The 70,034-nt window shown below is 43.2% G+C and overlaps 4 protein-coding genes across 9 annotated transcripts in view; 1 reads left to right on the top strand and 3 right to left on the bottom strand.

The window, feature by feature from the left end:
* The window catches only part of Spx (spexin hormone), a 5,926-nt gene extending 3,307 nt beyond the window's left edge, over positions 1-2,619 (bottom strand). Inside the window, exons 1-3 of one of the 2 annotated variants that reach the window (XM_015995348.3) lie at positions 2,487-2,619; positions 2,324-2,381; positions 1,546-1,611 (exon numbers count right to left, since the gene is read on the bottom strand). In XM_015995348.3, the coding sequence (XP_015850834.2) occupies positions 1,546-1,611; positions 2,324-2,345 (88 nt within the window). In that variant the 5' untranslated portion in view covers positions 2,346-2,381; positions 2,487-2,619. The remainder of the gene's footprint in view (positions 1-1,545; positions 1,612-2,323; positions 2,382-2,486) is intronic. The other variant, XM_006976547.4, reaches the window with a different exon arrangement.
* Positions 2,620-13,169: 10,550 nt separating this feature from the next.
* Positions 13,170-26,012, bottom strand: Golt1b (golgi transport 1B). 3 transcript variants are annotated; one of them, XM_042274277.2, is made up of 6 exons: positions 25,846-26,005; positions 21,248-21,339; positions 19,879-20,057; positions 15,790-15,871; positions 14,102-14,134; positions 13,170-13,749 (listed from the first exon to the last, which is right to left on the bottom strand). In XM_042274277.2, the coding sequence occupies exons 1-5, from the start codon at positions 25,868-25,870 to the stop codon at positions 14,126-14,128; spliced, it is 387 nt and encodes a 128-aa protein (XP_042130211.1). In that variant the 5' UTR covers positions 25,871-26,005; the 3' UTR covers positions 13,170-13,749; positions 14,102-14,125. The 3 variants fall into 3 exon arrangements, with proteins under 3 accessions (XP_042130211.1, XP_006976537.1, XP_042130209.1); XM_006976475.4 differs by lacking the exon at positions 14,102-14,134 and having other exon boundaries at positions 25,846-26,007; XM_042274275.2 differs by lacking the exon at positions 19,879-20,057 and having other exon boundaries at positions 13,461-13,749; positions 25,846-26,012.
* A 111-nt stretch (positions 26,013-26,123) lies between these two features.
* Recql (RecQ like helicase) lies at positions 26,124-53,901 on the top strand. Of its 2 annotated transcripts, XM_076568225.1 has the most exons (16): positions 26,131-26,209; positions 28,221-28,268; positions 34,359-34,559; positions 35,808-35,987; positions 38,027-38,133; positions 40,378-40,576; positions 44,205-44,371; positions 45,071-45,152; positions 45,991-46,139; positions 46,231-46,348; positions 46,820-46,958; positions 48,051-48,142; positions 49,026-49,245; positions 49,561-49,690; positions 50,384-50,447; positions 53,819-53,901. In XM_076568225.1, the coding sequence occupies exons 2-16, from the start codon at positions 28,253-28,255 to the stop codon at positions 53,884-53,886; spliced, it is 1,932 nt and encodes a 643-aa protein (XP_076424340.1). In that variant the 5' UTR covers positions 26,131-26,209; positions 28,221-28,252; the 3' UTR covers positions 53,887-53,901. The 2 variants fall into 2 exon arrangements, with proteins under 2 accessions (XP_015850836.1, XP_076424340.1); XM_015995350.3 differs by lacking the exon at positions 53,819-53,901 and having other exon boundaries at positions 26,124-26,209; positions 50,384-51,152.
* On the bottom strand, positions 50,573-69,732 carry Pyroxd1 (pyridine nucleotide-disulphide oxidoreductase domain 1). 2 transcript variants are annotated; one of them, XM_006976477.4, is made up of 12 exons: positions 69,575-69,732; positions 67,320-67,400; positions 66,075-66,194; positions 62,599-62,727; positions 60,249-60,322; positions 59,299-59,459; positions 57,881-57,981; positions 56,452-56,584; positions 55,341-55,453; positions 54,697-54,819; positions 52,901-53,038; positions 50,573-51,530 (listed from the first exon to the last, which is right to left on the bottom strand). In XM_006976477.4, exons 1-12 carry the CDS (start codon positions 69,647-69,649, stop codon positions 51,282-51,284), a joined length of 1,497 nt encoding a protein of 498 aa, XP_006976539.1. In that variant the 5' UTR covers positions 69,650-69,732; the 3' UTR covers positions 50,573-51,281. The 2 variants fall into 2 exon arrangements, with proteins under 2 accessions (XP_006976539.1, XP_042130208.1); XM_042274274.2 differs by lacking the exons at positions 62,599-62,727; positions 66,075-66,194; positions 67,320-67,400; positions 69,575-69,732 and having other exon boundaries at positions 59,299-59,481.
* Between the last annotated feature and the right edge of the window lie 302 nt (positions 69,733-70,034).

The raw sequence follows: 70,034 nt of genomic DNA, 5'->3' as shown, positions 1-70,034 counted from the left end.
ATTTTCAAAAATGAATTTAACATTTATATTGCATTTTATTTAGTCCATTCCTCTGTCGTGTGTGTGTGTGTGTGTGTGTGTGTGTGTGTGTGTGTGCATATACCCACACTTGTGTGGAGACAATCCTGGGGAGTCGTCTCTCTCCTTCCATATATAGGTTGGAGGGATTGGATTTAGGCAGAAAGGTTTGGTGGCAATGCCTTTACCTGCTGATCAATCTCATTGGCCTCATGGTGATCTTCATAAATTGAGACATCATATTTCTCTTGGAAATGACTTCCAATTGTTTTTGCTGTGTTTATATTCGGGGATGGAGGAAGAATGCACACCTCATGCTGGGGAGTACACCACAGAAGAAAGACGGAGTAGAACAGCATCTTCAGCTTTCCCTCTTTGGGGCGAGAAGGGGTAAATTTTCCCTCTCATAGCTTAAAAACAGCTGTCGGGGCCAAAGGATTCAGGCAGGAGTCCATTAGAGCCTGACTGTCCTACTTTCCTCCTCCCAAATCAGTTTGAGATAAACATTGAGATAAAAAAATACATTCTTGACCACACATAAGGTCATTAACTGACTGAAGATACATTTGCTAAGTATTTGGAGCTATTTCGAACTCCTTAAGTCACATGTTTATTGCACCACAGGTGTATTCTGCCACACTCTACTTCAAATTTAAGTTGACAGGTGACACAGGCCCAATTCAGTGCAGATGTTGAGTTTAATTGGAAGTAACAGAAAGAGAAGAAGCATATTTTACTCTTACAAAATACGATCAAGCACACTGCAAACTTGAGGAACAGAGTCGAAAACCTGTGAAGCATCTGTTGTATGTTCAGCAGTGTTGAAGATTTCTCATAACAGGCATAACGTTTATTCTTAGCATTTGTAAACAAAGTTTTACTAAAATCAATATCTCTTCTTTTTAAACTGCAGTAACATGAAGTTCATCAAGGAAAAAAAAAAGGTTCCTGACCCTATTTTTCTTTTTCTTTTTGTTTTTTTGAGAATTCCATACATCATGAGTACTACATCATTTCCACTCTCTCTGTCCCCCAACTCTTCCTATTCCCCCTTTCAAATTCATGCCTTTTTCTTTATTATTGTGCGCGCACATGCACATGCACATGCACATGCACGCGCACACCCCCCCACCCCCTGCTGAGTCATCTAGTGTTACTCATGTGTACAATTATTTAGGGCTGACCACTTGGGGTGGCTGGCTTAACCGGAGCTTGTCCCTGGAGAAAACTGACCTTCCCTTTGTCATTCATACCTGGCTCTATTTTTAATGACTTTTACTTGCTGTGTTTGGTTTAATTAGTGTTTAGGAGGAAAAAGAGCGAGGCTCTATCCATAAACACATGGGTGGACTTCTTGAACCAGCACAATCTCCATCTCTCCGCCCTGTCTGCACCTCAGACCCTGCCTGATGGGGGGCCCGGCTCACCAGCTGCCTGCTGGGGGTGGGGGTGGGGGTAGGGGTAGGGGTGTGGGTAGGGAGGTGACAGCGCAGGTGGAGCCCTCCCAAGGGCTCAGCGCTGACCCACCTGGAGGCAGCCGGTCTGCGAGCTCCTTCCTGCGGCTCTGGTCGGAGATGAAGCGGCGGCCCTCTGCTGGGGAGACACGGGCTGAGCTCGGACCGCCAGGCCAAACCCCACTCCCCGAACCCCCCACCTCCCGCCCCAGGCCAGGGGAGACCGCAGGTTGAGGCCTGGGAGGTGACCCTGCTTCAGAGAGCAGCCTCAGCCGGGTTCGAGCATCCCTTTCCCTTCCCTTCCTCCCCTCACAATTCCTAACTTTTTTTTCAAGCTCATTAGTTGCTCCTCCAGCCCCAGACACCCTGTTTGCGCAACGAAACAAAAAACAACAGCCAAACCCAGTTGTTCTCTCATTTAACCAAAGGATGCACGCCCCTTCCTCTTCCTTCCTTGTTTCCCTTTCTCCTTTCCTCCCTTTTGCCTTCCTCCCCCTTTCTTGAACGCTTCTTTTCTCGTTCTTCCCCCCCTCGTCACTCCTTCCAACTTCCCTAACAGGATCTTACACTGACCTGAAACTTACTATGTAGCCCGAGCTAGCCTCCTGCTCGCAGTTCCCCTGCCTCAGCTTCCAGTGCTGGGGTTACAGCTGTGAGCCCCGACACTGGGTTCCTCTCTGGTGGAGGGTTTCTGGCCATCAGGGAACCTTTCCCTGCTCTTGTCTGCGACCCTACTTATTTCCTGGAGCCAACTGCTACACAGACTCCCCAGGCTCCTGCTCTGTGGCTTCCAGGGTTCCCCGGGTGTCTCCCATCACCTCGGTGAAGAGAATGAAGAGTTTGGGACTCACGTGCGCCCTTCAGGTAGAGCATAGCTTGGGGAGTCCAGTTCCTCCTCTCAAAGAGTCTCTGCCGCCCAGAGGGGAGAGAAGAGCAGTTAGCGCACGGCAGAAGGAAGAAAAAGCCTGAGGCCGCACAGTTCCCGCCAGGGCTGGATTCTGTGCATGCGATTACCTGCGGAGCGCCGCTGGAGTTTCCCAGGACCGACAGCGCCAGGAGCAGGGCCAAGGCTGTCACCGCCAGGTTGCTGGGGCCCTACAAGAAACATCAACCAAACAGGTCCATCTGAATTTCGTCGGATTTTCTGCCTTCTACTCAGACAGGACAATAAGCTCTTCACTTCAGTATATGATCCTACCGTCTAGATAATCCACAAAGAGTAATTTTAAAAACTAGAAATACACGATTTTCACAACGTCACCCAAATAAAGAATTGGGGAATAAGTTATTTTACTCAGCAAAGACAAATGATTTCACTATTTAAAGGCATATTCTTCAAATGTCCTGTCATAAAACGCTCGTTAACTATAACCTAGGTAGGAAGATGAACGCTTCGCAGAACAGGTGTCAGCCGCACACAGGTCTGCTGCTTACCTTCATGTTCTGGCCCTTTCCAGTGCCCCACAATCGCTGTCACTCTACCTCGGAGTCTGCTAATCCCGTTGCAACCTGGGGCTTTAAAACTCTTAGCGTGAGTCTGCAAGGGGAGCAGAGACCACGAGGCAGCTTGTCAATCTTCAGAACGGAGCTGGTCTGATGACTCCTCTGGGGAGATCTAGTTGGCCGAAATAGAACAATGATTGATGAGCGGATATCGTTTGTTTAGGTATTGGCCACACCAGCCAGGAGACATTCTGAGTGTACCAGCCTCATCACCTTTGTCTTTCCTGTTAGCCGCCCAATGCAGTCTATCATCATCATTATTAATGAAAACAAACGGAAAATGCACGGAGCTGTGGCTGAAGATGAATCACCCTGGTGAGCATGAAAAGGTTAGGGGACCTCAGAGGAACTTGACATCACTCAAGATCTGTCTAGTCAATGTTTTAATAAATATGTGATGGACGTTCACCTCCTACCACAAACCCTCCTTTAACTAAAGCATCCCCCTTGGTCTTCTAGTTAGAGGGGACTACCTCTAAGCTATTGGCACAACGCTGCTGCTGAGGTTAGTAAGTAAAGGCAGCCAGGATGACATTACAGGGGGAGTACTGGGCTACTTTAGAGAGAGTGAAAGTCAAAGGGGATCAGCAAGATGAGATCCCAGGGGATGTGGAAATGATATTCCAGTTACTCACTGCACACAAATGAAAAGGAAAACAGAGAGACAGCAAATAGTTTGGTTTATTCGAGGCAGAAAAGGCAGTAACGCTGTGGGGGTGCAGGGACAGGTGCCTGGCACTGGCTAAGACATATTTTCATTGTGGTCACAATCAAAAGGCTGTGATGGCAGGCTAGAGTGGCAAAGGATCGAAAGCTAGAAATGATTTTGGAGGTGGAAAACACAGGATTTGTGGGTAAACCAGACATGAGCTTATGAGAAAATAAGTCGGTCAAGAATGCTGCTTAGATTTTTGGCTCAAGCATGGATAAATGAAAGTTTACAGGAGCAACAGAGACTTCCTAAGGAAACAAATTATGAGCACACAGAAACAAAAATGCGTATTTGACATGCAAGTAGGAATGCAAAATAGGTGACAGGAAATGCCAGATTTGGGAGCCCAGCGAAGAGGCCATGAACTTAGCTTTTTCCTTTCTAAACAAAGGAGTGATCCACCATAGGAACTGTAAGAATTCTAAGAATTTAAAAGTGGAGGGAAGACTGGGCATGAATGAAGCTACCAACAAGAAGAAATGACAGAGCCATGGAAACAAGTGTACAGAAATTGAACAGGTAAAAAGATGCAGAAAAAGAGATGGAGGAGAGCAATCAGGAAAAAAGAAAGAAGGAAAAGAGTCCTTTCAGGGGGCCTTAGGTCAAACAGGTCAGAGAGTGTACAGTGATAGTGAGTGGCTGATGATGTGGTTCAGCAGGTAAAGGTGCTTACTGCCAAGTCAAGTTAATAACTTCAGTTTTATCCTGGGGACTTGCATGGTGGAAGAGGAGAAACGACGCCTGCAAAATTTCCTCTGACTGCATACATGGTGTTGTGCACACACACACACACACACACACACACACACACACACACAGAGAGAGAGAGAGAGAGAGAGCGAGAGCTTAAGCAAGATGAGGCACTAGCCAATGGATTTGGATGTATGATGCTGTCCAAGGGTAAAGGCAAAGTTGGAGTAGGTTAAATAGCAAATAAAATACAAGGAAATCAAAACAAGTGTTGACAACTTGCCAAAAAGTCACATTTTGGAGAGGAGAAATGATGACTCAGAGTATTCTAAGCTGTGGGTTGTGGGATTATGATGTTACTGGGTGGTGGAGTTTTTCTTCTTCTGTGTAGATAGCAAATGCCTCTCTACCTTTGTAGATTCTGCACCCCCAGGCTTCTCTAGCATGCATGCATATTTGATGGAGCCTCCAGCTGGGGCAGAAGGAGCTGCTGGTACAATGTTGTGTCAGTGTCAGCAGTGGATTCTAGAACTTAGTGGGTGTGATGTGATGGCCTTTCCTTTGTGTCTTTTTGTTTAGATCCGTTAGATTTGTCATTGTCTGTTGATAATAATCATTTGTAAGACTTAATCCTTCAAAGATAATCGGAGCAATTGATAACAGAGAGTAAAGATAAAGAAAAAAAAACTAAATGAATGTGTTGCAGAGTATTTGTTTACACTATCTGAAGATGTGTCACTGTGACTGGTTTAATAGAAAGCTGAACGGCCAATAGTTAGGCAGGAGAGATAGGCAGGATTTCTAGGAAGAGAGAGGAAGAGGAGGAGGAATCTAGGCGAGGATTACATCAGAAAGATTCTGGATATACAGCACAGAGCAGAGGTAATCAAGCCACGTGGCAGAATGGAGATGAATAGAAACAGGTTAATTTGATTATAAGAGTTAGTTGGGGGCCGGGCGGTGGTGGCGCACACCTTTAATCCCAGCACTTGGGAGGCAGAGCCAGGTGGATCTCTGTGAGTTCAAGGCCAGCTTGGGCTACCAAGTGAGTTCCAGGAAAGGCACAAAGCTACACAGAGAAACCCTGTCTCGAAAAAAAAAAAAAGAAAAAAAAAAAAAGTTAGTTGGGGACAAGCCTAAGCTAAAGGCCAAACTATCATAATTAATGAGTCTCCATGTCATTATTTCGGGGCTGGTGACCCAAAGATAGTCTGACAAGACAGCTTGCTACAAATGGCTGGGGAGATGGCTCAGGGGTTAAGAGCACATAGTACTCTTGCAGAGGACCTAGATTTGGTTCCCAGCATACACATTGGGCAGTGTACAACATACTGTAACTCCAGTTCCAGGGGATCCAATACCTCTTTTGGCCTCCATGGGCACCTGCACAGATGTGTTGCATACACAGACATGCAGGCTCCTGTATACACATAAATAATAATAATAATAAATCTTTAAGAATGTTGTAAAGAAAGGAGAGTACGGCAAGAGGGACAGGGGGTCAACTATGCTAGAATTCAACCCAACCAGCTCTGCACACAGAAAGATACTGGATGAAGACCTGAGCTCCACCCTACACACTCTACCAGCATGAAAGAAGAGTGTGAGAGATGGCTACTGTCAGTCCATGTAGCCTGCATGACACTACAGTGAAGTGATGTCCTGGTTTGGATCTCTAATGTTCCCCAAAGACCCCTGAGTTGAAAGTTTATTTCACAGAGTGGGAATTAAAGATGGCAGAGCCTTTCAGAGGGCCCAGTGGGGAGCCTCCGGTCTTTCTAGTGCACTCCTGACATGGAGAGTCAGAAGCCCAGTCTTCCTCTTCTTTTCCTTCCCTGCCATGTGAACAATCCTGCTCTGCTATAACGGGCTGACAGAAGCCTGAGGCTGTGTGTCTGTCTTAGTTAGGGTTTCTATTGCTATGAAGAGACACCATGACCACAGCAAATCTTATAAAGGAGAGCAGTTAATTGAGGTGGTAGTTTACAGTTTCAGAGGTTTAGTCCATTATCATGGTGACTGGGAGTATGGCAGTGTGCAGGCAGACATGTTGCTGGAGAAGGAGCTGAGGATTCTATATCTTGATCTAAAGGCAACAGGAAGTGAACTGAGATACTGGGCATAGCTTGAGCACATATGAGACCTCAAAGCCGGCCTTCACAGTGATCCACTTCTTCCAATGAGGTCACATCTCCTAATAATGCCAATCTCTTTCATGGCCATTTTTTTTTTTTTTTTCAAACCACCACATTCTACTCCCTGGTCCTCAAAGGCTTGTAGCCATAGCCATATCATAATGCAATAATGCATTTAGTACAATTTCAAAAGTCCCCATAGTCTACAACTGTCTCAAACTTATTTAAACATCAGCAGGATATATATGTGCATACACATACATATGCATATAACAAATATAATCAAAGAAAAAGAGGCTATCAACTTCAGAGTTAGGAACATGGAAGGAGTTTGAGGGAGGGCAGCTTAGAAGGGCTGGAGGGGAGGAAAGGGAAGGGAAGTGATATAATTCTATTTCAATTAAACACACTTATAGGAACAACAACAAAAAGGTAACCTCTCACTGGCATGCCAAAGCTTTGGACCTCATCAAATTGACAGTTGATCATCCATCAGAGCTAGCAAATGAGAATGGAAAACAGAGAGGAGTTCGTATTTAGGGATTTGTAGATCGTTCTTCCCATCAGAGCAGCCAGAGCTGCTGAAGTGGTGGCTTGTACCCACTGTCTTAGGAGACAGATTCAACCAGTGCTAGGGGCCAGGGAGCTGGCACAGGGGGTACAGCAATGCTTGGCAAACCTGAGGGCCCAAGGTTAATCTCCAGATTCCATAAGGTGAAAAGTTGTCTTCTGATCTCGACATGTATGCTGTGGCCCATGCGCTCTCCCCTCTTTCCCCTCCCTGACACAGGTAAGAAATGTAACAAAACATCTTTTAAAAAAACCACATGGAAGTTTTAGGAAGAGGAACAGGAAAATGAATCACCAAAAGAAACTCCCAGTCTAAGGAAGAATACATACACTCTTAGTTTATCTGGTGAATCCCTAAGTAGGTGTTTTACGTCAAAGCTGCCATTTTCCATTCTGTTGAAGAAATGGAAGAAATCGCTCTGACATATTATCAATATCATGGTCTCATCATAGCATGCCAGATGCTGCTCTGCAAAGCCGGACAGAGGGCACTGCCTCCAGGAACATACTGCTGCTACATCACAGGCTTTAAAGACAGATGGGGCCCCATTGTTTGGGTCAAAATACTGAACTTTCTTCTGCTGACAGTATGCACAAGCAGGTTGTCAATCAAATAGGCTCTGATGTCTTCCTTAAAGGTATATCCATTAGAGATCATTTTTCCTTTGTCACTAAGATAACTTGGATTTTGAAACCTGGCTCTGGGATTTCCAGGTTCCATTTGAACAACAATCACTTGTAACTGAGTGGCACCTGTCACTTGAGTGACATCCCTTCAAATTACATATATTTGAATTGATTGGATGCTCAGCCCAAGGTAGTCAGTACCTGTGCTTTCACATTGCTGAATTCAGAGATGCCTCACTGGTTCAAGGGCACAAGAAGAGGCGCTTAGATGTTCATTTTTTCCAGGAAGAAGACTCCTCACTCAGGCCTAGCCGCAACAGAAGCCTGATCTTTTGACCTTTGCCTAAATTTCCGGATTTACAGTTGTGTGCCAGCATGCCCAGCTAATGACTTCTTTAGACCCTGTAGAATCAGAGCTAAGACAAAGCATTACTGGGCCACACTATAGTCAGGACTGCATAGCTATCCTGCCCCAAATTTACCTGTTGAAACCCACATCAGCCTACCCAAGATTAACTGGGGATCCCTGGGCCCCTTTAGTCCCCTTCCCAATGCACATGGAGAGACATCTTCTGTCGCTGCTTTTCATAATTATCTTTTCAGTTGAGTATTGACACCAGCTGCCAGCCCAGTGTGTTGGCGCTGCCACAGCTGGGCTTTTGCATTACAACTCCAATCATAGCACCTCACCAGAAGGCTCAAGGCCCAAGGATTTGATTGCCTATCATAAACAGTTTTACATGCCAGAGATTGAAGCATACTGATATTTTCAGACACATTCACTTAGGGAGCAAGTTTACATCATTACTGAGGAGAATTCTTTATAGTATAATTACAAAGTCCTCCTCCGTCCCTTTATTTCACAATGGAAAGAGGGTGACCTGAGAACCAATGATTCACGCCCCCTTGGAGATGTCAAGAGGGACTTCCTGGCATCTCGCTTTCTTAGGGAAGAAAGGCTGCCCTTGGTGACCCATCCTCTCCAGTAACAAGTCATTTTGTGTGAAGGTCAGGATATTAAGCGGAGACTTCTACAGGGTTCACCTCATTCACTGTGGCTGACAGAGACATCTGCTTTCCAAAAACCTGACTTCAACGCATTAGGAGTTGGAGGGGACAGCAGCAACCTGATAATCACACTTTCATTCAACATTTACTGGCACCTGTGAAATGCCAGGGATGGATATACATAAGGGACTGGAGCCTTAAGAATCATTTACTACCAAATCAGTGTAAAAGTAGGAAGTGGAAAGGACCCAGAAGATCCAGCTGTCTTAGCCCAGCAGACATGAAGAGTTATGCTAGTGGCATTTAGTGAGGTCCTCACAACTGAGTAATATCACAGGAATGTACTGCAGCCAGTCAGTAACTTTCACACATCTGATGTCAGTAAACAATAGGACTGAAGTTGAAACTTTTGGGTCCTGGACAAGGTTTGAGAGATGTGCTAGATCATCATCTGTCCATCCATAATCATTTATTTATCTATAAATCATCTATCACCAATTACTGTGGAATAATCCTGTACACTGTGAAGATGTGTTGCTCTCATTGTTAATAAAGAGCTGATTCACTGATAAACAGGGTTTTCAGGGCAGAGTGGAGTCAGAGGAGTTGCCAGCAGATGAAGAGGGAGCGGGAGATGCTGGAGGACAGGTAAAGCCACGAGCCATGTGGCAACACATATATTGAAAGATATGGGTTAATTTAACTTATAAGAGCTAGTTAGGAACAAGCCTAAGCTATTGTCTGAGCTTGCATAATCAATGTCTCCTTGTCATGATTTGGGAGCTGGCTGGTGGGACAAGAAAAATCCACCTACAACCAATCCATCATTTATCAGTCAAGATAATGAATCATTATTTAGTCCAGGCTGACCATTAAGTCCTGGCAATCCTCCTATTTCAGCCTCTCAAGTGGTGAGATACTTAACAGACTGAAGACGTCCAGTTCCCAGTTACAACTGACTGCAATCAAGTTTTAATGCAGGACTCAGTAAATACTTACCAGGCTAGAGGTGCACTTTTTTTTTTTTTTTTTTTTTTTTTTTTTTGCTTATAATAGAATTTATGATGAAAACACTATGGATGAAGACTCACAAATATTCAAATGTAATAAATTCCTTTTCCAGAAAAAAATATCATAAGCACTTTGAACTTAGAAATTAATCTCTACTCATGCTAGAATTTTTTAAATTCTGTAATTAATGGCAGCAACTGTAACAGGTTTCCCTCAAAAGCCTGGCTAAATGGAGTGACAGAAAAATCCAGAGCCAGCTTTTACATTGAGTAGCAGTGACAGTTCTGAATCTTGAGGTTTACAACAAAAACAAACAAAAGGATCGTCTGTCTCCTAACACCCATCCCTTCACCCTACAATAAATACATTTCTAGAATAGAAAAAAAACAAAAACAAACAAACAAACCTCCAATTAATGCCATAGCATTTTTTGTCCTCTAAAGATATTGTGATAATGTCACTGGGATCAACTAGGAGACACCTGTAGGCAAGCTTCTGAGACCATCTCCTGGAGGTTTGACTGAAGCAGGGACACCCTCAGGACTGACAGCTCCTTCCAGCAGCGGGCCAGGTCTGAGGGAAAGCAGCCGCTTTGCTGGCCCTCCTCTGCTGCTTCAGTCCTCCGCTGCTATGAGAACTGTTTTCTTGGCCTTCCAACATGGACTCAAGTATTGCAGCTCTCCAGGAATCCCCCAAGCCTTCAGCACCAGACTGGGTATCAGGCTGGATCCAGCCTCATGGACTGAGACAGGGATGGTTAGACTGAATCTTACAGCCAACTAAACATCACTGCAACATATGCTCATTTTATGGGTCCCGTTTCTCTAGAGAATGCCAATACACAGCACACACCTTAAAAAAACAAGTCTGTTACACAGGTGGAGGCTGAAAGTAGAAGAAACCACAAGGCTTAGATGTCTGGACATTATTTTACCATCTGTTTCAGTGTAACTCAGTATATTTAGAGATGTTAAAATGAGTTAAAAAGTCCTGTGGACAGGGCTTATTCTTCTAATTGCTGGCATTTGGTCATGGGCTTTAAGTTCCCAGGAGACACTCAGAAAATGTCTGTTGAATAACTAAATGCTTAGCAGATCTTTGAGTCCAATGTTTTTTTTTTTTGTTTTGTTTTGTTTCTTGAGAACGCACCAACACAGGCCTGGCTGCTTGGATCTCACACGGATCTGCCTGCACTGCCTCCTGAATGCTAGGAGCTCAACATTAAAAAAAAAAAAAAATACAGTATATGACCCAAGGCAATGAATATTCATTGTCATTTATGTGTATGAGCATTTTGCCATTGCATGTATGCTGGGTGCCTGAGGCTCAAAGAGGGTACCAGATTTTCTGGACCTGTAGTTATTAAAGGTTGTGATGCCACATGGCTGCCAGGAACCAAATCTGGATCCTCTGCAAGAGCTCCAAACCACTGGGCCACCTCTCTATCCACTCAATATTCTTTTATACATGTTAATAGTTTTCAAATGTTTTGCTAATTTAGTCATATGACTGTACTTAAGCAATTTAGAAATTAAAATGTCAAGGCCATTTGACAGACAAAATTGCACCGGGGCCCAATTTTTTTTTAAAGGAGGTAGATTATTTATAGGGCTATTTAAGTTTTAAAACTTCAAAGATAAACTTGACCACCAATGAATAGAAAAGTACCCTTTTATTGAGGTAAGACAAGTGTTATTTACAATATGCCATTGTTTAGAGTATATAATTTGACCATGAGACTTCTAAAGCAGTTGAATTCCAGAGAACTGTAAGGGAAAACATTGCAGGCATGTTTCTGTTACAGAAGATACATTTGAACATGACAGAAACACTTAAGGCTGAGTACTGGAACTTTTCCTCCATCTGGGGTAATAATCAAAAAAAAATTTTTTTTTGTCACAAAGACAGAAGGCTGATTTTAGAAGGGTGTGGGGTTAGGGAACCCTCAAGAATAGGGCTTCCAGAAGTCAAAAGGCTGGTTTAAAAACAGAGCCTCTTCAAGGTTCTGACTAAGGAGTGCAGTGTTGACAAGCTGTCCCAGGTCCACTGCAGACTCACCTGAAACTGAAAACCATCCCTGCCACCCAGCTCTCCGCCTTACTAAGGATTATGAACTTTTCACATCTTCTCAGGTCCAGTGTTTTCTGAAATCAGACTGCTGAAAGGGGCTGTTTGCTTAGTGCAAAAAACACTTTGACAGGGTCACGTCTATGAAAGATTTAAATGGCAGACTCCTGATCTAACAGAGTGACACCTAGCCACTGTCAAATCACATGGGCCAAAGCCTATTAGAAGTCTACCGGGCGCCTCACACCAGTCAGTTCTCAAAGCACAGCACTGACTCTCCAGGGAAGGTGTGACTTTTTGAGGAACATCAGACACAACGCCAGGTCTTTTATTATCCCATGAGCTATTGAGGTAGGATTCTCCATTTATCGAGTTTTCACAGGTTACACCATGAAGTCAGATCCAAGTACCAAACACGACAGTAATCCACAAGAATGAAGCATCCCACTACAAACCAGTGCTTCCTTCTGCAGACCAGCAAGGCTGGGGATTCTCCTGGCACCAAGAAATTGAACTAAAAACAACAAACATTGTAATGTCTTGTAGAAATGGTTTGTAAATAAATAGAACTTCAATTATGATTTTCTGCATGAAAAAGCTTTGCTACTGTTAAGAATAAATAGTGTAATCATTAGTGGTAAGAGAAATAGTACTACGTCTGTGAAGTGCTCCCACCTCCAACAAGAAAACTAACGCCCGGGGAAGGAAGGAAACTACTGCTGTTCCTGTTGGCAGACTAGCAACAGAAGGGAATGACAAGCTTTCCCCAGCACCACGCTTCCGAGGAACCACGGCAAGTTTAGTTATAGTGTAATAGCTTTTGCATGGCAACGGGGCATCTCCTTTCCTAACTCAAGATGGAGAACAGTGGAGGAAGCAGATGTGATGCACGCTGATTTTTGGATGTTATAATAAAGCTGAAAAGAGGAAAATCAAGATGAAATTAACAGTTCATCTTACAATCACAGAATCAAGCCTTTACCATATTAACATATTACACACCTTCAGTGTTACCGCAAGTTATGAAATGAAGGTGGGAAACTGCAGCCAAATTTCTTAAGAACACAACAAGAAGAAAAACTACATCATGACATGGGAGAAACCATCTGGTATGCATCATTTAGGATCTCAAAACTTGATTCCAACCCCCTTTGTACAGACTACTCCATGGTCAGAATGCTCTCTGGTTGGTGTTTGCGTGCAGCAAATTGTACAAACACACCCAGGCCACACTCAAGACATCTGTGCATCCAGAGTGTTGTAGAGTCAAGAAAGCACTTGGTCAGCTATGATTGAGGAAGTAACAGCTCAGAATGACCTCTGTGTATTCCGAAGAAGAATATCTAGTTCAGATTTTTATCTGGCTCCAAAATATTAAGATTCAAAAGGACCACAAAAGTTTTATTTTCATGTTTACAAAAAAAGTGATTCACACATGAAACTGGGCTTTCCTTGGGCTGATACACGGACGACATAATCCAATCCAATTCAGGCATCATTATCAGAGACCCAGCACACCTAGAAATATCTGGGTCATCAAAATGGACATTTTATATATATGTATATAAATGCCTATCGGTGTTCCTGAATCTTCTAAAAAGAAAAAAAAGTAACAGACACCATGGTTCTCTATGAATGGCTGTTTCACACGTTGCAGCAAGACTAAGAAACAGCCTTCTCAAGTCACTGAGCACTGTAACAAGGCTTCATCCTCTCGAGCCGCTGATCGCTCAGATCACCTGATCACAAGCTTGCTGTCATTGCTTCTTTGATAACTGTTGGTACTTTGGAGGGTATATGATTAAAACTTCTGGAAGGATTTTACAAGCTAGTTTGTGAAACTTAACTTTGTGCTGAATATTCTTCAAAGGTTTTATAAATAATATAATATTTAAAGTCTTCAGTTGCCTTGCTGTTATACCATATTGTTGCTTTCTCCAACTTTGTCTACAAACTGTAAGGAGAAAAAACACATAATTAAAAGGAGCTCAGGCACTGTATAGCACTGAATCACACTTTAAATGCTGTTTTTTTACAAGTTTTGCGAGAGTTCAAGGCATGACTGATAGTGGTTAACTGGATGGTGTCCGCCACCATCTTCTCAGGTGTGTATATAATTTACTTTTCTAAAAGTTGCTTTTGCATGACATGTCATATACATGAATTTAAGGGTGAAACATGAAAAATGCAACACAATGAATAAAATAATGTATAAAATGACACCGACACTGCTAGCTCCACAAAAGAAAAGACTGAAATGCCAGCCACTCATGCATTAATGAACCCAACAAGGTATTTCCACTGACCATTCCTGTGGATCTCTTCTGGGCCTATGTGGTCTTTGGACAAACAGATTTAACTCAATTAAGTTCAGCAATAAACAACAACTATCAACTAAAAATATGTTAAATGAGCATTCTGGACATCATACTGAAGGGGGCAAAGACACTGAAACATTCAGTGTTGCCAACATAAATTTATAATTGTCAAATATGAACTTCAACAAACACTCATGAAAATGGTTATTGACTTTGGTTACTCTATCCCAAATCAGAAACTTGGTCTTTGGCATCCCAGATGGTGATGTACAGCTTGCACCGGAGTGTATATAAACACAGCAATGCTGCAAGGCAGACAACTGCCGGGTTCTAGCCAGGAGTGCTTTTGCACGCGTTTCAGATCACTTAGGCAGTGACTAGAGACCCTACTGTACTGGCTGCCCATTTACACAATCATTACAGAATTCCTAACTGAGAACACAATATGCTATCACAACTATAGGTCTTAGTAAATTCAAACATCATTCTATATATAAACAATATCTAAGTTGAGTCTGGTAATAAGAATAAATAGGGCCAGGGTCCACCCCACCCCAAACTGAGGTACCAACTTTAGAAATGATCATAAACGGGTGATTGATAATACTTGTGAATTCACTAGAACCTTAAAATAAATTCCATTGGTAAAAGAAACAACATATTCATACTCCACAGATAAATAAATGCAAATGCCCAGGCTGAGTCAGGGTGCTCTGCCTCTAAGACTGACCTGGCTCACATTGGTGCTCTTTTTTCTGGAAGTCCTCATTAGCTGAGAACTCAGCTAACACTGTGGCTCTCCCTGCAATCTCCGGACAGACTGATGGGCCTCATTATCTTTTGTACTTTAACCTAGTTGTTCAGAAAGAGCACGGAACCTCACCAGGTGACTTCTGACATGGGTTAGCTCTAGAGTCCCCAAAATTGTCTCCTTCTCAGAAGGACTCCATCTCCAGCATTCTTTCCATATTTCAGCATCTCACTTAGTTTTCAGACTAAGGAAGATGACTAAAAAGAAGTCACCTACAGTTGCCATGAGATTGACTGGGTCTCTGAGGTCAGTGAAATGTCACCCTTCATTCATGGACTTGGGAAAAATGTTTGGCATTTCTATTGTGAGTGGAAGGTGTTATAATGGGCCCTGGGGAAGAATGGCTAATAGCCATCTGTCTACCTCTGCCCCGAAGAACTATGATCACAGCTCTGTAGCTCTCTTCTTGATAATTAAAACAGGCACATGTTATGACAGAGGAAGGCAGGCAAAGCCATTCTGAGTCTGCCACAAAGTTGGGAAGGCAAATAAATCCTGAGGCTTTGGGGACCCCACAATAGATGGAGCCTCCATGGCAGGTTAGTATCATGCACCCACAGAACGCACCCTGAATGCAGGAAGAGTTTCACTTATCAATTCACAAAAGTAGCTTAGCATTATCAATTGAAGTAACATCAAAAATAGAAAACAATACTGAAAATGGCATGTTCAAACGAACATCAGGTTTCACAGATCTATGAACGATTAATTTCTAATTTTCATGGTAACTAGGATACATGTGACACAATCATTTTTATCACAATGACTCAATCACATCAAAGATTCAAGCTCCCAGTAAAAAGGCATCACAATCTATTCATTTGGGTAGTTTTAAAAATGTATTGCTAAATACATGACTACTTACTGATCTGATTCCAGGTAGATTTAGGAGGGATCCAAGGACAGGTACTCTTCTGATAAAGCCAACAACCACAGGAAAGAAGCCCCTGGAGGCAGAAGACAGGTTAGTAGGTAGACTTCAATGCTTTCTGCCCAGAGGAGCCACTAGCCAAGTGAAGCGCAGACCCCAGATTCAGCAGTTATAATAAACGCAGTTAACAATGGGATGACTGATAAAATGGTGTCCGGAGTCTAACAGGACCTAGTTGTGCTGTGATTACACCATGGGCTTTCTGTTCCGCTGCTGAGGACAGGGGAGCTGGGGGAGGGGGAACCAGAAAAAATGAGCTGCTGAACCTGTATGCATGGAACCATGAGAACACCACACCACCAACAGAACAGCTCCCAGATGGTAAGCCTCACATCTTGCCAGTTTTTGGTGTTGGATACATGCCCACAGAAGCGACACAGCCTCTAATTAGCTTATGTGTGGGTCAGTGAGGCCACCCCTCTCTAAGATGAAAAGGAGTTTAAGAACACATAAGAAATAAGATGTATCTGGTTCTTAAAATGCAGTTCCCAGGGATGAAAGTACCATGAGAGAGGTCAGGAGCTGCCAGCTTCAACTCTGAACCCACAGGAAGTGAATTGATCCACCCCAGAGGAACAGCTCTTCCAGTCCAACTAGGCACATGCTTCAGAGACATACAGGTTGCTTTCCTAGCAGTACTGAGTTCAAATGAATTTTTTTAAAAGTATCTTTTAAAAAAAAACACACAATTGTGACTTCATACACTGCTAATGGGGGTTGTATGGATTTGGAGAAAGAACAATAAAGCCTCTTAGCTCTAGATCTTAAGCCAAGCCTCCCTCAGAATAAACAAAACTCAGCAGAAGCATGAGGACTTTTCCAGAAGCTTCTTTAAATCATGAAGCTGATGTATTAATGCAGTTTACCAATAAAACACTGGTATCTTGTTCTGTACTGGCCTCAGGGGCCAAGTCTGGCCTTTTAACCTTCACTGCTGGAGACTGTACAGTTGCCAACATTCACTCTCAGTCTCTCACATGCTCAACTTGCCTTAAGAGCCGCCCTTCCTTCCTTAGCCCAGTGATTCTTACTCCTAACTCCGCTCAGCTTTCTTTTTCCACTCCAATGGCAAACAGCTAATGTTCAATCTCCTAACTTTATACCGGGCACCAAGTCTAAGCCTTTTAACTATTTTCCTTGCCTCCAATTGTTCTTTCTAAAATGCACCCTGAAATTTTTCTTATTAATGTGTGTGTGGGCACGTAGCACACACCATGCTAGGTGTGGAGGTCAGAGGACAACATACAGGAGTCAGTTCACTAAGCCCATCATGTAGGTCCTGGGGATCCAACTCAAGTCTGTCCTCAGGCTTAGTGAGGCAAACACCTTTACACCTTTAGTCACTGGGCAATCTCCCTGAACCTTGATGTGCATTTCATTTTGATACTAGAGCAGTCTCTCTAAGATGCCTACCTGGTTCAACTGTTTCTGGCTTAAAAATCTTTGTGTCCCTGCTGTCTGTGCTGCAGACACAGCTCCTTAGCCTAAATCTGGTAAGACAATAAGCAACTCATTCAGAAAAGTTTGCAGCCTGGCTGGCTTACACATTCTTTTTGGCCTCACTGCAGCCTCTTCCTGCGTATGGCCTACACTCTCACTGGGAAACTGCTCCCCCTTTTCAGAACAAACAGCTTTCACAAGCCTGCCAGTCTCTCCCTGTCAGTCAACTAGTCAACTTCTTGCTGACCTACAGGATGTGGTCTGATCCATTCTTTTAAGTCTCAGCTTATCTGAACATTCCTGGCCTCTCCCTGGATAAGCTCCCCGATTACTAAGATCTTAGAATAGTCTGTGTTTTTCTTTGGTGACATAACATTATCACTGTATGTTTTTGAGACTTTATAGTCTGTTTTCCATATTAGACATGGTAGCTTTTCTAAGACAGATTTGGCACTTAACTCATTTTCATGGTTTAGGTGACATGGTGCCTAGCATTTTAAAAAATAAATACAAGCAGTGTTACTCAACACATCTTCTCACCATGTACCCTCTGCTTATTGCCTAATTTGTTCCCACAAGATAGCAACTGATCAACATTTCCAGTGTGTTCAGTACTGGATTTCTTACCAGCACATGCACTAAGGATGTTGCTGTCAAGAAGCAGCCACTATAAAGCAACATATTTACGTAAGAAAACAACATGTCTCTCCACCTGTCTATCCCACTAAAGAAACTTCAAACCCTGTTGTACTGGCTGGTTTTGTGTGTCAACTTGACACAAGCTAGAGTCATCAGAGGAAGGAGCCTCAGTTGAGGAAATGTCACCGTGAGATCCAGCTGTAAAGGCATCTTCTCATTTAGTGACCAATGGAGAAGGGCCCAGCCCATGGTGGGTGGTGCCATCCCTGGGCTGCTGGTCCTGGCTTCTATAAGGTGGGTTGAGCAAGCCAGGGGAAACAAGCCAGTAAGCAGCTCTCTTCCATGGCCTCTGCATCAGCTCCTGCCTCCAAGATCCTGCCTTGTTTGAGTTCTTGTCCTGACTTCCTTCAGGTGATAGGCAGCAATGTGGAAGTGTAAGCCAAATAAACCCTTTCCTCCCCAACTTGCTCTTTGGTCATGACCCTAAGACAAATTGCTATCAAGAGTGGGGTACTGCTGTGACAGACCTGACTATGTTTTGGGGAGGATTGTGGAAGGACTTTGGAACTTTGGGCTAGAAGAACCATTGAGTGTTAAGAGCTCAGTAAGGGGGTGTTCTTTAGGAACTTGGAAGAATGTTGAAAGAAAGTGCAGAGGATAGAGGCCTGGCTTGCAAAGTTTCAGAGGGAAGTTTAAAGACTCTATCAGGGCCATGTGCTATTTTGAATTAAGAGCCCGTGGTTCTGGTTAACTGGGGCTTAAGAAAAAGCTGTGATTAATAAGATACCAGAACTACTAAGGCAAAAATTTTGCTTTGCTGGGATACCTGATGCTGGTTGGCTGGACTAAGAAATTAGCAGTGATTAAGAAAAGACCAGCATCACTGAAGTGAAATCTTCTGGGATGTGTTTCCTGAGAGCACAAAGAAGCTGTGTTCTAGAGGCAGCCAAGGTTGTACCTTGTGCTGGCAGCTGGACTTGGTAATGTGTAAGCATCACTAAGGTGGCACTGGTTTTGAAGGCATGAAGGGGTCATGAAGAGCAGCTGAGGCTTGGTATTCTGAGAGGCCAGGAAATGCCAATGGTGAAGGTACAGCCTCAGTGGCAGCTAAAGGCCCAGGACTAGTCATGTAAAGAAGTTGAGGCTTGGCACCATGAGGAGAGCCTATGAGAGGCTACTGGTAAAGTGCAGGCCAGTTGCAGCAAGTGACCCCAGCGTACTGGAGATGCCAGTATCTTGGGATGACCATAAGAACAGTAGCAGGAGTGGAGTGGAGCCAGCCAGAGCCTAGAAGGCAAGATGTGTGTGCTGCAGAGGGCAGAGCCAGAGAAGTGACCCACGCCCTTTGGAACAATCCAGAAGATCATGAATGGATCCTAGATATTGAACAGTTAGAATTTTGTTGTGCTTTGATTTGATTGCGACTGTGCCCTGATTTTTTTCCCTCTTGAAGTAAGAATGTATTTTACTAGAGCCCACAATTGAGACTTCATTTTAAAAGACTTTGTATTTTAAAAAGATTGACTACTTTAAAGGAAGTGAAATTTTAAATGTGTTTGAGTTTGTAAAGACTGTGGGACTTTTAAAGTTATTTAAGATCTTGGGGATGAATAAGAAAGGAAGGGTTGTGGCTTAATAGTGATGTGTTCATGTGTCAAGTTGAAAAGGGGTCAGTTGTTCTGGCTGGTTTTGTGTGTCAAGTTAACACAAGCTAGAGTCATCAGAGGAAGGAACATTGAAAATACTCAACAAATACTTTGTTACCTTATTCAGGCAGTCATTTACATTTAGGCAACATTTTTATAGTTGACTGACCTGAAATGAAAAGTCTCGTCTAAGCAGCAGTCATTCAGGAAGTGATCCTCTTACACTAACCAAACTACCCAGGATTCTGTAATAGTTATGTGACACTGGCACAGTAAAGGGAAGAAAATAATGGCCTACCTGAACAAGAGAAAGAATCCATAAATTTCGAAGATCATGCCTATCAAAGGCCAACCAATAAGGACCACGAACACACCACCCAGGAAAAATCCGGTGGCTTTCACTTTGTGTTTCTGGAAGAAGAATCTGAATGTTCTTTCTAAACCAATTACAAAAGCCAAGCCAGCCACAAACAAAACCTAGGAGAGAAAGACAACAACACAACATAGAAAGGGTTAAATACCTCATCAAGTGAAGAGCAAGGAGTTAAGTCAGCAGTGAAGCAGTTTGCTTGGCATCTGCTGTGTGCAGTGCCAGAGTCCTGCTTGTACGTCTCACAGCAGAGCCAGGGCGTGGGGCCCGCATGCTGGAAGTCCTGGCTGTCAAGTCACTGGCCTCATTCCTTGTCTAACTCCATTCAATGGAGAAAGATGATGAAATGGGACAGAGGGACACACATTTGCAGCAGTTTTCTCAGCTTGGTTGGATGAGAAAGGAAATGGCTTAGTCAACCAGACATCTGGCAAGGCCTAGATGGTCAGCTTGCTTTAATGTGCCACCAAATGTACTCCCTAATTCTGCAACAGTTGTGGTTGGGTGTAGGGGTTTCTATGGGGGGGTAATTTGGGTGGTGGCTATGAGATAGCAGAGGGTCAGTGCAAAGTCAGGGAGAAGAGCCCAGCAGCAGAATAGACACACATGGATAAGAAATGATTCCCCTACACTGTGTGTGAAATTCTTCCCCCAAATTACTCCTTACCAATACACACCTCCTACTACTTAGGGGTAGCACTCATGTAGTCCATTGTAAATCACACCACAAAACACTTAGAGTAGTTGACCAAGTGGGAACCTTAAGTGTAGCTGAAGTTATCTCCAGTCCTGCCTGGGCCTACAGCCCCAAATAAACACACAGATGCTTATATTATTTAAACTGTTTGGCCTAATGGCTCAAACTTCTTGCTATCTAGTTCTTATATCTTAAATTAACCCATTTCTATTAATCTATAAGTTGCTACATGGCTTGTGGCTTACCGGCACTTTACATCTTGCTTCTCATGGTGGGAGCTGGCAGTGTCTCCTGACTCAGCCTTCCTGTTCCCAGAATTCTCCTCTCTTTGTCCCGTCTATACTTCCTGCCCAGCTACTGGCCAATCAGCATTTTATTTATCAATCAATCAGAGCAACACATTCACAGCATACAGATATCCACAGCACATAAGTTTATCTTTTATTCACACAGAGAGCTGATGGGGTTCACTGCTGCTACAAACAGTGAACGTGAGAGTCATTTACCTACGACTGACAGCAAGGAACACTAATAGGTAAAATATGTCACTAATAGGTAAAACTGCGTGATGAATTAAAAATGTACATATTCAAAACTTACATTTCCAATAGCCAGCAGTGCTTTGTCAAAAAAGAGAATCATCCCAAAGAACAGGAAAAACACTCCAAATCCTGTTAGGCCCATGCCGATTTCTGCAACACAAAGCACTTGGTTAAGGTGAGAAGAACCAGGTCCCTGACAATCCTGCAAATCCAGCACAAAATCCTGAAGGTCCCCACCCTGTAGGTCAGCTTCTTAATGGCATCAAGACCTTTAACAACAAGATGCAGCACAACTAGTTATATGGCCAAGTGTAAATCAGGCCAATTCTTAGGCAGGGGACAAGAGAAGACAGGTCTAGCTTCTGAACCTTCAATTATATATATATTTACCTCTGAAAAACCTCTCTGGTCTTAGACAAAAATGCACAGGTTTTAACTATTTGTCTCCTACAAACTTTACACTGCGAATGTAGTCTAAAGTAGACCAGAACCTGAAATTACAACCTAGCACACGTTTTTACTTGTTCACTTAGAAATCAAGATTTGTCAATCAACTACTAGAGACCAAGGGGTGTGGTAGGTATTAAATGCGGGTGGACACAGATAACCAAGGTCTACCCTGCATATGAAATGCCTTATTAACCTTACATTTTCTAGGTCCTATATTTTGGCTGAGGCCAGACACTCTTGTTACTGCCACAAAGCAAAATCTGCCGGTTACTTCTCAGTCATCCCGCTGTAGCTGTTAGAGGCTCACTGGTAATGCCCCTCCCCCAAGAATTGCTGTTTGAATTAGTGATTTGTGACCCATTACCTATTATTTTCCCTTCAGCTCTAGAGAGCTAAAATCCAGGACACACACACACACACACACACACAGAGCACACACTCAACAATATTACGACTGAACTACATCAAGGGTCTGATGAGCCGATACTTTATAAACTTTACCTTATTCTACATCTCCAAGGCCTCAATTTTTTTTATACTTTCATTTTGTTTCTAAAATTATTCTGAAAGAATCAAGTCTGTCTACCACCATTCTAGTTTAAATGTATTTCAGATGCAAATACCAAAATTCCAGATTAATGATTTTCTTGCTCAAATGTTTTAGAGAACTTACTAAAACAACTAAAAGTGAAACTCTATTAAGCAACTAGTTGTTAGGAGCAACTTGTAACAGCCAAGTTATCCAAATGTGACTAACTTCTATATTCACAAATTATCTTAATAATTATATACAATCTAAGATGTTTGTTTTTGAAAAAGGAAATCCAGCTGGTAAAGTACTTGCTGTGCAAGCCTGAGGATCTGAGTTCAGATCCTCAGCACCAATCTACAAAGCCAGACATGCCTGTGATCCCAGGGCTAGGGAAGCAGAGACAGGAGGATTCTGAAACTCATTGGCCAGGCAGGCTAGCCAAATCAATGAGCTCCAGGTTCAGTGAGAGATCCTGTCATTTACTCATTCATTCATTCATTCATTCATTCATTCATTCATATATATCATATATCATTCATATATATATCTCACAGAGAATGAATGAAGACACCCAATGTCAATCTGGACAGAACTGTGCATGCACACACAAAGTAAAAGCATTCCCCAAGCTTAAAAATGGAGGAAATTAAATGGAAATATAGTTATTATGCATTGAGAACTTGCCAGAAGTCAGGCACTGTGAGTTGTTTCCCAGAGCATATGCAATGCAACTTCCCAGTATCACTGGAACGTAGGCAGAATCACTTTATGGTTGGAGGAAAATGATGTGTAGAGAGGGGATTTAAGCTGCCCCAAATCAAACTATGGTCAAGTATTTGAAACAGGTCTATTTTAACCATTATAAATATTTTTACCCACAGTTTAAAAACATATTTATTGAATTCAAGGGTACTGGACTACATACAATGATGTAACTGACTTAAGTTTAACTATTAAGAGGTAGCTGCAGTGGAAAAGGATGCCTCGTGGCTCATCACCGTGCAATGTCCACACACATGCCTGATGATTCCTTTAACAAAGCTCAAGTTTCCCGCAGACATCTGATTACCGACTGCTGTAAGTATTAGTGGGGGTGGCAGCCAAGCCACCAGCAGCAGGTAGACTTCACATCAGTCCTCTCAATCCACAATCTTGCTACAGCCCAGAACCCAGACATTCCCACGGCCTCATCAGGTGCAGCTCAGAAGGGGTCAGCTGCCTGTGGAATCTTGGCCAAGTTCTCACTAGCACAATGCTGCCAGGAATACCCCAATGAAATTGGTCAAAACACCTCACCACACCCTTTCTCATCTCCACATTTTCCTTTGGCCCTGTCCTTATCCATCCGTAAGTTCTCTGAAGTCAAAAGGCCTATATGGCACAACGATCTACCTGCCAGGATCATACTTGGGAAAACTTAATACCCTATCTTCATTTTTTTTTCTGCCCATAAAAAGTAAATTTTGATATATGCAATCTGAGAGGTTAAATTAGATAACATTAAAAAAAAAAAGCCTACTTAGGAAATTTTATTAAAAAAAGACCCATTTAACTTAATGTCCACCCGGCTGACGTTTCCATGACAGTGATGCTTCACAGAGACTGAGAGCACTCTCCTTTGCCATCACAACCTTTAAGAACACAGGCAAGTTCAACCAGGTATCAATCTCAGTAAGTCACTACAGCAGCATTTTACTTAAGATGACAATCCAGATGTAACATGGACGCTGTCCCCATCCAAATCTTGGCATTTCTTTAGGCACTGCTGGAATGGGGAGAGTGCTACTATAGTGTCTTAAGTCAATCATCAACTGTCACCCACCCTTCTCAGAATAAAGCCCTGAATCATGTTGGCATCTCTCTGGGATGATACTGGTCCAATCCTGCAGTAAACACAGACACAGATACAATCTGAATTTAAAAGCTCTGGTCCCTAACCATTGGTTGTAACTCACCATCTCATCTCAGGCACTGGTAAGTGAACATCACAGAATTTCATCCTTTCAAGAAATTTGATAAAAAGAGGTGGAAAAGTGGCTTTTTCCTCAGAGTCCAATTCCTGGAGACTGAAGATCTCTGCCTTGTGCACAAACTTGTACCATCCCCAGATGTGAATATTTACATCAAGTCTCCTTAGGAGCCAGAAGTGCAGTGAAAAGAACAAAGACTTTTGAGCCATCAGTCTTGGGACCATAGCCTTTTCTGTCTTTGTGTGTGGGAGTCCCTGAATGTCTTACATGTTCCAATTTTTATATGGCCTAAGTCTGCCTTCACATGCTCATGCTATCTCAAACTCAAAAAACAAAACAAAACAACAACAACAAAAAATCAAAAACCTGCTCTTCCAGAGGACCTGAGTTTGGTTCCCGATACCCACATTAGGCAGCTAACAACTGTTTGTAACTCAAGCTCTGGCCTCCCTGGCACTCACATGCATATGTCCATACCCACCCCCTGACCCCACATATATAAAAAATTAAGCTCACTTATCTATATATCTACATCTTACATTAAATTGAAAGAAAACACTCATACAAACTGTGAAAAAGGAAAAGGGACACTCTTATTTCTGAGTAGAACCAAATGAATGAAGCTGATGGACCAACAGGCAACACTCCAGGGTTAGTCCAAATCAAAAACCCATGGGTATGATTGGGCTACCAAGGTGTACAGGGAACCATAGAAGATCTGTAACACTCCAGTGTGCCATGACTTGAATTTAAATCTTCAGACTCCATTTGAGAATAATCTCAAGGAAGGCTTTCATTCCAGTTCAATAGAATCTTGAAAATCTAAGGTGACTAGAGTTTGAAAACGCAAAGGTCACTGGTAATGAGGAAGGGTGAGGCAAAAAGATGTCATACTCATAAAAAATAAAGACTTAAAAAAAAGTAAACAGGGTTTGGTGGAAAAATAATTGAGATTGTCAAGAAAGGTAGAAAAACGAAAACGATGGGGCCGAGGACACAGCTCTAGTGAACACTTGTCCAGTATGCTCTCATCTCTGGAACCACAAAAAGAGCAAGACTGCAATGCCGACCGGAATGATGAGATAGGCAGAAACGGATGCTGAAATAAAATCACACCACTAAGTATAGTATACAACAATACTAATAAAGAAATCCTTTACCTGTAGAGACAGGCAGGGTCGCTCATGCTGGTAATCTCAGAGCTTTAGAGGCTGAGGCAGAAGGATTACCAACCAGCCCGTACACAAAGAGCGAAAGGCCGGGTTCATTTACATACACAGTGTGATCCCGACTCCTAACACAGAAAACTAAACCACTACTCCCAACAAAAGTCAATGCTGCATCTGAGCGCAAAGTGACCTTAAGATTGACAAACTCGGCTGAAACTTAAACAGGCAGAAAACTGAAGTCTTTGCAAGGGGATTTTGGGCAAGCGGCGAACAGCGGTGTCTGAAGGCAAATCACTACCGCTCTCTACGCCCCGAGCCACCGCGGTCTCGCAGGAACCCAAGTGCGGGCGGACGGTCCCATTCCCGGCGCCCCGGAAACTTTGTCGAGCCGGGGTAGGCCGACCGTCGGTCGTCCGGTCGCGGCCCCCTCCCTCCCGCAGGCCGCCGCCCCACGCCGCGCTCGCTCCATTCATTGCGGGGCGGAGCAGAGGCTGCGGCGGGAGCAAGGCCAGCGCGGGGCCCCGGCAGCGCTTACTCTGCGTATCCGTGAGGGAGATCATGGCGGCGGCGGCGGCGGCGGCGAGGAGCGCGGAGCCTCGGGGCCCACGCTGCGCAGCCGAGTCCGGAGAAGAGCCACGGGGACGCCGCCCGGGCCCGAGCCGCCACGTCTTCCGGAAACACGCAGCCGCCGCCACCGGGCCGCAAGGCCGCGCGCTATTGGCTGCAGCGGGGCCAATGGCGCGTGCTCTTGTTCGGATGTGCGCCTGGGCGCCGCGCCACGCCGCCAATCAGAGAGGAGCTGGTTTGTGATTGGTGGAGGGGGCCGATCCGGAAGGGTGCGTGCTGCGGGCCGGTGGCGGGAAGGATTTTTTTTTTTCCCACCTCGGAGCGGCTGACAGGTGCGTGGAGGCGCCGCGCCCCGCGCGTGGACCCGCAGGTGTCTGCGGCACGGGTGGGAAGCAGCCCTGGTCTCTGCTGCCGCTTGCAGGAGCCCTGGCCGCCGCAGCATGCGCTTCCACCTCCTCCTGTGGAGGCAGCGGGGTGGAGGGGCGCGCTCTGGGTTAGCTTGCGTTTTCCTCCCGCATTGATGACTGCGGCCCGGGCTCAGCTTTTGACTGACAGGCCTTTGCGTAACTTAATTAGTTCCTGAATATATTTTGTGTGGAGATATCTTTTATTGTGAAGTTACGTAATTTGGAGAAAAGGGACAGGTTTTTGGCAGCAAAGTCCAAAAAAGATTATGTGAAAGAGTGGGAGGAAATGGACTTATATCATATCTCTCCTAAGCGAAGAGAGAGCTCCTGTTTTCGGGTTCTGCAAAAGGCATTTTTTTGCTAGGCTGTTTGATTACAAAAGTGAATAGAGTCAGTCTCTGCTCTGACATTCCGTTACGGTCCATGGACGGAGTATTATCACTCCAGGAAGCGGTGAGGAGATGCTGGTATACATGAGGAAGGAGGAGGCTTGACTTATACTCATCCTTATGCTCGTTAATGATGTGTGGCCATTCCATACCGTTTAGTCAAGACTCAACCTGACTTAACAGCCTGGGACAGGAAGGGTGTGGTTTGATAAAGCAAACAGTCCAAGTGAGAATAGAGGGGCTCAGAATCTGTCTTTGGTGTACACTCTTGCTTGAATTTAGCAAAATCCAAGATTAAGCAAAATATAACATGCTTTCTTTTTTCTTTCTTTCTCTTTTTGCATGTAATGGTGACAGATTGTCATTGACTGTGCAAAAAAGTTCACAACAGTTCGGAGAAGTCATTCAGGTTTAAGTTTTAGCCATTAAAATTTAATATAAATCACGTGTTCTCCCAATTTAAACCGTTTCAGATTCTTGTAAGCTAATAGAATACTAGCTGCTCCCCCACCCTCTCTCTCTGCAAATGAGCAAAATTTAGAGAAGTTGGAGTAAGCTCCCTGTAGCAGAGAGGAGGTCCTGAAAATGACCTGCTTAGAATACTAGTTTCACTTAAGGGTGAGTTTAACAGTAACTCGCTAAAGCAAGTGCTCAGTAAAATGCTTAAGTGGTTCATCTATTTATGTTTTTACCTAACCTTCGGTGGTATTTGAATATATCTGACTTATTATTTGTAAGATAAATCCTGCCAGACATGGCTGTGCACGCCTTTAGTCCGAGCACCTGGGAAGCAGGATAACCCAGGACTCATGGCCTCTGTGAGTTGAGGCCATGAGTTCTTCCATCCCAGCTTTTAAGGCTTAGAGGGCCAGTGTGTCATGCTGCTAAGGTCCACATGGACCTGGTTTAAAGATTTATTTAATATTTGGTTTTTTTGGCCATATCACTTTGCAACGGTAGGATGTTTGGTGAGTGTTGTTGATCTTCTATTCGGCACCAGCATCTGTAGGATTTTAAAAACGGTTTGCTTTCTAGTTCTTTTTTCATGCAGTAGGGGCAGATTGTCATCGACTGAGCATTGTTGATTGTATTGGTTTGGTTTGCATTTCGTTATGTGGTGCTGGAGATTAAACTGTAGCTAAAAACCATGAGTTCACATCTTGGTGAACCCAAAGCCAGAGCAAGTAAGACCTGAAAGAGTGGAGATTTATTGCCATCAGGAGGCAGGGAGAACAGGGGAATTGTTTTGAAAATGCTGCTCTTCAGGAACAAAGGAAGGGTTAGGAATTGGTTAGGGAGGCCTGTTCATTATTCATAGGGGGGCAGGAGAATTGGGAGGGATACATTCCTGCACATACCCAGTTTGCAGCATAACAGTTTTAGCTGATAGTAAAGATGATTTTGGAAGTGTGTTATACAGGAATCTGCTCCTGGAAAATGCCTGCCTTGCCTGATCACTAATGCCCGTGCATGCTGAACAGGACCTGTGCCAACCCCAACAGTATTGCTGTTAGAAAATGTTGCCATATTTGTTCTTTCAATTTTAGAAGGACACTCGGATCTTCAGCTCAGCTTTAGAATGGCTTCTGTCTCAGGTTAGTGGTTGCGATTATTCTCCATATGTTACTGTCTTCTTTGACTCACTCTTTGACTGAAAAAAAGTTTGAAAAATTCTCATTCAAGAAATGATTTTTTAAAGCTGTCTTATTTATGTGCACAACAGAATTTACCATTTCAGTATTAGTAAACAAATGGGTCACGATGGTCAGAGCATTCACACTGTGTGACTGTCACTGCTGTCTATCTCCAGAACCTTCTGACCACCCCAGACTGATTGCTGGTCCACAAAGTTCCTCACACTTCCATTCCTCCAACCCTGGAGAGTTACTGTTCTCCTTTCTCTCTCTGAACTTGACCTTTTAGGGACTCCTACACAGGAGGTCTGTCAAACCTCATATGGCATTATGCCTTCAAGGTAATGTGTGTCAAAATACTTTTCCTTTTTAAGGCCCACAATGTCCTTTTGTATGTATATCCTGTGTTTTGTTTGCTCATTCATCTGTTAATGAATAGTTAATTTTTTTTTTATTTTTTGCTCAATTTGAAAACTATGAATAATTCTAATACAGTCTTCGGTATAGAAATGTCTTAAGATTCTTCTTACAATGGATTTTTAATTATGTGTGTGTGTTTGTGGTATAAATATGGGTGTATGTGTGCCACAGCATTGTTGGAGAGGTCAGAGGGCAATATTCTTGAATCAGTTCTCTTTCCACTGTGGATTCAAGGGATAGAACTCAGGCCGTCAGGCAAGCACAGCAGGCGTTACCCATTGAGCCGTCTCACCGGCCGTCTGTCCAGTTGTTCACTGGCTGGATCAAATGGTAATTTCATGTTTAGTGTTTTGAGGAGCTGGTGCTGTTTTGCACAGTGGCTGCATCGTTTATGTTCCCATCAGCAGTGCCTAAGTGCTCTGAGAATGTTTTTGACTGAAGTTAGGAGACTGAGAACAGATAAAGAAGAAAATATAAATCACTCATAACCCCAGTGCCCCAGTTAATATGAATGCTAATTGACGTCAGTTTTATTAGTTTTCAACCAAGTTTTTAATAATTTGTACAGTTTTGGACCGTGTTTTGAAAAAATATAAATAAATTCTGTAGTTTAATTATTCTATTTTTAATGCCTGAAATGTGTGACTTTTTAAAAACTGACCTTACTTACTTGAACTTTTGCTCTGTCCATTTTGACAATATGAACTGTGCAACATTGAACACACTGGAATCTAAAGCTTTGTGTGCTCTCGGGGTAGTTCCTTAAGTTCCCAGAAGCAATCTCTCCATTATCGACCTTCCTCAGATCAGCTGTTTCCCTTTATTGCAGGTTTCAGGTGATCAGACTGTGCTGTGATAGTACCATCTTGCTCTTGGTTTGATTGATGGGTGACCCACTGGCAGGGGCAGGGAACGTTTGTTAACTAGGATGGTTTTCCAGTCTTTTCTGTGGTGTAATGGTTATGGCCTTTGCTGCATGCTACCCTACCAGCTGGGAAACAAGACCGAGTTCTCTTTAGAAAATACTCGGAAGGGTTTTTCTTCTGTATAGAACACAGCCACCACACAAACTGGCATAAAACATTACAGTTTGCCTAAGTGTAAGTGTGGATATATAACCACCCAAGTTTTTTGCTTTGTCTCAGGACTCGTTCTCACAGCCTGCAAGTTAATGATCAGTGGTAATAATTTGTTGAGGTCCTTACCCAAATAGGCTTTACTTCATGGTAAAGATGAGACTAACAGGTGCTGTTGAACAGAGTAAGTTTAGTGTGGTCATGGTTGGATTCCTTGTCTTACTTTACTTTCCCAGATTTCAGCTCTTCCAGTGTGATTTAAAACTAACCAAATAATGGAGCCGATCTATTTTAAGAAGTTAGTCTGCTTCCTCTGCTGTTCTACCCGTCTGTTGATCTGTATTTGAGACACCCTTTGAAATTGCCTTTGGTTTGTTGTTTTGTATTTGATGGGAGGGAGGTACTTGGTTAGTTTCAGCTTGGGACATTGCTAGAACATCCACACATGAACCACAAGCTTAGGAAGTCTGGTGTGTGACCCACTCACGTCAACGTGCTCTTGAGATGTGGTAGCAGCAGTGTACTATCCTCTTGCCTTGTTCTCCCTTGTGGCTTGCTGAAGTCGTTCACCGAGTATTTACTCTCCCCTCCTGTAACCTGTATTGTATAGACTAGCTTTAGAAACAGTATCATTTTGAGTAGGTCTCAACACCCAGATTGTCTTACACTTTTAGTCCATCAGGACTTTGTGTGAGGGTCACCAGTGCTGACTTTGTTTCGGGGTTGACACTGGATGAGGCAGTATTTGGTTTGAGAAGCAGAAGTGCCATGTCTGTGGAAAGAGATTCATTGTAGTGATTAAAGATTAACTCTTGCGTGACTGTGGGAAGTAGTTAAGCCCTCTCTGTGTTACTGTGTGTCTGATACTAGGCCTGAGGTGGGGAAAGCAAAGGCAAACTACTGTCTGTGAAGATGGACTGCTAGTTCTTACCATGTGACTTGTTCTATGGTTCTCCCGCAGTTTGGGGGGGGGGGGGGGGCGACGACGACAACACTGTCCTAGAGCTGCTGTACTTCTGCGCACAGCCTGGCTGAAGGTTTGGAGAACTGAAGGAGGATGGGTTCTGGAGGCCCTGCGGGCCCTGCTGCTTTCCTGAGGTCATCCCGCAGCAGTTCCATGTCAGGAAGGTGACCTGATCTGACACTCATCCAGATACGGAGATGTGGGAAAGAGGGTTCTCTAGAACTGCCCAGGGAAGGGGATGCTGGGCAGTGTAGTTCCACCCTGGCTGAGGCAGCACAGCACAGATTCCCCCACTTGGCCTCTGTCTTACCGAACTGACAGATGCAGGCAGTGATGCAATCGTGCTTCTGCCATGGCGAAACTCTCCCCTGTACAGCCTCCCAGAGCACTGATTTGTCTTTATTCATCTCAGTCCCACCCTCTTGGTTAACGTGAGACTCACAGCCTAACGTAGGAGTTAACTACTATTAACCGTTTTATGTTATGTGTTTGAGAAATAGGAGAGGAACCAGGAAATCAAAAACAGAAAGCCACAAGTGCGGCCCAAAGGCAAGTCACAAGATGAAGGAGAAAGATGGGGTATGCATGTCTTGTTCTTGGTGTTCAGTGTCAGAGTTGGTGTTTCAGTTTTGCCTTCTCCAGCTTCCTACTTGAGCTGTTTAAGGTTTGTTTCTAGGCAAAGACTTCTCTTATTGGTGTGCTTATTACAAAAATTATTAAACATTGTCACTTTGTAATAGCTTTATCACAGGAATATATGGGAATGGTGGAGGTGCCCAATGGACCCCTGTTCCCGACACATTCCTTATTTCTGTGGTGTAATAGTGACTCACCTTCCCCTTAGTACTCAGCGCCACTTTCCCAGCCAGCTCAGCCACCCTAGTCTGTTGATTTTCTGGTGTGCAAGTGCAGGCCTTTGGCGTCTGGTTTTTGGAGCACTGCTCTTTTCCTTGGTACCTAGAGCCTCAAGACCAGCAGCACGCAAAGCCTGAGGAACGAGTGGCAGTTTAACTAGTGGCTCATTCGAGGTCACAGTAGGAGGGGCCACTGCCTCCTAAGGCTACAGCAGAGGCATCAGTAGTCACTGATGTGGAGCAGACCATGAGAGCATGTGTGTGTGTTTGTGTGTGTGTATGCGTGTGTGTGTGTGAGAGAGACAGAGACAGAGACAGAGAGACAGAGAAGCAGAAACTACTCTAGCCTTTTAAAGTATTGTTACCAGCTAGCACTACAATTGATTTTCTAAAAATGTCTTTTTGTTATTCTCTCAACCTTGTTTTTCTAAACACTGAGGGATGTGAATTAACCAGTACTTTCCCAAGAACTTTGTGACCTGTGGTTAGAAGTAGTCTGTGCAAATTATGAATATTGCCCCTAAGGCATTTTCTAAATTGAGGTATGGTGGATTTCACAGAAGCATTCCAGGGAAGGCAAGCCCATGTGCAGAGCAAGCGTACATGAGTGAGACACTTCCATCATAGAAGGTTCCAGTGTCTTGACAGTCTGCTGCCAGGCATCTGGTCTTCCTTTTAAGAATGGTGCCACAGAGAGACTCAGTGAGTGTGTGCGGTCTGCAGGCTGGACACTGACCTGTATGTAACCAGATTAGTCTCAGTGAGTGGATGTTGGTGCTGTAACACAGACAGTGTGTTCTTGCTCTTGTACAAGAATAGCCTTGGCTGATGTCCAGGTGGTTTTGTCCATGTGATGAATTAGCGTCTTCTTCGTTATTGTTAATGGGCTTTCCCACAGGACATAAGTGTTTTCACAGTTAATGCCTGTGTGGAGTTCCTATACAGTCCTCCCCAGACGCTGTGCCACTTTCCTAGGATTCTTCTTGCCCAGCCCTAAGCATCTCACCAGTTCATCACACAGAATCCTCTAGGTTAAACCTGTGTTGGTTTTCTTCCTCAGTCTAATAATAGATGTACGGAATCTAGGTGTCAGGAACTCCCTGAGAGGTCATAGGTTCAGGAGGTTGATGAGGGGCAATATAGACTTGTACTCCTTGTTCTTGCCTTCACTTAACACCTGTTTGAGCTCACTTTTTCATATACCACCTCTGTTGTGCTGGTGGTCTGTCTTATGAATCTGTGCTAATGGTAGGAAGCACAGGTCACATGGTAACTTAGTTTCTTGGGGCAGGCCACATTGATTTCTGAGGGAAGGTAATAAACACCCGTAAAAAATGTACTCAGGAGTCTGAGGGGGTTGGATTTTAAGTTCAAGGCCAGCCTGGGTAAGTCAGTGAGACCCTGTCACAGAATACAAAGAGGATTTGGGCTGTAGGTCGGGTAGATGGCTTGTGTGGCACACCTGAGGTCCTAGGTGCAGCACTGCCATGATACAGTGACACCACCAATAACCAGTAAGATACTATGTGTGATTGTGGGAGTTGGCTGGGCAGCGGGTCCTGGTTAGCTGGAGTTGGCTGGGCAGCGGGTCCTGGTTAGCTGTGCCCACAGTGAGAAAGGGAGAGGGGTATGGAGTATGGGAAGGTAAGGGCCATTCAAACCTGCATGGGTGGCTGCATCTTGTAGGATAAGCTGGAACTTAGGACAGTGCGGGACTCATCTGGTGCTCATTAGGACTTGCAGCAGTGTGCCATCATGTCCAGGATGCTGTGTCCCACACAAAGTTGCAAGCAAACCTACCCCAAATTTCCAGGAACACAGAGAAGTTGCAGGCCACTTGCTGTTCCACAAAGGTTCAGCAGGTACCACAGGAGCTGACTTCTGACCCATGGCAACAAGGGTCACCAGCACATTCCTGACATGAATGAGATGCAGGAGCACCTGACCTATGCCTGCCATCCAGGTGTGGACCTGATGGCTGCTTCATTTCTTCCTTGTAGATCAGGATCACAAGATTTCATCCCAGGAAGAGGCATTAAAACTATACTGATTGGGCAGATGTGATATGATACCATTAGCTTTAAAATTTCTCTTGCTTCCATTGATGTGGGATAAACAAGAGTTTCACCATGACTTCAATCCTTGGGTCAATACTTGCCTTTGATAGTGGAACTTCACACAGAGACTTCGTGAGTTTGTCGCCATGGTATTGTAGAGCAGGTGACCACAGCACTGGTTTTCATTTCACATATTCCTTGCTTGTTTGTGATTGGCAGGTTGTATCATGCCACTGCATCAGCTGAAACATGAAGACTTTCGTGAAGTAATGGCTCAGTCACCAGGTGGCTTGCTTGGAGAGATTTAGGAGACTGCTAAACCAGTTCTGTGTCACATAATAAGAATGACAGCTGTCATTTATTACATGTTTAGCTTCTGACCAGGTCCCTGTCGAAAACTTCTTGTGTGTTGACCCTCTTAACTCTTCCTAGCAGTACTGTGGTCTTAATAATTGGACATTATGAGCATTCAGTGGAAGGGGAGAGTGAGGTGTTGGCTAGGGTTTTGCTGGGATCACTTAGCAGGGAAAGAGACTACCCAGGCCTCTGTGACTTTAGAACATGTTCTTAGCCCTCTGCCCTTCTACTTGTAGGCTTGGAATTTATACAGGAATTTCCAGAAACCAGTAGGCAAGCTCACACTGTTCATTCTGTCTTGTCTGTCGCCCCCCTCCCCCCAGCTTTAACAGAGGAACTGGAATCTGTAACCAATGAGCTCCATGCAATTGACATCCAGATTCAAGAACTTACAGAGAGGCAGCAAGAGCTCCTTCAGAAGAAGTCAGTCCTGACAAAGAAGATCAAGCAGTGCTTAGAGGGCTCTGACGCCGTGGTGGCAAATAGTGACTGTGACTCCTCACCAGCGGCATGGAATAAAGAAGGTCTGCTAGTCCTGTGCTTTCCGATCGCTTTAATCTAGAATCAGATCACTCCCTGTGGATCAGTCTGTACCCCGAGATAAAGCTGGCTCTTGTGGGGCATGGGGAGCGTTCAGGCAGACCATTCTTTATCCAGGTCCTGGGATATACATTGGGGTTTTCTCTGCATATGGTTTTAGTGGCAATTGTCAGTGTGTAAAAAGTGAAGAGGGTATCAGCTCAATTTTTAAGCATTAACCAATACAAAGAGAAAAAGTTAGCCAAACCCTTGCCATAGTGAACCCCCCCCCCCCTTTTTTGAGACAGAGTCTACATAGCTGTAGCTGTCCTGGAACTCAATATGTAGACAAAACTGGCCTTGAACTCACAGAGATCTGCCTGCCTCTGCTTCCTGAGTGCTGGGATTAAAGGCATGTGCCACCACATCCAGCTGAGAACAAACATTATTAATTTAAAATCGTGAATGAGGGGCTAGGGAGATGGCTCAGTGGTTAAGAACACTGATTGCTGGGTTTGATTCCCAGTGCCTGCATGGTGGCTCAAAACCATCTGTAACTCCAGTCCCAGCGTATCTATAACACCTTCTGGTCTCTGAAGGAATCAAACACTCACATGGTACACAGATATGTGCTGGCAACCACCCATACATTATATATATATATATATATATATATATATATATATATATATATATATAATGTAAACAATTAAAAATGTTGTACAAAACATTTATTACTAATTTTAATGAGATATTTTTAGGAATTACAATTTTTTTTGTTGTGCGTGTGTGTGTGTGTGTGTGTGTGTGTGTGTGTGTGTAGATTATTTTTTGGTACTGGTCTCTAAATGTAAAACATTTACACACAAATTCCAGAGTTTTGTTAAGTTCATTCATGCTTGAGGTTTCAGGGTATGGTGGACTCCCTAATCACCATTCAGATGGCCTTTCACATACCTCACTGAATACTACTCTCCTTCATGTGGGCTAATTTCAGTTACTGGCAAGTGTTTAATTCATTTTTGATGTAATAACCGTATAATAGTCAGTATGCTTTTGTTTTGACTACTTAGCTATATTAATTACAAAATTATTATAAACATTTGATAGTTCATAAATGTTAGACATTTTATGTGTATTTGTGTGATTTGTATATATTCTGGTAGCTTTATGGAAAAAGTGGCCATTTACATTCATATCTCTTTTATAGTTGTGATTATTCTATTCTATTCAACCTATTTTTCTCTTTCTAGATTTCCTGTGGTCTGGAAAGGTTAAAGATGTGCTGCAAAATGTTTTTAAACTGCAGAAGTTCAGACCCCTGCAGCTGGAAACCGTCAATGTCACCATGGCTAGAAAGGACATTTTTCTCGTCATGCCCACAGGAGGTGGGAAGAGCTTGTGCTACCAGCTGCCAGCACTGTGCTCAGATGGTGTGTACACCCGAGTGGCTGAACTTGAAGTGACTAGAAATAATGTCTCATTAGACCATTTTTGTTTCATTTGTCTACTCATCAATTATCTAGTAAAATGGGTCACACTGGAGAAAACTTATTTGAGGGTAGAGAGAAATGGTGAAGTCATTGTTGGGCACATGGACTTCACAATGCTTACAGGCATGCAGGTGGGCTGGAGTGGGGGGAAGCATGGTGTGAGATAGCTCCGGGCCAGGTGAGCTAGGCTGCCATATGCAAATGTCTCTGGAGCCACTGAAGTGAACCGGGTCCTTTGAAGTGGCATGAGGAGAGAGGAGGGCTCCAAGTAACACCCCGAACCCGAGAGAAAGAGGGACTTGCAGAAAGCTGAGGACAAGCCAGGTACTGGAGGACGATCAGGAGAATGTGCTGTGATTAGCCTAGGGATAGGACAGGTTGGAGGAGTGAGCTCTGGTGATGTCTGGTGATGTCTGCCTGCAGACATCACGTAAAAGCAGTACCTAAAAGTTAAAGATTAAAGGCCAGGACTAGTCTTTGGCTAGGAAATCAGGCAGGGGCCTAGACAGCAAGTGTGAGTGAGGCTGAGTGACTGGGAAGCCAAGCTTCTGACAGTGGGGTACTCTGGAAAAGAATGGCTACTGGGGAAGCAGAGAGAGGTATTAGTCTGTCTGATGTGCTATAACAAACTATCTTAGACTGGATAATTTATAAACAATTGAAGTTTATTGCTCACAGTTATGGAGGCCAAGATCAGGGTGGCAGCACATTTGATGTCTAGAATGGAACTGTCTCTCAGATGTGGTCCTTTCTTGCTACATCCTCACATGATAGGGCCAGTCCTTCATCCTTGTTTATCAGGACTCTGATCCTAGGCCTCAGACTTCCTGACTTACTCTCTTCCCCAAAGGCTGTGTGTATTAGGTTCCAACAAGGCTTTCCAGGGACATCAGTATTCAGACCACTGCAGGTGTCGAGGATTTCTGAAAGATGAAAGGAGACATGACTGTGTTTAAGTGTAATGAGTGCATGTGCCTAATGAGGAAGAAGGTGCCAGTGTATGTGTGTGTGTGGGGGGGAGGGGGGAGACAGACAGACAGACAGACTGACAGGGCAGAGACCCTGATGTGAGTGACTGTATCTACTCTGTCTCTGTACTGCCAGATGACTGTGAGGAACAAAGAGCAGAGACGTGAAGTTGTGCATAGAGCAGCACAGAGCAGCTTACAGGCGGAGTTGGTTCTGTCGCTGCTCTGCTCTGGTTTGCCCCCAGGCTGACGTTATCTGATGTGATGAGTGAAGCCCACATGTGCCTGCCATTCGGAGCAGCACAGACTGTGTGGACAGTTTTGGGGTAGTTTTTCTCTGATAGAGCAGTTTAGTATTAGGCCCGGTGAGTGTTATTTTATTGAGATTTTCTATATTGGTTGTTAAAGAGGGTAACAAATTCAAAGTAGTAAAATCTGTGTTTCTATGGCATTGAAGAAAGATAGAGATTTCTATTATCTTAAAAAACTACTTATTTTAGTTTTTCTGTGTATGTATGTGTGTGTGTGTGTGTGTGTGTGTGTGTGTGTGTGTGTGTGTGAGAGAGAGAGAGAGAGAGAGAGAGAGAGAGAGAGAGAGAGAGAGAGAGAGAGAGAGAGAGAGTGTGTCAGTGTCCACATGCTTGTGAGAGTCTTCTGAGCTCAGAAGAGGCATTGGATCTCCTAGAACTGGAGTTACAGATAGTTGTGAATCACTGTGTGCTGGGAATTGAATCCTGGTGCTGTGTGAAACTCTGCTCTTAACTGCTGAGCTATCACTCCAGCCCAATGTCTTATCTTATATTTTATTTGGCTTACATTCATCTTGTTTGGTCATTTATTTTTCCCATCTCCTTATTTATGAAGCTAAGATATAGTTACACTGATAAATCTGCATTGGTAACTGCCTGAGTAGTAGGTAGGGCCCGCAAGGTACAGAGAGTAAGTAGTGCAGCCCATTGTGGTGGGAGTGTAAAGTGTAAAGTAGGTTTTTGTTTTTTTTTTCCCTTTTAGGTTTTACACTTGTGATTTGCCCACTCATCTCTCTTATGGAAGATCAACTGATGGTTTTAAAACAGTTGGGAATTTCAGCTACTATGTTGAATGCTTCTAGCTCTAAGGTATATGAGTATGGTTTGGGTTTTCAGATATAAACTCTTAACTGATTGGGGAGTCTCAGCTGTGTCTCTAAGTTACAAACCCTGCATCAGGAGTCGCAGTCTTCTGCTCAGAGGCTAGTTCTGGACACTGTCTATTTTTGTATAACCCATTCATTAAAAATGCCCTTTATAGTTATAAAGATAGGGAAAAAAAAAAAGCCAAACAACTGTAGCTAGAGTTTCCCTGCCTTGCCCACAGTCAGGACAAATCTCTGTTTACCGCCAGTCCCACAGCCACTCAGACCCAACCCAGTAAACACAGAGACTTATATTGCTTACAAACTGTATGGCCATGGCAGGCTTCTTGTTAACTGCTTTTATAGCTTAAATTAATCTATTTCTATAAAGCTATACCTTGCCACGTGGCTCGTGGCTTACTGGTGTCTTCACATGCTGCTTGTCATGGTGGCAGCTGGCAGTGACCCCTTTCCCTTCCTCTTCCCTTAATTCTCTTCTCTGTTAGTCCCTCCTATACTTCCTGCCTGGCCACTGGCCAATCAGTGTTTTATTTATTGACCAATCAGGGCAATTTGACATACAGACCATCCCACAGCAAACAACCATGAAAAGCATCAGTGTTTTATGACATGTGAAGTCACAGAGATTTGGTGTCCATTGTCCATCAGTAAACCTGTGTTGGAACCAGCAAGCTTATTCCCTTAGGCACTGGTTTGCTCCTACAGCAACTCAGTTGAGTGCTGATGGAGAATACGCATCCCACACGACAGCCTTCCTCCTGTCTAGCACTTAATGGGAAGCATTTGCTAACATGTTTTGTGGTATGTACTATAAAAGAGCAAGGAGGGACTGGGGAGATGGTTCATGGGGGACGGTGCTTGCAGTATGAGGGCAGCCTGAGTTTAATTCCGGGACCATATAAAACTAGACATAGTGGTTGCCATGTGTAGTCCTGGAGCTGGCACGGTGGAGACAGGAGGATCCCTGGAGCTTGCTGGCCAGCTAGCCTAGCCTAATTGAGGAGCTCAAGGTTCAGCGAGACTCAAAAAATAAAGTGGAGAGTGTGACTTCTGATGTTGTCTACATTTAAACATCTCCACATGCACACAGCGCGCGCACACACACACACACACACACACACACACACACACAAACACACAAATAGCAAAGAACTTTTAGTTACTAAGAACCTTGAGTTACTAAGAACCTGTATGTATGTGTGTGGGGATGGACCATCTTGCCCTTATCTACAAGGACAGACCTCTTCCAATCTGTTTTTTGTAAATTCTCTCAAACTCTTTAAAAATACACAAATTAGTGTCAATAGTAAAAAAAGAAAAAAAAGTTGCCATATAGTTGCCATTCTTCATCTATACCCTTACCCTTGATTTATTCATATGAACAAATCCAAGGCCTCATGTTTTAATGGGAAATTTTCAGTGTGTAACTCTTGTGTTGCCTTGTGTCACTTGTTTGTGTGTCAGTGGAGTAGGGCATGGGCATGCCACCACTGTGCATGCACATGTGGAGGGCAGAAGACAACTTGCAGGAGTCGCTCTCTCCTTCTACTGGGTGTCTCCTGAGGGTCAAACTCAGGTTCTCAGGTTTGGTGGCAGACTCCTGTGCCTGCTGAGCCATCTTGCTGGCCCCGGTGCATACCTCTAATGAAGAGACAGAAGAAAGCTCAGTGCAGCACTGGCAGCATTCTGTCTAAGGTGTTTATACTATAGAATGTGTAATGGTGAGTGTCCCTAAGGGTCTATGTATTTAATATTTAATATATATTAATATATATTTAATATTTGATAACTTTGTTAAATTGGCTAGAATTAAAAGAAATATTTTTTGTTCATGGGTATATAATTATAAATGTAATGAGTGAATTTGTAAAAACTACAATTATGGCCACAGCTACTGTATTTGGTTCACATTTTGGGTTCTATTAACTATTTATAATTATACACATTCTTTATTGGAGAATCTTGTCACGTTCATGTTTCCTCCTCATTTTTTTTCGCCAAATGACTGTGATTTTATCTTTGTCCATCTGGAGTGAGTCACTGGATTACCGTTTGCACAGCTGCCACGAAGCTTACAGAGGGGCGTGGCTTCAGTTTTAATGAGCCAGCATCTGCTTCAGGAAGAGCCCCAGGCTGTTGCTTTTCAGTAACGAGCATCCATTTTTCACTTAGTGTCGTGTCCACCAGCTTGACTCTACAATGATTGTGTCTGATTTGTCTTTAATAGGAGCATGTGAAATGGGTTCATGCTGAAATGGTGAATAAAAACTCCCAGTTAAAGCTGATTTATGTGACTCCAGAGAAAATTGCAAAAAGCAAGATGTTCATGTCAAGGCTAGAGAAAGCCTATGAAGCTGGGAGACTGACTCGAATCGCAGTGGATGAAGTGCATTGTTGCAGTCAGTGGGGACATGATTTCAGACCTGGTATGCATGTTTACGTTGGGGTCTGGGTTCTTGCTCAGCTCGCCATGGTCAAATTGCCTGCCTCTGTTGAAATTGTTTGTTTATTTCCTCCGGCTTCATCCTTGCAGCATCTCATCTACCTGCTGTGAACCTGTGAGATGCCTGCCTCTAACCCATGTTACAGCTCTAGCATTCCAGACCCCTTCTTGACTGTTTCCTGTTTATTGAGGACTTTACAGGACTTTGAAGGGATTCTCAGTTTTCTGGGTTTTTCAGTATCCTACCCAACTAGTTGAAGCTGGATGAGACATTTTAGTACTACTTCAGCTCCCAAACTAATCCTATAGTTGTGCTAGAGAAAGTTACTCATTATTTTATTTTAAAAAATCTTAGCTAAGGAGATAGTTCAGTGGTAAAGTGCCCACATTGCCATGTGTGGACCTGAGTTTGAATCCCCAGGCCCCATGGAATGCTGAGTCCAGCAGCTCAGCACTCCTTTGTCGAGATGGGAGGGGGAGACAGGAGAATCCCTGGGAGCTTGCCGGCCAGCTTGCTGGGTGTACACAGCACAGCAGCCACAACAAAAAAGACCTTGCCTCAAAGGCAATCACTGACCTCTGCGTGGATGTGTTCTCACATACATCATACATACATGGATGCACACATAATTTTATTATTATTATTTTTTGTTTTGTTTTGTTTTTGAGACGGTCTCTCTGTATAGTCCTGGAACTCACTATGTAGATCGGGCTGGCCTTGAGCTCACAGAGATCTGCCTGCCTCTGCCTCCCGTATGTCATAATTAAAGGCATGTACAACCATACCTGGCCACAATTTTAAATTAAGTATTCTTATTGCCTGGCCTCGGCTACTTTTCCTTTTGGGATGTTTAACTCTCAAGGACATCCTGAGTGAGCCTGTTTATCTGTCATGGGTCCCATGTTTTCCCCGTGCAGTCTCTGCTGTAGCCACTGGCCTCTGCTGCATCTGCCCTGGACCGCGGCCCTTCTGCCAGCCCGTGTCAGCTGAGGGGCTGCTTTCCCATCCTGCTGTCTACATGACTGCACTGCTTTCCACCACAGCTCAGCTTTCCATCAGTCAGTCAGTTATCCCTTCAGCTGTCCTTTCTGCAGGTTCCACCTATCAGTACTGGATTTTTAGTCCCCCTGAGGGGTTCATACTGGTCACCTCTCACCTCACCACTTTCTTCTCCCTTGTTTACCATCATGTAACAACCACTATTGAATTTCTTACTTTGCAATTATTTTTGTCTTTAATTTTTTCCTTAAATATCAGTGTTTTCTAGAATTCCAGTCTGTTTTTACCTTTCTTTACATTTCTTCAGAGGCAGTGATCTTATGACCTGAAGAATGAATTTTTTAGGTTGTAATTTCTTTTATTAAATTTCAGCCCAAGAACTCCATTATCTTTCAACATTTTTTTTTAGATTTATTAATCATACATGCGTAAGTGTTTTACCCTTGTGTATGTATGTTCACCTTGTGTGTGCCTGGTGCCTCAGGAGGCCAGAAGAGAGTGTTGGATCTCCTGGATTGGACTGAGCTACCCATGTGAGTCCCAGGAATCAAACGCAGTTGAGTAGCCAGTGATTGCAACTGCTAAAGTATCTCTTCAGCCCCAGACTCCATTTTCTTCACCATGTTGTTGCCACAGTTCATCACTGAAGGCATCCGATGGGGGCCATGAAACAGGGTTTTCCCTGTCTGGTGTTTTCCTGCTCTAGCGTGACCTTGGCACTGCTATCCAAGACTGATTTCTGAAACATGAGCCTGGGTGTTCTTTGTCTGACTTGAGACATGTCAGATGGAGTCCTGGCTTCATAGAACCAGCTGGCTGTGCTGTTGATAGCTTCACGTAAGCCTGGTTTCTACATGAACATTCCGGTGAGGGTGATGCAGAAATCCGAGACAGTGTGAATGTGACAGGATGTCTGTAGACAGGACAGAGACCTTGCACAGCTGCAGGAGGATCTGAGCACAGGGAGGTCTGAAGAGGAAGCTGCAGGATCAGCTCGTAACCCAGAGCACTTTCCTGAGCACTGTGAAGGAGGACAATCCAGAGCTGGGAGGGCCACACATAGGGTCAAAGGGGCCTCATTGGGGAAGTTCATGGCGAGCCAGTCCTCTGTGAGGCCTTGCCCTCTGAGGAGCATCTGTGGAGTCTGCTGTAGGGTTCTGCCAGTGTTAGCTGTTGAAGCTTGCAGTTGAAAGAAGAGTCTAAGGAAGAGTGGAAGAGAGCAAAGTTGACTAGAACTTGCCAGGAAGATGTTCAAAGACAAGTAGCTCTTTTTTTTTTTTTTTTTTTGGTTTTTCGAGACAGGGTTTCTCTGTGTAGCTTTGCGCCTTTCCTGGAACTCACTTGGTAGCCCAGGCTGGCCTCGAACTCACAGGGATCCGCTTGGCTCTACCTCCCGAGTGCTGGGATTAAAGGCGTGCGCCACCACCATCCGGCACAAGTAGCTCTTGATACTGTACATGGAAGGAATTCTGGGAAATAGAATTCCCTGAATGGATTGGACAGTAGGTCCATCTAGATCATACCCTGTGATCTGGCTCCTTGAATTGCTTGCTGTGCAGTTTCCACAGTGATTGGCACTATGTGCTGTCCTCCTGCTTTACCCTGTGTATTCTTCCAGACCTGAAGAATGCTATCTCTGAAGTCTACGACTTCCCAGGTAGTCTTCTTCTCCAGTACTCACTTCCTGCCACATTTCTTTTCCAATTTCTATCAAACATTTTAAGTACTGAAGGGGAATAAAGGACCACTCTTGTCATGATTGGATGTGTGTGACAGGTATCAGCCTGAATGGTGTCTCTGCCACAGGTTCTTCCAAAAGCAGTGGCCTTACCTTGTCTTCTGCTCTGAACTGCTACTCTTGGGTGGTACCAGGTAGATCGATGATGATCACACACTTCATCTAGCTTGTTGGTTGTAATAGATCAAGTGCTCTGATGATCCCACTGTCCCTTGCGCCTATTGTTTAACAAGTATACCACAGTGCATCACTTGACAGCATACCTACTATCCCTTACTGCATGACCTTTTCTGGGGCTATCACTGCTATTCACCCCAGAAGGAGAAGGTCGTAACACATCAAAGAAACAGTTCCACGTAAGTCCAGCTTGGTGAGCGACGGAGTTTAGGTTGTACAGGAACATGGGTGATTTGGGCAGCTGTGTCACTGAAAAGCTCATCCCAGCTTGGGTGATGACTCATGAGTGATGCATCACTGGAGTCCTGGGTAGGATTTACTGGCAGTTATACTACTGGAGAGACTGCCTTCCCCCAGTAATTGTTTACTTCCATAGCCATGTGGAGAGACCTTTTCAGTCATGTGAGTCTCGTGAGCCTGAATGGCCTCCCAGAAATGTTTCATCCAAGAGGAATTATCTGCACAGCACCTGCTTTTAACAGGACATTATTTCAACCCCTGACAAGAACATTATTTTTGAAGAAAAGTGCACTAAAGCCTCTGAATTCAAGAAGAGTGGCAGGTCCTTCCAACTTAGATACAGCTAACTCTGCAAGAAACACTGTGGGAGCCATTGCTCAACTGTGGTGTTAAAGGTCTGATTTGCTCTCATTCTCTGAGGGTTCACAGAGAGACAGACCATGTCATCTTTTTCAGATTATAAGGCACTCGGCATCTTGAAGCGCCAGTTTCCCGACACCTCGCTGATTGGGCTGACTGCAACAGCAACTAATCATGTTTTGAAGGATGCACAGAAAATTCTGTGTGTGGAAAAGTGTTTGACTTTTACAGCATCTTTCAACCGACCAAATCTTTATTATGAGGTATACAGAGGTTACATTTCTTCATTGTGATTATTTACATAATGACAGTAGAATCGTTTTTAATGTCATGAAGTAATTATTAGGACATTCATTAGTGCTTTAGTTTATCCATGTCTTGTACAGCATAATCTACATTAGGCCCAGTAGAAAACAATACTGCACTAAGTGATGCGTCCTTTTATATACAATTTGAGCAAGTCACAAGATTGAGAGCAAGGAAGAGTGAAACCAAGAGCCCTGCTGATGTCTGTAAAACTGAGTGATAGAAACATAAATGCACACAATATGTTCTCTAGCATTCCCTGTGTATTTTATCTGATATGTGCTTGAAGGTAAAATATTCCAGTGGCTTTCTGGTTTCTTTCAAGCTGTGTTAAGGACGGATTTAATCTTTCCTTTTTCATTGCTTTCATACTGTGCTTCATGTTTTTATTAAAGCATCAGACAATAGAAAAACTTCCATCTTCACAAATTACCTGCTGTTTCTATGCCTCCTCATCTCTGGCAGATTAGGGACTGAAAATTAAGGAGAGAGGCTAGGCAGAGGCAGGAACAAGTCAGATGGGTGAGTCCTGTGAGGCCAGGAAGACTGAGAGAAAGGGATACTTCCTATGCGGGACTCAGACCTCAGAGGTTGTAAGCAGGTACAACTTGGGTGGCATTGGTGAATCTACTTTTTAATAAGACTGCTTTTTTTAGGTTCGGCAAAAGCCCTCGAACGCTGAAGACTTTATTGAGGACATTGTAAAGCTCATTAATGGACGGTACAAAGGGCAATCAGGTAATGTTAAAAACAAATCAGTTTGGGGGCTGAGAGTCCATTTATGAAATGGCATAAATCCTTCCAATGATACTTGATTAATAGCTGACAATGAGATCAAATCCATTCATTTGGTCTCAGAGGCTGTGTGTGGCATCCCTGTCACAGTTGGAGTCAAAGCTGCCTGCTTTGCCTGCTGTTGAGTAGGTCGGGTGACAGTATTGTTGACACATTAGTATCTGTCATATACCTTCCTGAGTGAGTAACGATGTTCTGAAGAGACACAAGACACAGTACCTTTCAGGAAGGGTCCTGTACATACTTACAGGTGAAGCAAGGTGAAGTTGGGGACATCTGTTTCTGTGTTCCTGAGCTAAGGACTATACCAGTGGCATTGAAGACTAGTGGCCTTTGGCACTGCCCTGGAGGTGGTTAGGAGAGAGTAATGGCATCTGGGAAAAGAGTTCCTGATCAAGTCTGAGAGATGCTGCAGCTGTTTATCCCTCCTGGAGGTTGTGCCTACACCCTGGGGGCTGTCACCACCCCCCACTCTTCACAGCATCTCACAGAGCTTACATCAGTTTAAGAAATGCTGTGTAATGAGGATACAGTTGCAGGAAGACCCTCTTTTGGTCATGGGGACCCCAGCTGGCAGCCCAGGGCTCATTTCTGCTTAGGGAAAGCTGGACATTAAACCCTGGGTTATACCCAACAATCAGTATGTGCACAGGGGCTTGGGGCTTTCATAACTCATTTCCCCTCTGCCTTGTAACCAGATCAGTGTCTTGAGCATGGTGTAAATTAACCCTCAGGAATGTGCTGTGCATGCATACCTAAACTTGGCCATATTTTACTGCAGGAATCATATACTGTTTTTCTCAGAAAGACTCTGAACAAGTTACCATTAGTTTACAAAAACTGGGAATTCATGCAGGCAGTTACCATGCCAATATGGAACCAGAAGATAAGACCAAGGTTCATACACGGTGGTCAGCCAATGAGCTTCAGGTTAAGTATATGTATTTTTTTATGAAAGCCTAACTTACCTTTAAATTATTTAAATGACTTAATTAGCTAATCAAATATTAACACGTTTTAGGTGGTAGTGGCTACAGTCGCATTTGGCATGGGAATTGACAAACCAGATGTGAGGTTTGTCATCCATCATTCAATGAGCAAATCCATGGAGAATTACTACCAAGAGAGTGGGCGTGCCGGTACGTGGGGTTCCAATCTGCAAGTAATCTCAGGAGGCTTTGCAGAGGACATGCTTAAGAATTTCAAGTTTTCAGTGGTGGTTTTTAGGTAGTAATTTTTAGAACAAGTCTTTTTAAAGACCAGATTTATACTTACTTACATAAATTCTGTTTGAATGTTAAAACTTGTTTCTTATGTGTTGTAAGCTATTATGATGTTCATATCTACCACTTGGAATTTTAATAAGTAGGTTCACATGTACAACCTAAATAACTGAACTATTCATGGACATTCTTTTTTCTATATTAATAAGCTGATTTTTGAGGAGCCTCTTTGTAGTCATTTAAAACCCTCAGGGTAGTTCTTACAGATTATCTTCATATCTAAAAACTTCTAGCTATATTGTGAAGCTGTCAACCAACTGACATATACTTTTGCATGGTTCGGATTTTTGAAAGCATGATGCAAACTCAAGATTTCTCAAAGCACAGGTCGCGATGACTCAAGAGCAGACTGTATTCTGTATTACGGCTTTGGAGACATATTCAGGATCAGCTCGATGGTGGTCATGGAGAATGTAGGACAGCAGAAGCTGTATGAGATGGTGTCATACTGCCAGAATATAAGCAAGTGAGCCACCTGCCTTTCTATAACATGTCATGTGTTGTGTGGCGGTCAAGTACCTACTGAATATACTGAGTTAGCACAGAACAGCACTGTAACTGCAGCTGCCTATGGTGGGAGAGACCTGGACCCCTGACTGCCTCCATCTAAGACAAGAGGCTGTGCCTGTCTTTGAGGTACTTCTTAAGGCCAGTCTGTTGAAGGTTATGAATGAAGCCTTTTTCCTTTGGCTCTGGTGTGTAGCTGCCTATAGTGATTATGGAAAGGTGTGCGGGAACACAGGTATTGGAGAGGGAAGTTCAGGCATGTCCATTCACCCTGGTGATGAGTCACTGAATAATCCAGGGCAGGGTCAAGTTTCTCATTAGGAAATACACGGCACTCTCTGCTTACAGCACTCAACTCCCTTGGGGCCCCAGGGCCTTGACCATCCTGTGTCTTAATACTTGTCACAAAAGAGCTCAAAAGTGTCCAAGTAGACAGTGACCTGCCAGTGATAAAAACTATATTTGCTTTCCAACTAATGCTACAGTAGTCAAAAGAAGGGAGAAAGTGAAAATTTCTTTTTCATAGGAGTTCAGGAGACTCCTATGAGGACTATTTTCAGATTTAGCCTAAAATATAAGAAACTAATTCATCATCAAGAACAATTTCCCCAAAGTGAGACAGGTAACTTCTGAAGTGATGGTTGTCAACACACTGCTGGTAAAATAGGAGTCACCTGAGACTCCCTGTGTGGGTCCAATTGTAGTCGCAGGGTCCTTAACTGGCAGAGGGAGTAAAGAGGTCCATTTGCTATGATGAGAGAAGCCTCAGCCCATAGTTGATGGCTCTGAAGGAAGAGGGGGCCAGGAACCAAGGAGTACGGGCGAGCTCTAGACAGTGTTAAAGGCTTCCAGAAACGTCCAGCCTGCCACCACCTTGACTTTGACCCTGTGAGGTTTTTTTACACAGAGGTGAGATAACACACTTGTGTTGTCCTAGTCAGCACATCTGTGGGGCTGTTGTGACAGCAGTGGAGAGCCAGCAGATGTGTTACTCCTAAGCAGATCCTGAGCGCTTGAGTAGACGAGTAACTTCTCTCTCGTGTGTCTGCAGGTGCCGTCGTGTGTTGATAGCACAGCATTTCGATGAAGTGTGGAATGCAGACGCCTGTAACAAAATGTGTGACAACTGCTGTAAAGACATTTGTAAGCTTGTTTGAGATTCTTAGAGGCGCAGTGCAGTGAGGGCTGCATGTGGGAAGTGTTAGACCCTCCAAATAGAATTGTAAGACAAACTATGATTAGAATTTTCTAGATTCAAAAGTGACACAAATTTTTGAAACAAAGGTAAGTCAAAGGTGTATGCACACATTTTATATTGCTATACTGAGGACATCAAAGTTTTTAATAAATAAGGAAAAATTAGTTCCTCTGAATAGAAATACTGTAACAAAGAAAAGGCATGACAGTCTTGATACAATCCAGGAACTGTGTCCAGTGCTGTGTCTTAACTTCTGGTCTGTGCTGTGTTCTTGAAAAGCTGGACTGAGCAGTTCTTATGGGAGGGCCCTGGGTTCTGATGCTTCAGTGGGTGGAGTTCTCTGCAATTTTAACCTGACAGGTACAGACACTAATTTGCTGGTTCACAAGGCTATCTTATAGACCAAACTCATGTGAATCCTATATATAAATCAGGATGCCAGTCTTGTATTTGGGAACTTCTACCCAGAATGTTCCCACGGAGCCCAGACTGGCGTTCAGAGTGTGGTGTAATGATAAGGAAGTGTAGAGAGCAGGCTTTCTTCTGCAGTGCACACCTCCCCGTCATGTCTGGCAGACACTTGTTACTGGAGTACACTGCGGCCTTTGATAACCAGGCCATTTTCTTTACATCATCACCATAATCCTACATGTGTTTTAGGAGTAGAGTTTAGTCTGGTGATACAGCCTAAGGAACACCCTGGTCTTCATTCTGAGCACATTAAGAGTGTGTGTGAAGGGCTCACAGTACTAATTAAGCCCTTTTAACCAGAGGCGGCTTCTCGCCCTCACCTCTAGATCCCAGTTGCCCATGTCTCTGTCCTTGCAGTGTTTGAGAAAAAGAATGTAACAGAGCACTGCAGAGACCTGATCAAGATTCTGAAGCAGGCAGAGGCACTGAATGAAAAACTCACTCCACTGAAGCTTATTGATGCTTGGACGGGAAAGGGAGCAGCCAAGTTGAGAGTGGCTGGCGTTGTCGCCCCGGCCCTTCCCCGCGAAGACCTGGAGAAAATCATCGCACATGCCCTCCTGCAGCAGTATCTCAAGTACACAGCCGTTTGTCTTCTGTGTCTTCATGTTTCTTCCTTTGTGACTGGAGCAGAGTCAACAGCCTTGCCATTGTTTAATGTGAACTATTAAGCATTATAGAGAACAGGTTACCTAATAGTCTTAGACCTTGATCATTAAGTCAGAAACTTTAAAAAACAAAAAACCCACCACCACCACCAACAACAAAAAATCAACCTATTTCCCTTAAGGATTATATTTGTGTTGTTCAAGTGTGTTTTTTAAAAATTATATTCTTTTAAGTGTTTTCTGTGACTCCTTCAAGCTTTCTGCTTGGCTCTTTTCTTTTACAGAGAAGACTACAGTTTCACAGCTTATGCTACCATATCGTATCTGAAAGTCGGACCCAGAGCTAGTCTTCTCAGCAGCGAAGCCCATGCTGTCACTATGCAAATGAAGAGGTCCACACAGAGCAGCGTCAGGGTAACTGGCTGTTCATTTTCAATATGTGCCTGAAGCCTCTTGGGGTGTCTTTCTTCAGTTCTCTACTAGGTTTGCTTGGACACAAATGATGTCAGTTTTCTTTCTGGGTTTTGATTTTGGACAGGTAAGTAGTAGAGAGCTTTAGACTGGCCCAGTGTAGAGTGGGGGGCTGCAACCATTTAGAATGTGAGGGCTTCTGTTTAAAGTCCACTTCCCTCATAACATTGGGTGGGATCTTCTGGTTAAGAAGTTTCTGCTGGGGTCAGCAAGATGGCTCAGTGGTAAAAGTCTATTCTGCTGTCCCTGATAGCCCGAGCTACATCCCTGAAACCGATTCCTGTGAGCTGTCCTCTACTAGAGGAGCTGCTCTACTCCTGTGAGCCGTCCTCTGACGTTCATGGTGTGCGTAAGTGTACACAATAAAGAAGTAATACATGTTAAAAAAAATAAAGTCTGTGTTGTCTAGAGGTTGCAAGCCACTATTAAGTCTGTGTTCTCTTGTGGGTATTTCTTACAGCATCCCTGCTTTATTTAAGGCAGTTGCCCATATTTGAATAGGAATTTGTTAATAGGAACCAGACCCTATAAAGAGCTGACTGATACACAGGGGTAATTCTGAGACTGGTGAGCTCACGAGAAAGCTGAGCAGCTGAGCGTTCGTTAACAAGATGCTGCTCTGTTACTCTGTCGCAGGCTGCGTCATCTGAAGCTTGTCAGTTGGAACATGCAGATGCGAAAGAGGAAGAAAAAAGTTCAGGTAACTTCCAGAAGTCTACAAACAGGCTTCAGCCATCTGGCTCTAAGAACACAGGAGCTAAGAAAAGAAAACTTGATGATGCCTGAGTGTTACTTAATCTTGCACAAAATAACTGTTTACATATGTTTATCATTTTTATAATCAACTGTTTAATTTTTGAAACAATTTTGTATTTTATACATATAAAGCTATATTTTCAGAGCTTATCTGAAGATGTGAGAATTCAGGACCATTTGAAAATTTGAGATCAGTTATTATACAGTGTACAATAATGAAAAATACACCTTTTACGCAAAGTTGTCTAAGTGTAATATATCTGAGATTAAGTCCACGCATCTGTCATAAACTCATTTGCCTTGCTATGAGTAGCTGTTGTTCTTTTCAGCAATACTGTGCTGACACGGGCACACCCTTCCAAGCTGGTGCCAATTTAAGATGGGTAATGTCGATGATTTCTCATTAGAAAAGGTGCTGTTATAGTTCAGATAAAAAAGTTAGTCATCAGTACCAAGTGTATCACCAAGAAGATTCTGCACATTCTGAGTATATCAAGACAGCAAGCCTCCTGAAACCCTGGCCTTATTTTGATGTTCAGGCAAAGAAAGGATCTGGTACTTGAGTGTATTTGTGTGAGTCAAGGTTTATTTCAACTCTGTATTAGGAATCTTCATTTGCTAATTAGTCATTAAACTGAGTTCATCTTAAGAGTTTCCTTGAATCCTTCCAACCATGCATTCTCAACTTGTGTGGTCTTTCACCTGGTGCAGTTGTTAGTTTCCCCAATTCTTTCTTTTCTCCTTATTTGAACTTAGTATTTCTGAAGAAATTCTAATGTCAATCAAAATAATCCTCTATATCAATATTTGGATCTAGGAGATCTTCTCCGTATGATGAAAGGTCCATCTGGTTTAAAATTAAATTTTCAAATGTTTCCTCTAAGTCAGTTTCACCAATTAAGACAGCTCCCATCATTCGTCCGTTCTGCATGACGACTTTGACATACTCTTGTCCTTTGGTACACCGCAGCATTAACTCATGATCTGAGCCTAGGCCTTGTGCATTGTATTTTCCCAGCAACACAACCTGCATGAAGATGAAAAGGTCATTTTTGTGGGTAGCTCCCTCCAACTCCCCACAAATAACATACTGTCCAGTTATCTGGGTCACATTAGCTTAGACAGAAAAACAAAACAAAATAAAACTATTTCATACAGTTTCACAGTGGGAGGGGCCCAAAGAAAGCATTTGAATGGCACGAACACACTCTGTACATAACACTGCCACATAGCCTAGGGTCACATTAAAAATATCATAATTAATATTTTAACATTAAAAGTAGAACACCAGGCGGCGGTGGCGCACGCCTTTAATCCCAGCACTTGGAGGCAGAGCCAGGTGAATCTCTGAGTTCGAGGCCAGCCTGGTCTACAGAGTGAGATCCAGGACAGACACCAAAACTACACAGAGAAACCCTGTCTTAAAAAAAAAAAAAAATACATTGTTCAGGGGGCTGGAGAGATGGCTCAGAGGTTAAGAGCACTGGCTGCTCTTCCAGGGGTCCTGAATTCAATTCCCAGCAACCACAGGGTGGCTCACATTCAGCTGTAAGGGGATCTGATGCCCTCTTCTGGTCTGCAGTCATACATGCTGTATACATATTAAACAAATCTTAAAAAAAAAAAAAAAAAAAGTAGAACACATATGCGAATGATACTATCCAGTCTTTAAGAATGTTAGAGGTAGGGGCTGGAGAGATGGCTCAGAGGTTAAGAGCACTGCTTGCTCTTCCCAAGGTCCTGAGTTCAATTCCCAGCAACCACATGGTGGCTCACAACCATCTGTATTGAGATCTGGTGTCCTCTTCTGGCCTGCAGAGATACGTGCTGACAGAACACACTGTATACATAATAAATAAATAAATCTTTAAAAAAAAGAATGTTAGAGGTGTCTAATAAACATAAACACACACACACAAAGTGAATCACATTTTCCTGGAGTCATGGCTTAAAGATTTAATATGCAATCGAATCAGACCCTTCCTCAGATTTGTAGGTGTGTTTTCTGTTAAGTCTAGTTTAGGAAAGAGGAGACCTGTCTCAGAATGAAGAGAACTAAAGAAGGTAACCACCATCTGTCAGAGCTCCTGGTTCTTTCTTGGTGTGTACATGTCTGCCTGTGCTTGTGTCATGGATGTACAGGTACCCATGGGGGCCAGAAGAGGGTGTTAGACCCCTGGAACTGGAAGTGTAGGTGGATGTGAGCTGTCTAATGTGGGAGCAGGGGCCTGAACTCAAATTCTCTCAGGGTTAGCAATAACTGCTGAGCCATTTTTCCAGTCCCCCAAAATACCATTTTTGATAACTTAGTTTAAACCATAAATAATTACTTGAGAAAAGAGCTACAGTTGCCACACTTTCAAGCAAAAAGAGTATTCATTCCCTTAACCATGTTACCTTATAGTTAAAAAATTTTGTGATGTGAGCAAACAGTTCAAAGCTGAAATCCATGTCGATAGAGTGTCCCAAACTAGCTGCAGCCATGCACTTGGCTGCATACCATCCCATCTGCCGTGCTTGGGTCCATAGTCTCATCTGAAATAGTGGAAATGGTACTTTATATTACTTCTGGTTATCATCTGAATAAAAAAATACCACCCACGTATGTGCATCTGTATGGGCATATTTGTGAGCGTGAATGTGAGTGCACGCATGCCACGAGCACGTATGAATGTCAGCGGACACCTCGAGTCCATCATCGCTTTCCACTGTTGGAGACAGGGTCTGCTCTGGCCTCTCAGTAGGAGTGCTGCGTTATAGTAGCTTATGGTGACTCCAGTTTTTACATGGGTTCTGGCCTTCACACTCGGGTAGCAAGAGCTTTTATACCCACTTCATACTTCATCTTCCCTATAGTTTCAATCTTACAGATTCCTAAGTGTAACTTCTAGCTAGACTGTTCCAGCTAGTGTTATCTTCAGTGGTCACCAGTGAACACCAGTCAACATGGTACATGCTAATTCTAAATTAGTGTATCAGACATGAAGGGATGATACCCAACTGTATGTTTGAATACAATATCCGTTAAATATAAGGAAACATTTTAGTCTTACAAGGTGGGAACAAAGTGTTATCAGTCACTGCTCCAAACTCTGGCCCATTTTCCAGTGCCTGCACTTCTCAGCACCAGACAGTGATGGCCTCTGAGATGATTCTGTTCAGACAGACAGATTCTCCGATGTCACCTCAAATTCTTTATGGCAGTACTCATCTCTCCTTTCTTAAGTTCTCATTATATTTCTACAGAGTAGCCTTAGGAGTCACAGGAGAGGAAAATGCTAATTTGTTTACTTATTTCACTTTTCTGATCTTCAGTTTCTTCACCTGAAATAAACAGTAACTCTGCCCCATGGCTGTTAGGAGAACAGGCTGGCTTTAAGTGACGAGTTTCCCTCATCTGCCCCTCTGTGAATGTGTGCCTAATGCTGACTTTCAGAACAAATCGCAGCTGCAGCATGAGTCCTCAGCATGTCTACAAGAGAGGGTTTTTACTTGAATTCCGTCTCTGTAAGAAGGTTGGATGAAGTCAAGAGTCTGCCGCAGAGTAAACAGCATGGCCACAGCCAGAGTGGCAGCAGAAGCAGCCTGCAGTGCCACACCCTAAACTGCCTAGTCCAACCTCCGTCACTGCAGCCCGACACCATCTCTGGAGTTCACACTGGGGAACTGAGCAAGAACATGGTAATACTTAATCTACAGTTCGTGCCAGGCCATATCAGAGCCATCCTGGGTACAGGCCTGTTGGCTGTGGGTTGGATACACCTGACAGGAGTTCATTTGAACCAGAAACTCCCTTAAGTCTGCACTGTGGATGATGTAAAGCTAATTAAGTGTTTTTCTTGCAAATTAGAATGTAGAACTGTGAAATTCACTCAGAATAAGGGATATCTGCTTATTTTGAGCTGTTGTTCCCTTGTATCAGATTATGGCATAAATTAAAGATAAAATTTGTCCTGGAGGGGAAAGCAGAAAAGAAAAGGTACACCCACAGCTCTTTCTAAATTAAAAACGTTTCAGTCTACTGTAATAGTAAGTGACTTTAAAGCGGGAATCCAGTTGGTCATCTGCAAATCAGCAGAGATGGCCTCCAACTTAAAGTTGGAAAGCTGGAACAGAAAACTGGATTCATTGGTAGTAACTGTTTTATTTTCACATGGAATCTGACAGACACATGGTCAGAGGTGCAGGCTTACCTGCTGCCAGACTGGGCTTGGCTGCCAGCATGCAGTGCAGATGTCTCCAGCAGCATAGATATCAGGAAGTGATGTGCGCATCTGGTCATCCACTTTCAAGCCGCCATCTTCTCCTAGATCAAACTAAACAGTTTTTTATTAGCATAAGGATGATAAAACAGAAAGTGACTTTTCATTCTAATGAGCAAGTCAAACCTGTATGTGTTACCCAATCTCTGATCAGAAAGGTAAAATCCTGGCCAGACTGTCCAGGGATTCAGTTCCTACTCAACAGACTCAAAATCCCAGAATTTTAGTATCAGAAATACCCAATAGTCATATTTACCCCAACCCTAATCAGAACATTCTTTATTTAACACTTCTAATGTTAAGATGATAATGACACATAACAATCTGTAAGATTTACTTTTGAAAACTACAGGTCAGTCTCTCACCAACCTTCAGATAAACAAATTGGACATTATGTCTCTAGATGATACTCAGGCTGATTTTAAGTGCTTAGGGATGCTAAGTAGAAGAAAATACTGTGACTAAGTTAGACATAAGCCAGTGTTGCTGCCATCTTAGATTACAGTTTACTAAAATGATGACTGTTTGAAAAGCAGACATGATAAAGATTAGGAAGTGGATAGAATTCACCTTACATTGTTTCCGAGGAGAAAAGGGTATACATTTGGTGTGACGCCCGTAGCACTCACAAGGAAATCACAGCCGTATATTTTCCCATTGGTTAGTTCCACATACACAGGCCACATTTCTTTAAAGAAAAAGAAGAAGAATTCAATTCTCAAGTGTCATCTCTAGCAGTTATCCTCAATATCATGTGAATGTAACAAATAGAAGAGGCAGATGGTTAGAACGTCTCCTGATTTCAGAAAGTCCTCTGGCTGGGACAACTGAGCGCAATGACATTGTTTTGTACTTGGCAGCTTCAAAAGCATGATACTCTAACAGGGACTAAACACTGTCCTTTGGGTGTGGGCACAGACATTAATAGTCAATTTAAACTGATGATCACTTTCTAAATTACTTGTGAAGCAATTTGATTAATACTTCATATCACTCAGCATTTAATCCTACTCTTCTTGATGTTTCTCCTCACTGTCCACAGTCCCAACTCTACCAGTTTTAAGATTCCAGAACATTAGCTGCCTGATTGCAGTGTTGATAAAGTCACAGGACTGTGTGTCTGGGGGAGTAGTTCTCAAGCGGTAGAGAATGAGACCAGGTACCTGCACTTAACCCAACACGCAGATCCAGAAGTCGTGTTACTTACAGCTGTGTTACTTAACAGCCTGTTATGTATAGTCCTGTCATTGTGAAAGCTTCTGTTTCCTTTGATCTGTGAAATGCTGACTGACTCACTGGCTTGGGTTATAATGGTCCAAATACTGTGAACTTAAGTAAAATGGAAAGCCTCATAATGTGGAATTTATTAGAAAATTTACCCAAGAGTAGTGACATGAGGGCCAGAGGTTACTGATAGTTTTTTGACCAAATTTATATGAAAATGTGAAGTTTAAAGTACAATATAGCACCAGGCGGTGGTGGCACACACCATTAATCCCAGAATTTGGGAAGCAGAGGCAGGCAGATCTCTGTGAGTTCAAGGCCATCCTGGTCTACAGAGCAAATTACAGGACAACCCAAGCTACACAGAGAAACTCTGTCTCAAAAAATTTAAAAAAAAAAGTAAAATAAAATAAATATATAATATACACAATTAGTTTAAGAAGTAATAATTTTCCCTTTTACCTTTATCGACTGTAACTGACTTATGCTGATCCTTTGGAAAAGCCAAGGGCTTTTTCTTCATAATCCTAAACTCCTCTTGAAGGTAGATTTTCTTTACTTCACATCTGGTTTCAATGTGAATATTGTGTGAAAACTGGAAGCAAAATAAATACTGGTCAGCACAATCCAGACAGTGCCTGTGGAGACACTGATAATTGTAGTATACATACAGCACAGTGCTGTTCCCAAATAAGCCTCTCAGTGTCTGTGTAACAGGAGTGAGCAGAATCCATCAGCATGAAATGCCAAGCAAGACATGGCAAATGGAAGAGGAGCCTGGGAAGTCACAGAACTCTACACATTTTAACTACAACGTGACAAACACACCAAGGAGGCAGCAGGCAGCAGTGTTCACTGAAGGACTCTTAAAACCCAGGATGTTAAAACTGCAATCTTACACGTCCCAGGAATTCTGGAGGAAATTATTTCATGTCATTTCTCTCCCCGATTAGATGCCATTTAGCCAGTTACCCTTCCACCCACCAAAACCTGAAAAAGTTTCAAAGAAAATAGACATATTTATATTCTTAGAATATTTGAATGACAGCTTTTTTGTAACTTAAAAAATTAAAGTATCTATTAAGATAAGTGAAAGCAAGCTATCTGCTTATTCAATTAAATTATGAAATGTTTGTTTTGACTCCACCTAGTAACCTTTGTAAGGGCACTGCAAGCATCGAAGGGCCCTTAGCAGAAGACTGAGAACTGCAGTTTATTCCTAGTCTGCATGTAGACGTCTCCTGCTCTACAGTTAGAAAGAGGGCTGGATACCTGTTTACACAAATTTCATATTCACTATTTTGGGTGGGTATGGTGATATTTTATTTGTGCTGAAATGTGATTTTATTTGTATGTTAATAAATAAAGTTGCCTGTGGACCAGAGCTAAAAGCAAGCCATTAAGCAGAAGGGTGGTGGTGGCACACGCCCTTAATCCGATCACATGGCAGCCAGAGTCTTTGTGTAGTCAAGGACACAGCCAAGCGGTGACCCTAACCTTTAATCCCAGTACGGACCAGAGAGACCTGGAGGTCTGTATAGACAGGCAGTGTCGAGGAAGTCATGTGGTTGGGTTTAGAGCCAATGAGAAGGTAGAACAGAAAGGCAATAAAAAGACAGGTCACATAGGAGAAGGTCTCTCTCTCTCAGGGGAAGAGACGGCAGCGACTGGTAAGCTAAAGGTAGTCTTGGGCTTCGCCAGTGCTCTGATCTCTTAGGCTTTCACTCTGTATTTGGCTCTGCGTTTCTTATTTACTAAGACCGTTTAGAATTTCATCTACAGGTAGGCATCTGGGCGAGTGGCTTTGAAGACCTTTCCTGCATGGTCGACTTAGTCAAGTGACCCAGAGGTTTAGCGTTTGGGTGGGTTTCATTGGTTTATGGAAACCTACCTCTTCTGTTCCTTTCAGATCCAAGCCTCCGTGCCAGTCTGGTCCGAGGGCACTGCCCACATTATCAGCTTTAGCTTTGGTTCTGTTTTCCCTTTTTGCTCCTAAGAAATGAACTCAGATGATTTTATAATGGCCAGGCAGAGAACCAGTTATCCCTGAAGCCTCTGGACAATGTCCTGATTCTCATGCAGACATGCAGCATGGTGACACCGTCTCTGGCTTAGCTGCTTTGTTCATTGAGCGTTCTGTGACAGCGACAGAATGGGTGACCTTTCACCTATACATTGTCTGTAAGTACCCAGTGTATCACTGTTACACACTTGCTAATTTAAGAGTAGGAAAATTAGCTATTAGAGTCTAAATTCTGTCAATTTGTAGCCCCTCCAAAACAGAAAATTCACTTGGAATTTTATGAGCCCAAAACTTCTTTGAAGGCTATTAAATGTCAACTAATGAGTACAGTTCTCAGTGGATTTTGCAGAAAGTATTATTGAGCACTGCTCAGTTGGAGCAACTGTTTGCCAAGATGCAAATGGGCTGGTTAATTTACTTAATTTAAAATTCCCATGTGCATTACGTATATATTTTCTATTTTTAATTAACTTTTAAAAAAAGCTGTTCAGATTTTGTTTTGCTTTGAAATTGGGTCTTTGTAGCCCTGGCTGGCCTAGAACTCAGAGAGCCTGCTACTGTGCCGAGATTAAAGGCCGGTGCCACCATGCCATTTTTACATTTTTTTCATGTGTAGATGTTTTGCCTGCATGTCTGTCTGTCTACCACTTGTGCTCTCAGTCCCCTTGGAGACCCGAAAAGGGTGATGGATCCCTTGGAACTAGAGTTAATGTTGTGGGCTTCTTTGTGGGTGCTGGGAATCAAACCTGTGTCCTGCCTGGCCAGTGATTGGGACAAATCTCTCCCACTCGTGTCCCCCAAGTAAGCATACAGAGGCTTATATTAATTATGAACTGTATGGCCATTAGCTCAGGCTTATTACTGACTAGCTTTACACTTAAATTAACCTATAATTCTTATCTGTGTTTAGCCACGTAGCTTGGTACCTTTTTTAGTTCTGCCTTCACATCTTGCTTCCTCTGTGTCTGGCTGGCTACTCCTGACTCTGCTCTTCCTCTTCCCAGGATTCCTTTAGTCTGCTCGCCCCACCTATATTTCCTGCCTGGCTACTGGCCAATCAGTGTTTTATTAAACCAGTGTACAACAGCATTATCCACAGCACAGTAGGTATTCTTAACTACTGAGTCATCTCTCCAGCCCCCATGTATTTTCTAATCTAAAATTTTCATATAAAGACACAGAAGTAAATACCCATATTCCTGCCCCCTAAATACTTTTTACTGAATTTACTTATAGTTAAAAAATAGTTTCAGCCATGAATGAAACAAGCCAGATACTGCACTTACCTTCAACTGTATATATGGTTCTTCTATGTGCAATTTTAGCCTCTGATTTTTCAGACATGAGCTTGGAAGTCAAAAACTCTGCCGCGCCTGCGTCAAAGAAAGTATTCCCAATGGCTTTATCCTTTATGGCCCAAATCACTTCACAGCCTTCAATTTCATACCTAGGAGGAATGTTACAGTTTCCTGTAGGAAAGTCAAGGAAAAAAATCTCTGCAAGTAACAATTGTCCTGTGCAGCAGAAATAAAGTACACAGGCTATAAAGAGGGGTGTATAGTAATGTTTTATTTGTGCTGAAATGTGATTTTATTTGTACGTTAATAAATAAAGTTGCCTCGTTTTTTGATTCAAATTTGTTTTAATTCCAAGTTGGTTTGGACCAAACTTTCTCGCATAAAAACCACTTACTCTTCCTTGTCAGTCATGGCTACAGACAAAACTCATAAGGAAAGTGAGTCAGTGTCATGCAGCTTACAGGGGAACATGTCTCAGTGTTTACTGAACTTGAAGTATCTTAAGATGAAAACATCTAAATTAATGTGTTCTCATTTCTCCAAACCAAAAATCAAGAGCTTGGAATAACACACATCCTAATCAGCATGACTAATAGTGGGTTTTGCCAGCCAAACAGGTGATGTATGAGTAAAGCATGGTAGGTAGAAATGGTGACTAGAAATTGCTAGCAATATGCATATGTAGATTATTAAACAGTACACACTTATAGAACACATCATGAGTCAGACCAACCCAGGTGAACCACATCCTAGACCCTATATATTGAAAGGAATATTTCTGCAACTTGGGTTATACAAGAGCTAAATAGTAAACTGGGTTTTCTCTTTGGAAACATATGGGAAAGCACCTATAGTTCTCTTGACTTTTAAGATGTGTTTCTCATCTGCCAATAATCATACAATCTTAGAGTATCCTTTAGTATTAGAGACACACTTACACCAGCTCAAGTGCAATGCCACCATTCCCAACAATCATTATTCTCTTGGCTTTTGTAAGCTGTTTCTGAAATTCCTGTGTTAGGAAGAAACAATGAGATAGCATTTTGACAGAGTAGAGTCATCATTGATAATATTCGAAACATGGGCATTTTACAGAGTTTACAGGGGAACAACAAAATAAAACTTACTCCCCTGTGCCAGGACAGTCCCTTCCAGTTAGCATTATGGCCTCCTATCATGCTTCCCAGTGGCCATGACCGAAGCATCTCTTGTCTTTGTGTCATCTCAGCAAGAGATACTGTCTGGATCACCACATGCCTCGTGTGTGACTGAATCCATTACTGTCAGCAGGCAGGCTCGATTACAGGCTTCCCTGGACTCCCTTACTTCCCACAGTCTCACAGGCTTCCCTGGACTCCCTTACTTCCTACAGTCTCAGGACTGAGAATCAGGGCACATGGATTAGGAGTCGCTGCCTTAGCAGTTCCTAACAAGATGACCTGGGATGAACTACTTAATCTTCTATGTCCCATGGTGTCCACTACAAAAAGTCACTGTATCTCCTGGTGTTTGTTTAAGGATGATGGGGCATGACTATACAAAGCTTAGAGTAGCAGGGACAGAATAATTTCTACCATTAATTGAAGAACTGTTACCATTTTAGGACAATTAATGCCTCTTGCACTACCTTCCCTCATGATGAGCTCAGAGTAGTCTATGGCCTTCCTGGCACTTAGAATGGTGTCCTTCTTTAGAATGACTTCAGAACAAAGAATTCATTCCTCCTTTCTAAGTAACCACCACCATTAAGTTCACTTAAAAACACAAATCACTGATTAAAACTGACTTAGAATTCTACAAGGCAAAACCTCGAAGTTGTAATTTGCCTCTTATCAAGGGTCAGGCCTTAAGGAGGCTCTATAAAGAGCAGGGCCACAGAGATGAAAAGCACACATTTAAAATATACTTGGGGTGCACTGAGTAGTTACTCTAGAATAACTATACTTGGGGTACACTGAGTAGTTACCCTAGAATAACCATACTCAGGGTACACTGAGTAGTTACCCTAGAATAACCATACTCAGGGTACACTGAATAGTTACCCTAGAATAACCATACTTGGGGTACACTGAGTAGTTATCCTACAATAACCATACTTGGGGTACACTGAGTAGTTATCCTACAATAACCATACATAGGGAACCTAGTTACCCTAGAATAACCATGCTTGGGGTATACTGAGTAACCATACACAGGGAACCTGAGTAGTTACCCTAGAATGATCATACTTGGGGACCAGAGTTGTTAGTTACCTTAGAGTAAGGAAATCATTCCTTTCTCATCCTCCCCACAACTGTAGCATGAGATCTGTACTCTACACAATGTTTAGAGAAGCATTAACATAAATCCCCCTTTGAACACCATCTGCATGCACCCCAATTAATATTACACGCCTTCCCTTCAGCCATGCAGCTACCTTTGTAGCAGGGTTTCCTGGGAGTCACAAGGTATGTACTAGGGAGCCAGTGAGTTCCCAAACTAGAAGGCTGAGCTGAAACAATCACAAGCATGCTCTGGTAAAGTAAGCCTAATTGTCCATAAGAAGCTACTGAGCTCTGCTAAAGTTTCCTCTAAATTCCCAAGGAATTAAGGCAACAGCAGCCTGGAGAAAATCGTTACCCACTTTAAAGAATATGGATCACATAAATGCAATGTAATCACCTCCTTGCTGGGTGTGGAGATGAACCCAGAAAGCTTGGTAACAAAGGGGTGATAAACCCTGACATAGTTCAAAAAGAAGGTATGCCATGCTGCATGGAAGGAAGTGTCGCTTACTGGGAGGGTTTGCTTGTTACAGAGCACAGCAACAAGCCCAGTAAGTTCTGGGACCCCATCCACGGACATCTTGCAATTATTATTATTAGTAGTATTATTATTAGTATTATTATTAGTATTAGTATTAGTATTAGTATTTCCTGGGGAATTACTGGGAAATCTCAGTTTGTTTTACTTTGGGAAAATGATTGTTACAATGTTTAGTTGCAAATCTTACATTCCCAATACAGAGTGATGAACATGTGTTGATATAAATAAAGTATAATGCCCAGCACTGTCATTGTGTCTTTGAGTGTCAGAACCAAAAGAACAGGGTGTCAGTTTTAGTTAAAACCATATAATCATTAGCCAAAGTGAAGCTGGCAACAGGAAAACATAACCATTCTGTGGCCTCTGGGTGATGGGTCAGAACCACCTTTCTTTGTGACACTGTAGGAGTTAATGGTCAGTGAACACTTCCATTCACATGAGACCCTTACTTCCCCTTCCACAGACCCACCCTTACGACATTACCTGAGCACTGTCGGTATCACGGATTCCTAATACATACGGATTTCCCTCACAGATCAACTTTGGCTTAGCTCCGGCACACAGACAGAGTTTCTTATACACATGCTGATGCCCATCTTCTGTGTAGATGCACTGTGAACATAGGGCAAGAAAGGCAGAAGCAAATGGCTGAGACAAAAGCAAAACACGGGGGGTGGCCCATGCTCAGTTACAAGGGGAGGCTACATTCTCTAGTGTAATGATCAACGGTCCTAATCCATGTGGAGAATCTGATGGAAACTAGCTTTTCTCCTCTGAACCAAAGAGTTTTGTAGTAACAGAATCTCAGGATTATGCTGACTTCAAATTAAAATGCTCATTTTTTTTTTTTTCCTGAGACAAGCTTCAATGAATGAATATGAACGAACACACACACACACACACACACACACACACACACACACACACACACACATATTTATCTTGCAGGAAGTTATTAGAGACCTTGTGATTCTAATCATATCATACCTTAATAATCTTAGCATTTGCTATGGGTTCAAATGAGCAGTACATGAAGTTATAATTTGTCTTTTTTAAAATAAAATATTAGATGTATTAAAAAAAACAATAGCTTTGCTAGTATTTTCTAGCTCTACTAGTGAAGATTTTACATGTGTGCATTTTTTAAAAAAATGTTTTTGGCTGGGCGGTGGTGGCCTTTAATCCCAGCACTCGGGAGGCAGAGCCAGGCGGATCTCTGTGAGTTCGAGGCCAGCCTGGGCTACAGAGTTCCAGGAAAGGCACAAAGCTACACAGAGAAACCCTGTCTCGAAAAACCAAAAAAAAAAAAAAAAAAAAAAAAAAAAAAAAAAAAAAAAAAAAAAAAAAGGTTTTTGTTGTGTTTTTGAGACAGGGTCTCATATAGACCAAGTTGGCCTCTACTTTCCTGTGTCTGAGGATGGCCTTAAAGTCCTCATTTTCCTCTCCCCTCCAAAATGCTCGAATCACAGGTGCACCAGGCTTGGACACAGAGTTGCTTTAATCCAAATGAAAAACATGCTAAGCTTGAAAACTAACACATTCTGGCTTTAAAGTTATTTTTATTAATTTTATCGACACCAGTGAGTCTAAAATTACATAGTAAATCTGCTGATTTTGTTCCTTAATGTGGAATGAAAATCCACATGTAGCTTTAGATAGTGAATAACTGATAAGCACTCACCACTGTGAAAACATGGACTATGAATGGGTTCACATCTGTGCCAGATGTGTGATTTGTAGAGTCTGGCAGTCACAGCACTCACTTCACACTGAGGCTTTTTTTTACCCACAGTACTTTCCACAAATATGTAACCCAATAATCCAACACAGTGTAGTTCACACAGAAACTTCTTACCAGTCTCCCCTCAGAATCTGGTCAGAATTTGGTCTGACAAACAGAAGGCAGAGGCACTGACCAAGGTTTGAACTAATTCACATTTAGATGGTTTAAAGCACTAAACCTTTTTCCTAGCTATGGCTAAGAAGTCCAAACTGGCATGGCGGTGACACATCTGTTGTCTCAAGACTGAGTGGTGCGGCAAGAGAATCAGGAGTTCAAGGACAGCTTGAGCTCCCTGAGACCAACGCCAGCATTCCTATACACCAACAGCTGCCATGCAGGAGATGGAGATCAGAATCACACTCGAGTTGCTTTGGGTGTCACTGGGAGATGTTCTGCTTTGTAAGTGCCCTGTTTACTTCACCTTTGAGAGCTCACTTCATTTGTAAAAATAACTGAGCCTGGACTCTGTTCTACTGAGGTAGTTTGACTATAATTAGCCGCCATAAGCTCATAGGAGTAGCACTATTGGGAGGTGTGGCCTCGTTGGAATAGGCCTGGCCTTGTTAGAGGAAGTGTGTCACTGTGGGGGTGGGCTCTGAGGTCTCCTTTGCTCAAGCTATGCTCAGTGTGGTACACAGTTGTTTCTGTTGTCTGTGGATCCAGATGTAGCACTCTCAGCTCCGTCTCCAGCACCATGTCTGCCTGCATGCCGCCATGTCCTACCATGACAACAATGGACTAAACCTCTGAACTGTAAGCCACCTGAATTAAAGAGTTGCTGTGGTCATGATGTCTCTCACAGCAATAGAAACTCTAACTAAGATATCTATCATAACAAGTAATCCTTCCTGTGATTTGGAACTCAGGTTCTTTTTCATGAAAAAGGCACTTTTCCTTTGTAGTGAATTGTGTTTTACTTGTAACTCTGAGCTTACAGAGTTACTCCAAACTTCTCTCCATCCTTCCTAAAGCTCACTGAGGAGACAGCATCCCTGAGACCCCTCACCTGCTCTCACGTGTTAGGGAACAACATCTGGAGGATTTTGTGGAGTAGCTCAAACCTGGAACATTTTCCAATTATACTGTCCCTGGCAACCAGGCCCTACATCATTTTGAGCAACTACAAGCAGGCTGTAATTGGTTGTTGGCCAAGAGCTACTTGCTCCACCTTAGTTTATCCTCAACATTGTTGTTAGACATATCTTACTTAAAATACTGTATTGTCCATACATCTACAATTTCCTATGACCATACACCTGACATCACTCAACCTTATTTACTTCTGCATGCTTACCAGTCTCCTTTTCCACACCCTGATCCTTTTGATAATCCCTCATCGTCCCTTTTCTTTTTTGGGGTCTGCAGTTCCTAGAATGTCCTTTTCTACCTGTACAGCTCTTACCATCTTTAAAAAAACCAAGCTCAAGATGTCATTCCCTCTGTGAAATCTTACTAGATCTCCCATCCGAGCTTTGATGGTAATTTCAAGACTTTACCTTTTGCACACAGTTATAATCACACACTATTAATGCCTACACTCCATATGACACTGACTACTCCAGGAGCAAGTGTGACATTCCTGCCATATACCAGTACCTTGTGCTGTGCCCAGGACACAGTGGGCCTTCTATAACTACCAACAGAACCTGCAGCGCCACACTACCTGATCAGAGACTTTTCCCAGAGGGTAAACTTTCTTTTTTTGTTTTTTATTAAGAGATTTTCTATTCGTTTTACATATCAACCACGGAATACCCTGTTCTCCCTCCTCCTGCCCCCCAGCCTTCTCCTCCCAACCCACCCCCATTCCTACCTCCTCCAAGGTAAGGTCTCCCCTGGGGAGTGAGCAGAGCCTGGTACATTCAGGTGAGGCAGGTCCAGTCCCCTTCTCCCTGCACCAAGGCTGAGGAAAGTGTCTCAGCATAGGCACTAGGCTCCAAAAAGCCAGCCCATGCACTAAGGACAGGTTCCGGTCTCACTGCCTGGGGGCCCCCTAAACAGTTCAAGCTCATCAACTATCCCAGAGGGTAAACTTTCTAACAATGGGGATCAATACCACTAGCCTGTACAATTTAGGCTTAAACAATGGTGATGACTGAGGTATGCTTAAAAGAAGAAGGGCAAAAACTGGGACTTAACATGAGAAAAGATACCATTTAACAAGAAAAAGTCTTACATGTTCTTCACTCTTGAGCTGTTTTACTCCAGATTCTATGACCTTAATGTTAGGAAAGCGATTTTCCAGCACAGTGCTTGGCTGTTCTTCAACTTCAAATTCTTCCAATACTTTAGAAACCTTTAAGAGATCAAACAGACTTATAAATGCACATTTTAAGAAGGTTATTTCCTTTGTCTTATACAGTACTGTTTTATGCTCACAAATAAGGAGATTAGCCCACTGCATTGCTGTGGTTTGCGTGCTTATGTCCCTCAAAGACCCACAAGTTAAAGGCCTGGCAGTCTCTCTAGGAGGTGGAGTGGAGCCTCATGCAGAGAAGTCAGGCCCCTGGAAGAGGGAATTGCAACCTCGGTGCCTCCTCTTTGGCCCCCAGTCTATATGAAGTAGGCAACTTTGTTTTACCACACATTTCAACTGTGACACTCTGCCTTCCCACAATCTGGAAAACAATGAGCCACCTAACCATGGACTGACCCCTCTTTCGTCCATGACACTGACAGGAGCAAGTGTGTTATTCCTGCTGTTTGCTAGTACCCTGTGAAGTGCCCAGGACACAGTAGGCATTCTATAACTACCAACAGAACCTGAAGTGCCACACTACCTAACAGAAGTTTGATTGAGGCTGATACTCTCAGGCATTTTGTGATGGTGACAGAAAGCTGATTAACACATGCATTATACAGTAGAATGAGAACTGGGCTCTGCATCTTATGCTCTGAGCTCAACTGTCCTGTCTCTGCTGTGCTTTGGGTTTTGTTTTTGTTTTTGTTTTGTTTTTTGCCTCTAAAAGTGTCACCTAACACAACTTACTTTACTGGTGTTTAACTGAACAGACAATGTGTATTCTTTACCAGGTAACTTTTTTGTTTATCTTTAGACCCTTCTTTCATGTTCTTTTCTTTTCTTTTTTTTCCAAAACACATAGGGGTTTATTGATAACAAGCAAGCCCAGGCTTGGTCCGTGTCCAACACTCAACACAGCGGATGGAAGAGGATGGCTTCCTTCATGTTCTTTAAAATCATCACTATCTCCTTGGCTTCCCTGTGATATTTGCCTTATTAGAGATAAAAGTTAATAAAAACTTCAGAATTTCCTAATTCAGTTAAAAATAACTGTATCTAATATACATTGAACACACAGATTTTTAATGAAGTAGCCTTCAGATCTGCCAACACAACAAATTCTGTGAAAAGATATAGTTCTACACCTTGAATGCACTTCACTGTTCTCCAGTTTCTCACCTGCTTGAAGTTTGTGACTGCTTTGATGACGGGAGAGGCTGTTACCAGGAGAATGTCTTCTTCAGGAAAGTTAACAGCCAGCTGAATTTTAAAAAGAAACAACAGGATTAAAAAAACTTCAGGTATTGCTGAATAAATGATGTCAGTATGGTGATGATGCAGTCTAATTAATAAAACTTCAGTGTTTCACTTGTGAAAATCTGTTATTCTGAGTTCTGTTCATAATGGTACATCATTGGTAATGTTAAACTCTTGCAGTGCTAAAATAAACAATACATTCATGTTAAAGGTGAACAAAGACCTGAATATGTCAAACCACTACAGCAGTGTCTTTGGTTGACTTATTTTGCATACCAGTTTAAAGTTATATAGCTGATTACAAACAGCCTACTTTCATTTATTCTAAAATAATGTTTTTACTTTGTCTTCATTAAGGATAAACTAAACAAGTCTCTGATATTAAACAGAGTCTCAGCATGACTTTTTCCAAACTTTGGCACTCCCTCTCCGACTGGTGCTTATTTGGGGGAAGATAAAGCCATGTTAACATTAGCCTAACAAAATGCAAAGACTTAATGTGCTATTGTTTCAGTATTTCTGCCTTTCTTCCTCTCTTTGGAGGGGAAGCCCTTGCTCATCTTGGATTCTGCTTCTCTGCCCGCTGTTCCTCATGGCCCTGTAGCAGGAATCTTAAAAGTTCTTATTAACAAAAACAAATCTGAAGCCAGGTATTGGGGTGAAGCTGGAAGATCAGAGAAGCAGAACAAGCCACAGCCACCTCACCTCACCATTTCCTAAGCTGATCCTGTTTCCTCAGACTGGAAGCCTGAGTCCTCATCCAAATGGATCTCAGCTGAACTGCTGCTCAAAAGCCCAAAAGCTTAAGCAACCAAAAGCCTCTAGTTTCTGGTCCTCACACCTTATATGTCTTTCTGCTTTCTGCCATCACTCCCTGGGATTAAAGGCTCACTTTCTGGGATTAAAGGCGTGAGTCACCATGCTTGGCTGTATCCTTGAACACACAGACAGAGATCCAGGTAGATCTCTGTCTCTGGAATGCTACGATTAAAGGCTACCACTGCCTAACCTCTGTTTCATATTGTGGCTGTTCTGTCTCTGACCCCAGATAAGTTTATTAGAGTGCACAGTATTTCGGGGAACACAATACCACCACATGGCCCATAAGGCTGAGCACCTTCAAGTAACATGCTCTTAGGACATGTAAGGGTCCTTTGTCTCAACTTACTTGAACTCCCTATATTTGACAATAGTATCTCTCTCCATCTTTGTTTACTTTTCACATTCTGCAATCTATCTCTATTTCCATTGCTGGATCAAGTCCTCAAAACTTTACTACTGAAAACTATCTACAATTTAGTCTCTAGGCTCATATAGCTGTCACCATTTGCCACTATCCCCAAAACCGCAGCTAATCACATTTCAAAAGTACATGCAGACAGAACACTGGATACATAATAAATAAATAAATCTTAAAAAAAAAAAAAGCTTTCATCTGAACACTTGATTCCCCAGCTCAAAACCACTTATTTGCAGATTTTTGTTAAACACTTGGCATGTCATAAACCCTGTACGGCCTGAGCTCTCACACTCTTCCTTGCTTCTGTTTCTTACGAGCTTCACTCTGTGGAGTTAAGCCGTTCTTCTCTATCTGGTAAACCCCTATTATATTGCCTGGAATAAGAACTCTTGATGGGTAAACAGAAGACGGCCTCCAAAGATTAAAACCTCAAAAGTACTTAAATGTCTTCTATTATTTCTTGTGACAAAAATAATCTAGTCCTTTTTGTAATAAATGTATGTGAACTCATCTGATTTCACTTGTTTACCACTGTCAGAAATTCTACATCTGTATTCCTTTGCCCCAAACTTTTGCTGGAGATGAAATTTTGTCTTGGAAGTTCAATGTCCTACGTGAGATTTACTTTATTAAGGACTTGGCACTTATCATGAAACTGAATTTCATTTGTGAAGGAAGTAAGTGGGTGGGTTTTCCGTCCCAATGCCAAGGCCGCCTGCCGGTTTGCGTGCCCTTCCGCTTGGCTTCCCAGCTCATCGTGCACTGCCCACACACTCCGCCCGATCGTCCCGGGCCCCACCGTCATCCCCAGCACAGCATCCCGCCCAGCAGCAAGTGGAGGGGCGTGGCAAGGCGCCGGGAGAGCCACCCTCGAAGGGGACCAGCCACGGTCTCCCGGACCCCGGGGTCCGGAGGGGGCGGAGCCGCGCCAACAAACCTGCTCGGCACACGTGACGCCGGCGATGCCGCCTCCCACCACCACGAACGTCCCCACCGATCGCGCGGCCTCCATGCTACCCGGCGGCCGGCCTCGGGCGGCTGACTCTGCACCGGTGACCTGCGAACCTTCGTCCACCCGGAAGGGAAGCTGCCCACATAGTCACTTCCGGCGCCCGTTCCATGGACTCTGGACTACGGGTGCCTGGAAGCTTCACACAATCCATTTGAGTATTTACCGCGTCTTTTGCATATGAAAGCTTGGCTGTGCCGCAGCCTTTCCCGAGCCTTAAGTCTCTGTTGCCACACCCACATCTTAAACTCTCTGCGGTAGGAGCTGCCTTGGGGACCTTCCAGCAACCCTCTCTTCTCATTCTGTAGGTGAAGAATACAAAGCTCCTTGAATCGTCTCGATTGACCACCTTCACCTAGCAATGGGAGATTTTCTTTTGAGGAAACAT

Source organism: Peromyscus maniculatus, chromosome 3 (genome assembly GCF_049852395.1).
Source record: "Peromyscus maniculatus bairdii isolate BWxNUB_F1_BW_parent chromosome 3, HU_Pman_BW_mat_3.1, whole genome shotgun sequence".
NCBI classification, from domain to species: domain Eukaryota; kingdom Metazoa; phylum Chordata; class Mammalia; order Rodentia; family Cricetidae; genus Peromyscus; species Peromyscus maniculatus.
The sequence above is the reverse complement of the archived record's forward strand: the minus strand, read 5'-3'. Positions and strand labels throughout refer to the sequence as shown.

Coding starts and splice junctions, on each gene's coding strand:
- Golt1b (XM_042274275.2), bottom strand. CDS start 25,870: ATGATCTCCCTCACGGATACGCAGA. Junction 14,135..15,789: donor ATCTACCTGGAATCAGATCA/GTAAGTAGTCAT, acceptor GTTTGTCCAAAG/ACCACATAGGCCCAGAAGAG. Junction 13,750..14,101: donor AGAAGAGATCCACAGGAATG/GTCAGTGGAAAT, acceptor TTCTCCTTACAG/TTTGTAGACAAAGTTGGAGA.
- Recql (XM_015995350.3), top strand. Junction 38,134..40,377: donor TGAATGCTTCTAGCTCTAAG/GTATATGAGTAT, acceptor TGTCTTTAATAG/GAGCATGTGAAATGGGTTCA. Junction 40,577..44,204: donor GGGACATGATTTCAGACCTG/GTATGCATGTTT, acceptor CATCTTTTTCAG/ATTATAAGGCACTCGGCATC.
- Pyroxd1 (XM_006976477.4), bottom strand. CDS start 69,649: ATGGAGGCCGCGCGATCGGTGGGGACGTTCGTGGTGGTGGGAGGCGGC. Junction 66,195..67,319: donor CAGTCACAAACTTCAAGCAG/GTGAGAAACTGG, acceptor GATCTCTTAAAG/GTTTCTAAAGTATTGGAAGA. Junction 60,323..62,598: donor GTGATACCGACAGTGCTCAG/GTAATGTCGTAA, acceptor TTCCTAACACAG/GAATTTCAGAAACAGCTTAC.